Genomic DNA, 71,082 nt, shown 5'->3' on the forward strand with positions numbered 1-71,082 from the left:
GTGCCGAAGAATTGATGCTTTCGAACTATGGTGCTGGAGAAGACTCTTACGAGTCCTCTGGACTGCAAGGAGGTCCAATCAGTCCATCCTGAAGGAAATCAACCCTGAGTGCTCATTGGAAGGACAGATACTGAAGCTGAAGCTCAAATATTTTGGCCACCTAATACGAAGAGAAAACTCTCTGGAAAAGACCCTGATGCTGGGAAAGATTGAAGGCAAAAGGAGAAGGGGACGGCAGAGGATGAGATGGCTAGATAGCATCACCGATGCAATGAATATGAACTTGAGCACGCTCTGGGAGAGAGCGGAGGACAGGAAGGCCTGGCGTGCTATGGTCCATGGGGTCACGAAGAGTTGGACATGACTTAACAACTGAACAACAACAACAATATATCCATAGGAGGTGGTCATGTTCTGTTGTGTTCTGCTTATCTACACAAGGCTGTTAATTGGCTGTTAATCCACTGTATATACTTTCGGTTGCATTGCAGAATTGAGATCTCAGCACTACATGAAGAGCATCTCCTTTCCTGCTAGGTGGCACTGTGGTATAGCAGGATAGTACAAATACCCAAGTGGAAAGAGTTATTTTTTGCTTCTACAAATAAACACTGCAATTTCCTCGCTCTAAAAAAACTTACTGAGAATGCTCTTTAGACACAGAAGTGAAATGGAAGGGTCAAAATGTTGTCTAAAAAACCTGTAAACAACTAAGGAATGACGAGTGGATGACAAATACTTCATGCAGAAATAACTCATGTAGAAAAGCCCCTACAGTACGAGAACAAGATATTCCCAGAAATGTCAAATATTACACATCAAACTGTGTATCAGGGGTGTAGAACCTTGGGCCCAGGGCCCAAATCCAGCCCTCCACGGTTCCGCAGGTGGTCATGCTCCTTTCCATGGCCCAACCCCCTTTTCCCCAACCACCAATCGTTTGGTGGTTCCCTAGCTTGTGTGCAGTCTTTGCCTTATTCTAAAAGGTTGAAATGCCTCTCCTAAGGCTTAGTGACTGGCAGTAAGAGCTTTAAGACAAAATATGCTGGCATTGGCCCCACCCCTTTTGCCTTTGGCCCCACCCACCATTGGAATATAGCCCTGAGAGCTTCTCCAAAATGGAATTCTACTCATGGGATGAAAGAGGCTCTGCACCCAAAAACAGGGTCCTTTTACTGGAAGAAGATGAGTTTCTACTTTCCAATTTGGCCTCTATAAACTTTTTTTTTTTACCAGCATACCACCAAAGTTAATCTCCAGCTTTGATGGTGTAAAAACTGCTGTTTCTCTTTCATTTTGTTCTCTGCCTATCAAGGAAACTGTGTGTTTTACCTGAGGTTAGACAACCCTAAGTAACTACTGTATTTTATATTTTTAAAAGCAGGGGAAATCAACTATTACTGTGCCTCTTGTCCCTATGTGAAGCACAAAACAAGCAGAATACATAGAAGAGCTTAATCCATTTAAGTCTACAATAGCTCCTACACTCCATCTTACAACTCTGACCATGCAAGCTTCAACATCCAGTCAGACTCTCCCCCCACCTCTCCATTACTCCCTCCTGCTTTGTGTAACATCTTTCCTGATGAGGAGTTCTGGAGATCTCGAAAGCTTGCACTCACAATTTTGTGCATTTTTTGGTTAGTCCTTATAAAGGTATTTTGTTTGACCCTGGTGTTTCACCAGAAAAACAGTGGTGATCAGTCAAAGAGAGGGGGGCAGAGGGAAAAATACACACACCACAACCATTGGTGGCTCTTTGGTGCCACTTTCAGTTCTCTGAACTACCTCCAGCCAAAGTTTAAAAAAAGCAAGAGCTTCCAGACATTCTGTCTAAATGTGCCTTATCCACATAACAGATAAAGATGCTGCCCTCCCATGGTTTGACTATATAATTGTTGTTGTTGTTCAGTCGTTAAATCGTGTCCGACTCTTCGTGACCCCATGGACCATATGCCAGGCCTTCCTGTCCTCCACTCTCTCCCGGAGTGTGCTCAAGAACTATATAATAGCTTTCATGTAACTAACAGCAAAGTAGCAGTTATTTGTGATATTGCAGCCAATAATAAGATAACACTTTAAATTCATCTTAAAGACTAAGTCACGGCATAAAGTTTGTAAGCCAGACCCCAGTTTGACAGAAGCATGAAGTGGTCAGGGAAATGGCTAGGTATATATATTCTGGGTTGTATCCAATGGTGGCTTTGCACTAACTACCAGAAAGTGCTCTCACGCAAGTCAGAGCAACCAATTTTCACTCTCTAATGTGGTGCTAGTAGGTATCGCAGCATCAACACCCTCCGAGCCAAGGCCCTCTGGTGGGGAATTAATATTCCTTAATAATCATCTCCCTCCCCCCCCCAAGGGTATTAAGCAAAACAGGTACTGTGGAAGTGGTGGTGGTGGGGAGGCTGGAAGGTGTGTTAAGGGGAAACAGCACAGCATTTTAACTTTGAAAGTGGGAGGTGTTGATGCTCAACCTTGATGGAAAATTATCAAACCCTCCTTCCTGGAAGCCCTTCCCTTTTTGTGTAGGAATTTCCCTCAAGGTAGGGAAATTTTATTAGAAGGTAAAAACAGTAAGTTCTCTAAAAAATTAAAGAGAAAACAAAAGAAAACCTCCTATGTCACAATAAGCAATAGTACCCTAATGCATCTTAAAATGGGCTACATCAGTTTTGATATTTCTGCAAGAACTGTGACCAGGTGTGCCTGCTTGTTGACCTGTAGTGAGCATTATACTGGTCAGTGTGTATGTATATTCAGAACTGCCCAGAGAGCTTTGGCTATTGGGCAGTATAAAAATGAAATATATATTTTGTTTTTCCAGCACAATCCAATTCATGTCTACTCAGAAGTACCATTGAGTTCAATGGGATTTACTCTCAGGTGTGCATAGGATTGCAGCCTTACTCAGAAGCAAGCCTTATTGTCTTCAAGGGGGTTTACTCTCACTACACCTAATTAAGGCTTACTCCACAATATGTGCATGCAGGACTGCAGCCTAAGGGTGCAATCTATATATTTTCCTGGGTAAGTCTACTGTTGGGCTGCGGACTGTAAGGGACCCTCTCTCCTGGAATACGGAGCAAGTCAACAGATGGACCACGAATAGGCAAGCAATTCGGCTCCCGCTTTCTCGTCTCCCCGCAAAGCCAAAGGCAGGCGGGGAAGGAGCGCGGAGAACGGCAGTCTGCCTGCCTGCCTGCGACGCAGCCCGATGGATCATGGGCGATGTAGTTTCCAGAAAGGCTGCCGCAATTGCAACCACTTTGGGGAGAACTACCACCCCCACAAGCGATTGTGCCGACTCCACGCCAGCGCTATCTCGCTGGGACAGGGAAGGAGAGGCCTCCCCGCCCGCCTCGCTACAGCCAGCGGAGGGCAATCGGGGCTTCGCTTGCGGCCGTCTTTTCCGGGCGTTTCAGGCGGCGGCGGCGGCGGCGCAGGAGGCCTGACTCGCAGCTCCGCCTCATGGCAGCGACAGGGATGCTGCTCTAGGAAGGGAAATGCCGGCCGCTGCATGCGAAGATAACACTGATAAAAGTCCGAGCGCTGAGCGAGATGAGAACATTCTGCACATGCTCAGAGGCACCCCCGGCCTCTTCTCGCGCGCAGCCGGGGCTGATCTCCAGCTGCCGAAATAGGTTCCGGGGCCGAGACTTGCCACGCTAGAACCGTCCCCTTCCCCCGCGATACAATCACAATCCCGGCTTTTTGGAGCTGCTCCTTTAACACGCGGCCTACTCGGGGGCGCCGCCGTCTCCCTCCTGCCTTCCGTATCTCTAGACGGAAGTAGCCGGGCCTTGCTGCTGCTGCTGCTACTGGGCGTCCTCCTGACAGGGGCGCGGGGCCGGGGGCTCCTCAGCGGCCCCCTCGCCCGGCCTAGCCATGGCGCCTCAGCCGCCGCCGCCGCCGCCCGCGCCGCTCCAGCCCATGACCAGCTGCGGCCCGTGGGAGATGCGGGAGCGCCTCGGGACCGGGGGCTTCGGCAACGTCATCCGCTGGCACCACAAGGTGAGCGCGACAGGACGGGCGCGGAGGCCGCCGCCGCCGCCGCGCTGACGGAAGCGTGGCTCTCCTGACAGGAAAAATTGGCGGGAAGGGCCGGGGGGGGGGCGGCGCGCGCGCAGTTCCCTGAGGGGCGAGGTGGGGGCTGTGGCGCGCGCCTCAGTGTGAGGCAAGCCGGCGGCGCCCCTGCTCGGGCGAAGCGGGGTCGCCGTCAAAATCGCCGCCTGACGTGGAAAAAAACGGGCCTCGCCCAAGCGTTTTGAGGAGAGCCGCTTGGCCTCGTCCCTGAGTACATCGTTGGCTCCCCCCCCCCAACTTGCAACCCTCCATATGTGGCGGACTATTATCCCCATTAGCTCCCATTATCCCCAGGCAGCCGTGGGCTGTGCTGGTTGGGGGTGGTGGGGTTTGTCGTCCAACGCTCCTGGAAGGAGCCATGTTGGGGAAGGTGTATATTCCTCTCTGACTGGCTCACAGAGGCTTAGCGATAAAATAAATGAACATGAATCATATACGAGATTGAAACTCATGTTCTAAGAGAACAAACCAACCCATGCTGCCTGGGGGTGATGGGAGCTGTAATCCAACGCATTGGGGGGGGGGCTCTGAGTTGGGGGAGGCTGTTCTAAACCTTACATTCCCCTCCAACTGGCTCACAGGCCTCTTTATTTATTTAGAAATAAAATAGATTAAAATAGATCATAGATACGCTATTTTAAAAACAGAGTCGCTACCCACCGGGAAAAGTGGGGATAGCAAGCAAGAACAAGTACTCTTCTGACATCTTTAAAGATTTAACAACATTTATTGTGGCATAAGCTTTCAAGAATCCTTTTTCTCTTTTTTCAAGAGTCAGGCATATGAAGTGTTATCCTTAATTACTTCATCCTGCCTTTCTGCCAAAGAATGGCACGCAAGGTGGGTAAGTTTAAAAACCAAATTAAAACAATCTTAGCTAAAACATAGCATAAACACAAATAAATTAAAAACAAAGAAATAACCAGGTCCAGCCAATTTTAAAAAATCCTCCAGCAGCAGATGTGATTTATATGCGAAAGGCATGCCTGAATAAAAATGTCTTTGCCTGCAGAAGGACACCAGAGAGGGGGCCAATCCTAGGCTCCTATGGCAGGGAGATCCAGAGCCTGCAGGGAGTTCCAGAGCCAGCATCCAACAAAGTGGAATCTGGCCCATCAACACAGAACAGCTAGTACAGTAAACCCAGAGCCAAACTACATGTGATGTCAACTGGTGTATTTGCATCTAATGTTTAGGGTGGGCAGATAATTATCGGGATGGCAGCAGATGGGTGGTTAACCCTTTCCCCCATGCTGCAATCCTGAGAAAACCCTCCTCTGAAGCTGCTATTTCCTTTGGGAGGAAATCCCCCATTTGGATCCCCCCCCCAATGCAAATACTACCTTCAGAGGAGGGATTTTCCTCAGGACTGCAGCACAGAGGAAATAGTTAAATTCCCCCTCTATGCCTCCTCTAAATCCATTAATTGTTGCCTCCCCCTCAGCTGATGCAATTTGCATTTTAAAAAACCAGGCCTTAGATGTAAAGAAGCATTATAATACTTTGCGGTTTGGTCAGAAAGTTAGAGGAAATCTCAAAACCCCTTTGAGATTTCCTCATATGTTTGATTCTTCTATTGGGGCTCTTACTTCCTCCTTGGCTTTTAATAAGCTTTCATGAGTCCACTTCATCAGATGCATGAAATGTTATCCTTGGTTACTTCACGCATCTGACGAAACGGACTTGCACTTGAAAGCTTATGCCATGATACATTTGTTAGTCTTTAACATGCCACAAAGCAGTTCTCATCTCTTTTTTTCTTGGCTGTGCTCTTCTTGCACTACCTGATGCACAGAAGATTAGCAAGTAAAGGTTTTCCTGGCGTGGAGATCAGTGGAGGGAAAAGCTTGCTTTGCTGGACTTCCATGTCATGCTTCTGTCGAAGGCATGGGGATCAACAGGGCCAGAAAAATAAAAGGATCAACCCTAGGCAGGGCTTGGCTTCTGCCTACAACCTATAGATTCTGACAACATTTGAGCCTTTTTAGCTTAGGGAAGAACAAGAGTAAGTGGGGGGGATGGGACATGACAGAGGTGTATAAAATTATGCATTGTGTGGAGAACATGGATAGAGAGAAGTTTTTCTTCCTTTCTCATAGTACTAGAACTGGGGTCTTCCAAAGAAGCTGAATGATGTGAGATTCAGGACAGATTAAAGGAAGTCCTTCACACAACACATAGTTACACTATGGAATTTGTTACCACAGAATGTAGAGATGACCATCAAATTGGATGGTTTTAAAGGGGGATTAGACAAATTCATTGAGGATAAGGCTATCAATGGCTACTAGTCCTGATGGCTATATACTTCCAGTATCAGAGGCAATATGCCTCTCTTAGAATCATAGAGGTTGAAGGGATCTTGAAGATCATCTAGTCCAACCCCTACCCAATGCAGGCTCTGCAGAGCAGCTATAACATTCCTGCTAAATGGCTGACCAGCCTCTGCTTAATACCTCCAGCGAAGGAGATCCTACGGCATATCAGACTATCGTGTCTCTTTTTAGTTTCCTCTTCTCCATGTTAAACATACCCAGCTCTTTCAACGATTCTCATAGAACTTGGTTTCCAGACTCCTCACTATCCTGGTTGCTCGGAGCATGAACTCTGAGGTCGGTTCCCGGGAATCTACCTATCCTATAGCCCCAGGAACTGACCTATCCTATCGCCGTCTAGCTGCTGACTGGCAGCCATAGGATTGCACCCTAAGGCACCTAGGTCCTTTTCACATCTACTGGCGGCAAGCCAAGTGTCTTCTATCCCATACTTGTGTTTTTTTTATTTTTTGTACCTGGATGCAAGACTCTTAGTACCGGTTGCTGGGGAACACGAATGGGAGAGTGCTATTGCACTCATGTCCTACTTGTGGGCTTCCCATAGGCATCTAGTTAGCCATTGTAGGAAGAGAATGTTGGACTAAGTATACCTTAGGTCTGATCTAGCACAGCTCTTTTTATGTTCTTATTTATTCAGGAAACCCACACATAGATAGTATGTAAAAACATAGGGAGCTGCCCCATATCAAGTCAGCTCATTGGTCCAGCTAGCTCAGTACAGTCCACCCTGAATGGCAGCGGCTGTACTGATGCCAGTTTTTTAAGGGCCCGTGCACAAGAGACCCTTCATGGGCCCCCTCCCTTAGTGAGTTTGCCTTCCCACCACCATTGTCACGAGCTGCTCTTGCTCCTCATCTTTCTCATCATTGCTACCACTTGCTTGCTTGACAGGCCGAGAACCGGTGAGCAAGTAGGCAGTGACATCTGTGGCTCTTCCTTCTCATCACCACCATTGCCTGGGCCAGAGCGAGAGGCAGGAGAACAAGCAAGTTGCAATGGTGAAGAAGAGCAGCAACTCCAGGGAGCTCTTGTTGGTGGGTCCCTGCTGGGGTGTGGGCCTTTGACAGGCGCCCAACCATGCCTACCGTTGACACCAGCCCTGGGCAGTGGCTCTTCAGGGTTGCAGACAGGAGTCTTTTCCAGCTCTAAATGGTTATGCCAGGGATTGAACCGGGGTCCTTTTGCAAGCACGCATGTGCTCTATAGATGCATTCCCCAATATGATAATATGTGGTAGTTGTATATAATGTGGAAAACTCCATGCATACAAGTGACATACCTTCCAATTTTTAGCAACGTTGCTGAAAGGTCTTCACTGTCTGCTGTAAACTGTATTCATTATTATTTGCAATAATGTTCCCCACCCCCTTCACTGGGTTTTGAGGCAGGATAAGTTAGTAAATTGGCCAACAACCGTTTCCTTTCCCAACCCCACCCTTCTCTTTTACAATTTAAAGTCTGTTGAATACAACACTTAAGCTTAGCTGTATTTATTACAGAACAGCAGAACTCAAAATACAGTCAGCAACATTTAATATCTGCATAGATGATTACAGAAGGATGGAGGGGAAGCAAGTACATTAACATTTTGTGTTCATGTGTATGAATTTATATGAATGTGCCCTAGAGGCAAGTTGCATCTATGCCTAGTCAGATTTCTAGAAACATGGGAGATGGGATGGAAACTGTAGCCCGCAGTTACGCAAATTAAAAATTTAGAAAGACACTCCAACATCTCCCTGTTATCCAAGCTAGGGATTTGACAGAGATAGGTATCATGAAATAGGGACAGCTGGAGCAATTTATATGCTTTAGGATTGGCCTTAGATTCCCTTATGTATGTTCACACAGTGAAAAAGCCACATGTACAATAAGCACAATACAGCGTATACGTAGTTTTCTCCTTACATCCCTAAAATAGCTGCATACTATTTGGGCAACGAAAATTATCAAGGGGCTGGAGCATCTCCCCTAGGAGAAGATTACAATAGCTGAGAGTGTTAAGCTTGGAAAAAAGGAGGGTAAGGGGAGACATGATAGAGGTCTACAGAATTATGCATGGTGTAGAGAATGTGGATAGTTTCTCCCTCTCTCAAAATATTAGAACCTGGGGTCGTCCTATGAAGCTGATTGGTGGGAGACTCAGGACAGATAAAAAGAAGTACTTCTTCACACAGCGCATAGTTAAACTATGGAATTTGCTACCACAGGAAGTAGTGATGGCCACCAGTTTGGATGGCTTTAAAAGGGGATTAGACCAATTCCTGGAGGAAAAGGCTATCAATGGCTACTAGTCTTGATGGCTGTGTGCTATCTCCAGTATCAGAGGCAGTACACTAGTTCCTGGGGAACATGGGCGGGAAGGTGCTGTTGTGCTCATGGGTTCCTGGTCGGCAGCTGGTTGGCCACTATGTGAACAGAATGCTGGACTAGATGGACCTTTGGTCTGATCCAGCAGGGCTCTTCTTGTGTCTTATGCATAGGAACATCTGTAGCAGCACTAAGTCCTCTGTCAGGCTTGATGAATGCTTGATGGTCAGTCTGTTCACACTGTTAGAAAAAAATCACTCTATTTTTTACAGGAAACTGGGGAGCAAATTGCTATCAAACAGTGTCGTCAGGAACTCAGCCCCCGCAACAGAGAAAGATGGTGTTTGGAAATACAGATCATGAAACGGTGAGAAATACTGGAAAACCTGTGGTTTCTGCAGGTATCATGTGAAGTGTCTTTTGCTTTCAAGTAAATGCATTTAGCATGAAGATTTTAATCCCATTTGGTTGCTGGGTTATTTATTTAGCCTGCCCTACCCACACTGCTGATGACATAGTTGCAAAGCCTCTCTTTTATTTATTTTAATTTCTGGCCCACCTTTCATGATAGAAACCCCTCCAAGGCAGCTTACAAGTAAGATAAAGTTACATTAATAAAATCACTATAAATAATATTTAAAAAAAGCATTCATAAGGATCTGCCCCACAGGGCAGTTGATGGTAGAAAGCCCTGTAGGGGAAGGGAGGGACAGTCCAACTAAAACAGGGGCCTGAGGTGGTCTTTGCCTGCCTCTCTCTCTCTCTCTTTTATGTAGCCATTATATACAGTCAACACAGGAAGAGCTATTTGTCTCTCTTCTTATTATACTTTGGTCCTCTTAGTCATCAAGGCCCTGAGTCAATTAGAGCTGAGCAAATTATGAAAGATGCCATGCACCCAAGTCTGCTAGGTAACAAACTTGTTCTTATTTAAAATGAGATTTCTAGGGGGGCAGAATCCACAAACTTACTCATTGCATATGACAAACACGATTAAATGTAGTCGGACACAACTTAATGACTGAACAACAACAACAAAAAGCATACGCATGTACCAGTTATAGAAACCCATAGAACCTGATCCTGTATGTTTATTCCAACATAAATCCCAGTGCATTCCATGGGCCTTATTCTCCAATAAGTGAACGAATTTGATCTGTTTGGGGCGAAATTCCTCCTTACTTGTGTTTGTTTGAGGACTAGAAAACCTTGTTCTCTTCTAGTTGTCTTCAAATCATCTTTAAGGTACAACAACAGGTCTGGCCATGTTGCTTGTTTTATCAGAATTCAAAGCTGCAGAAATGTGTGTGATGAATCTTTGCCTGTATAGAAGAGAAAAAGCAGGCCCAGAGTGTGGAGGTTTAAGCAACAGCCTCTTGCATTTTAGTATTATAACATTTTAAGGCAGTTGTTTTCTAACTGTGTTCTGGGGCATCCTGAAGTTCTTCATAGGTTTATCAGGGGTTCCTCAATGAGAAGATCAGCAATGGCAGACCAGCTTCCCTGAAAAACAGCCTCTCTGCCCATTACCGACCTTCCTCTGCAGTGTGCGGGAGAAGCGCAACACAAAGAGGATTGTGGTAGATCAGGCAGATCTTCCATATTTGCATCATCTAACCCCTGCTGCCCAATTAGGAAATTCTACAATCAAGTGCCTCCCAAGAGAATTCTGGAATTAAAAATGAGATTCCAATGGCTAATGCAACCTTGGCCTCCTGACCCACAAGTAATAAAGGCGTCTCTTCTCTGAGGTTTGCTAGATGAGAAACAGCAATGCCAGGCTGTTAGAAACCAAATGCACAGTTACAAGATGGGGAATACTTGGCTCAAAAATACTACAATTGAGAAGGAACTTGGAATTGTTGTAGATCAGTGGCTGAATATGAGCCATCAAAGTGAAGTGGCTGCACAAAAGGCAAATGCTATTTTGGGCTGCATTAATAGAAGCATAGCTTCCAAATCCCGGGAAGTACTAGTTCCCCTCCACTCATCACTGGTTAGGCCTCATCTGGAGTATTGTGTCCAGTTCTGGGCACCACACTTTAAGAAGGATGCAGACAAGCTGGAGAGGGTTCAGAGGAGGGCAACAAAGATGATCAGGGGACTGGCAACAAAGCCCTATAAAGAGAGACTGAAAGAACTGGGCACGTTTAGCCTTGAGAAGAGAAGACTGAGGGGAGATATGATAGCGCTCTTCAAGTCCTTGAAAGGCTGTCACAGAGAGGAAGGCCAGGATCTCTTCTTGATCATCCCAGAATGCAGGACATGGAAGAATGGCCTCAAGTTACAGGAGGCCAGACTCCAGCTGAACATCAGGAAAAACTTCCTGACTGTTAGAGCAATACGACAGTGGAACCCATGGCTTAGGGAGGCATTGTGCTCTCCCACACTGGAGGCATTCAAGATGAAGCTGGACAGCCATCTGTCAGGGATGCTCTGACTTGGATTCCTGCATTGAGCAGGGGGTTGGACTCATCGGTCTTATAGGGCCCTTCCGACCCTACTATTCTATTATCATTGGCACCTTTTACTGATAAGAAAGGAATCCAGACAAAGAGGTGCCCACATTAAATTTATAGCCGCATCGTCGTCTCAGCATTATAAAAAAGGGTACATAAAACAATTAGTTTCATAACAAAGTCAGGTAGGCCATTAGATAAGGTATCCAGAAAGCTCATCCCAGCTCATGAAATACAATAGATATGACATAAGAAAACAAGCTCACAAGACAGGATGCAATCGCGGAAATATTTTTGTGCGATAAACACCCCTGTAACATGTCAAGAAAGGCCAAAATGTTTGTATAAGTATGTTGCTATGGTCATTTATTTTGATAAGAAGCTTTGAAATTCAGTAATATTATTTAGGCATACAAAGATTTAGGGTAAGAAGAGCATCGCTAGAATTGTAATATAAGAAACATAAATAAGTAGTAACAATAGTTTGAACCTGTTCATAGCATCCAAAAAGTATATATAGAAGCAACTATGTACGCACAACAGTGGAAGCTATCCTCTTGGATCAGCTTCCCTGATGTGTTGCTTGTACAATCAGCCTGGCAAGCTTGATACTGATTATCATTGAGAACTAACAATTGTATTTGACTCTGCTTAGAAGCCATGTTTAGAATGATGTTGAATGTTTCATGTGTTTGAATTTATGCACGCACAAGCCTTTGTATTCAGTACTGTTAACGCTGATACTTTTGTTGTAAAAAGACAAATCTTGTCTGAGAGAGTGTTTCTTAAAAATGAGAATTCTGTATCACCCGTATCGGGAGTGAAGTATTAAGCTTGCTTTATGATGGTATCTGGTTTTATGAAAAATCTGAATATGTTCGCAGTACATGAGTAATCAGTGGTTTATTTATTTATTTATTTAATTTCATTTCTATACCGCCCAATAGCCGAAGCTCTCTGGGCGGCTCACAAAAATTAAAACCAAACACACAATAAAACAATTTAAAATATATAGAACATTAAAACCACAATATAACAATACAACCACAATAAAATCTAGCAGCAGTGCAGGAGTTTAAAATACAGATTTAAAACAGCAAAGATAAAAATTTAGAAAGCTAAAATGCCTGGGAAAATAAAAAGGTCTTCACCTGGCGCCGAAAGGAATACAATGTAGGCGCCAGGCGAACCTCACTAGGGAGCTCATTCCAGAGCCGGGGTGCCACAGCAGAAAAAGCCCTCCTCCTAGTAGCCACCCGCCTCACTTCCTTTGGCAGGGGCTCACGGAGAAGGGCCGCTGATGATGATCTTAAGGTCCGGGCAGGCACATATGGTTGCCAATGTACTGACAGTATATTTTGAGAGAACCTCTTAACCAGGACAAATGTCACAGGATGAGGTTCAGGCTATGACCTGGTTTGAAGTAACAGAAGCATTCATGCTGCACATGAGCTGCTTCTGGTTTGCAGCATCAGCATACAAACACCCCATTCACAGGTTGATAAGTGTGACGTTTGAACCTGGGCATTCTGTGTTATTTGTGGGTTATCTTAAGAACAAACACTGGCTTTCTTCTTAAGTTAACTTTGGATTGTTTAACCTACAAATAACACAAAGGGCCCAGGTTCAGACATCACGCTAACAACTTACAAATAGGGCATTTGTAGGCTGTTGCTGCAAACTGGAAGCAGCTCACACACAGTCCTGCAAATCATGGGTTAATGAAATGGGACTGTTTGCACGGAACAGTGGCATTCAGCAGCAAATCATGGGTCAATTAACCCATGATTTGCTGCTGAATGCCACTGTTTGTGCAAACACCCTCATTTGATTCCCTTGGCAAAGCAGCTGTGTTGACCCCTACCTGCCATATGGCAGCAGGGGGAGGGGAGGCAGAATGTGTGTCGCTAGATGTTTTGGACTTCAACTCCCAGAAGCCCCTGCCAGCATGACCAATGGCCAGGAATGCTGGCAGTTGATGTCCAAAAAATGTGGACATCTACTTTCTGCACACATCTGCTGTGTAGTACTTATCTGTGAGTATAGGTAAAAATTATTTAAATATTTATATTAGTGATAGGGCAATAGCAATCGTTCCCTTCCAATTTATTATAATTTTAGTTAGATTTATTATAATTCTGATATTGTATATATGAAATTATGTATAGTATTAGTGTTATTGAGTAATTTATTGGTATTTCTTGTGGTTCACATTAAATTAATTTAATTCTCCAAAACGTTTAATATGCAGAATCTTGTTATATACATGTAATATGTGTTTATGATATTCAAAGCTATACATTTTTAATTATATTTTTTTTAAACAAACTCTTCCTCTTCAGTGTGCAGCTACAGGGGAGGGTTTTGTGGCACAGTCAGTTCATGTGGAGGGATGATGAGGCCCAAGAGTTGAACTATGAGTGTACTATAGAATATGCTCCAGAATCCTCTGCAACACCCGGATGTTCCATGGGGCTGCACAGCAAGACAGATCAGAGTAGAAAGTGTTTGCCAAAAGTAGAAAGCTTGAAAACTACTGCTCTAAGGTAAGTGATGGATCCTCCTGAGATCTTAAACCGTTGCCTTTATTTTCTTTCTCAGTCTAAATCATCCCAATGTGGTGGCTGCCCGGGATGTCCCAGAAGGAATGCAAAGTCTGGCACATAACGACTTGCCCCTGCTGGCTATGGAGTATTGCCAAGGAGGAGATCTCAGACGAGTGAGTCTTTTGGGGTGTCCAGGGGAGAAGTAGGAAGACTGGGTAATTTGAACAGGTTTAACCAGACCAATGTGGAGTGTTCCTGGGCAGTCCTGGGTATAGTGAGTGTTTTTCCTGAAGCCCTGGCATGGCGGGGGTGGGTGGGGGGACTTTACTGTTCTGAAATGATGCCTTGCTCATGATATAGCCATTTACTAGACATTGTCATTTGGTTGGATCAAGACTTAGCTAACAGTGCACCAAGGTACTCTGACCATCTGTGGTTACAACACTTTTAAAGCATCCAGAAAAAGTTAGGATGCTGAACTAATTGGCCTGTTAGCTTGGTGATGATGACTATTATTTAACAAAAATGAAACCTGCAACAAAGTGTCGCGGTGTGGAACCCTCCAGTCCATCCTGCCTTTGAGGATATGCCATTCTATTGCCCCACCCACCCACCCACCCACCCACCAACCATGGTTTTCTGTTTTCCCTCCTCTCAACAGCCAGTCAGCATTATCAGACCACTAAGCATGTTCTGTCCTTATTGAGCTATTGGGGAGTGTAGGGTGTGGGAGGTGGGGAATCAGTGTCTCCTTAATTTTTTTCTAAATACTTTTTGTACCAAGCTTGGAGTTCCCTGAGCCAGCTGACACTTCCCTCTTGTGCATGGGTGGTGCTATTTTGGCTACATATTGATCCACACCCAGAGAATGAGTTCACCATTCGCATATAGGATGTTTTGTAACTTATCAACAGTTTGCTAGCACTCATCAGAATGCAGAAACAATGCAATCTGCGTCTACATGAGATGAGACAATTTTGAAAGGGGAGTTCACATATTAACAAATGAGAAGATGAAGTGGAGGTGAAACGGGCATGGTGAGGCTTGGGGTGGTTCTGGAATTCTTCCTGGCAAAATACAGACTTTCCAGAGAGGAAAATTACTTGATAAAGTGGGACAGAGAGAGGCTGTTTGAGACATGGCAAAGGTCACAGACATGGAAAGGCAGAAGAAAAAGGCAACCAAAACAATCAAGCAGCTGGAGAACGTTGTCTACAAGGAAAGTAATGCGTTAGTTCTTTTTAGTTTAGAAAAAGATAGCTGGCCAACATGATATAAAGGTTTATGAAGTTATGAATGGTGTGGATAAAGAGATTTTCCCCCTTCTCCTTTTCATAACACTAGAGCTTGGGAGCACCTAGTGAAGTTGATTTGCAGTAGATTCTGGACAGATAAAGTAAAATATTTCGTCACACGCCACATAATTAATGTAGAGTTCACTGTTGCAAGGTGTAGTGACGACCTCTTTGATGACCACTACCTTAGATGGTTTTTAAAGGGGATTAGATCCTCTTTAAAGAACCCTTTTTAAGGGGGATTAGATCCCCTTAAAAAAACCCATACAGGTCTTCTAATGGCTATGGCTGCAATCATTTGCCTATTTACCTGAGAGTAAGCTCTCTTGAATTTGATGGGATATACTTTTGAGTAGAAGTAGATAGGAGTAGATGAGACTTAATTCTGAGGGTATAGGATTGAGCTGTAAGTTTATTAATAATTAACGAATAGTTAAGTGGAGCCTCCACATTCAGAGATGCTGTCTCTAAGTAACCTGTTTCTGGGGGACAAACCGCTGAAGAGAGCTGTTGCCTTCTTGCCCTGCTTGTGGGTGTCCTGTCGGCTGTCTTCACAAGCGATTTAGTGTGAAGTTAGAGTAGTCCGAATTCCTTTGCAACAGATGACATTGTCACCAATCTGCTGCCAACCAGCCGCTTCCCTCCTGAAAAGCTGCGTTTTCTGAAACTCCCTTTACTCTGACTTTTTTTTACTGAAGGTAGCTCCCTGGCAGTTCTACCACAGCGTGCAATGTCCCCCGTTGTCCCCCCGCTGCCGCCGCATTAAATCCTGGGCATGGTGGTGGGATTCCCCATTCCCTCTTGTTTCCTGAATGGAAGTAGTTTTTCCCATTGAGAAAATCCTCAGGAGCACAGCAGCGACCACTGACATTACCTCAGTAGTGGGGACACCCATTCACCTTAGCTAGCCTGCTTTTAATCTTTAACATAATTCCCCCTTCTGTGCATGTTTACTCAGAAGTAAGAAATAAACCTTACTCCCCAGCAGTGAATGGGTTAAAGGCTAACTTTAGTAATTCGCCCTAAAGTGCTCTTTTGCTTCTCCAGTGCTCCCTTAGATTGCTGTTGTGCTTCTTTGATGTTCTGTAGTTTCTCTGTTGTTCTTGTTAACATTTCTATATTGTCCCATAGCCAAAGCTCTCTGGGCAGTTTACAAAAGTTATGTAAAGTCCCTTCTCACTTTATCACAGTAATGCTCTTTCCGGTTTATGGGAGTTTCTCATTGCGAGCAGGGAGAAAGAGAAAGTGAGAAGGGGGGCATTGGAAGCAATAACTCTGTAGCAGAGTGCTGGAATGGGGCTAAATTGGGGTTGGGGGAAGCTCTCAGGGGGAGCCATCAGATGCTGCCTTGAGAACCAGAGATTTTGGCTTCTTCAGGGAAATCTGCACACATGGGGAAAATTAGTTGCTCTCCATTCATAATAATGTAGTAGCACGGGGGAGCCTGGACAGGGGCGGGAAACAAGATTCTCTCATTGGTTGAGCAGCCCCTGCCAGGTTGATGACATTCAGTTCTACTCCCCCCCAACATGGCTGGCTGGGGAATGCTGAGAGTTGTAGGACTTTCTCTCTCTCTAAACATGCATGGGATTGTGCCCTTAAACAATTGAGAATCAGAAATCCTTGATGGTCTTCTCCAAATCACTCAGAAATCTACCAATAGATCCAGACATACCTTCTGCCCATCCCTGTTTGCTGATGTGCTAGCTTTCTACGTTTGAGACTAGGCTCTTCTTTAAATGGAGGAAAACCCAAATGTGTGACCAGCTTTAGGAAGTGATGCAACCCCAGAAGGGCTGTATTATGTAACTGGTACTACCTATCAAATGTATGGATTGGTACTAAACTTCAGCTCTGGAAATGCTACCATTCATCTGAAGAATCTCCCCTTTGTGGAACTAAGCAAAGGTGTCTTGAAGTATAAAGAGAAGTTAGTTACTTAGCTGTATGCCAAATGTAGAAGAGACAGGGTGTTTTCTTATGCCCTCTCTTGAAATCCTGCAGCATCTGAACCAGCTTGAGAACTGCTGTGGCCTTCGTGAGAGAGCTATCCTCATCTTGTTGTCAGACATTGGTAAGTGACTGGAGGCAGCCCTGACTTGAGGTAAGGGGCCTCAGGTGGTGGGGTATTCAGTGATGTTAAGGAGAGTGCATTGGGACCCAGATAGCTTTGACCCACAGGGCACATTCCAATGGAAAGCCCTTTCTTACAAGCCCACTGAAATGAACTGGTGTGCCCAAGGGCAGTGTAGCGCTCATGCACAGCTCCTGTTCATTTCAATGAGGAAATTGTTTCCCCTGGGTGGGGCTGCCATTTGGATTTTCTGCCTCGGGTACCACCCCATCTTTTCAGTGCATCCTTCTGGGCAAAATACACACATTCTAATCCATGCAAGTGTCTTTTGTTTTATCCTTTAGCAAGAGAAGGAGTTGCAGACTGGTGTAGGGCAATCTCTGTAGGCGAAACAGACCCTCAGGAGAAAAGACAAAATGTGCTTTAGCACCTTAGAGGCTGGCTAACTAATGAACACATGCCCTAGCAAATGCATTGGTCCTCAGGGTGCCACAGCACTGCTCATGTTTTTGTTGCCTCAAGCTCATTCTGCTACTCTCCTACTGAAGATAGAGAGTTTGCATGTTAAATTAATTCCTGTGTTCTTTAACCCTGGAATTGCCTATATCTAGTGGGACCATGGGTTAACTCTGTGTTGTTTAACCCCTAAACAAGCCACATTTTCCAGGTTCAGACACTACAATAACAATTGAAAGTGGAAGCGACAAGCGCACAGGAGGCAGCACAGTCGCTCACTTCTGCTCAGCCCTGGCAACCTATTGTTTAAACAACCCATGGGTGGTTGTTACATGTGAACTGGGCCAGACTCTGGCAAATAACTCTGTTTAAGCTTCCTTTCCCCACTTCTGGTGCTCTGAGATTTTGTGCTGCTTGAAGTTACACGCTCCCATCTTCTCTTGCATTTATCAACAGAATAGTAAGGGTAGATTTCTTTTTTATGACACTGCTCTCTTTCTCTCGCTCCATGTCAGCCTCTGCTCTCCGATACCTCCATGAGAACAGGATCATCCACAGAGACTTAAAACCAGAAAACATTGTCCTGCAACAAGGAGAAGAGAGGGTGAGTGATGTCCCTCCCTTCAGCTTTCCTGGATTATCAAGAACTATCGCCACTAGGTGCAGGATGTTTGACAGAGTTGTACCACTCCTGTCAAGTGTCACTTGGGAAGCTTCAGTGAGTGGGGTGGGTTTTATTTGCACTCGAAGGCCAAGTTCGGACGATCAGTGGGGAAAAGAAGCTATGGTGGCTTCTTTTCCCTGGCCTGCATGTACCTCTCGCACGCACACCATTTCCCTAATTACCCTTGCCACAGCACGGGTTACCATGCTGTCCAAACCCGGTGAGGTGCATGGTGGGGGTGGCAGGGGTGGTGACCACCATGTCATGGTGGTTTGGAAGCTGTTCTTCTGAACCTAGTCAATGACTGACTGATCTGCCATATTTACTCAGAAAATAAAGGACTAAACTATCTGGAGGTTTGTGGTGGTGCTGTAGAGCTGCTTTCCTGCAATATATGACTTCTTGGTCCTCTTATGCTTGGAATTTATAGCTCTGCGGGCATTGCTTTGTAGCACACCTTCTCTCAGCTTGTAGCACACCATGGTTTGAATTGTATGGGTTGCTTTATGGTGGGCTGGAGCAGGTGGGCAGGGATCATCCTGCCTTTGGGCAACATGTTGGACGGGAGGACTTAGCACCTTTCAACTCTAGAGGGCTGGCTATATGTTTTTGAAGACTCCTCCAACTTAATGATGCCTTTTATATTACTTCTGTGATCCTCGGTCCTTTCTCCCATAGCGGGAGGATGGTTTAGGGATTGTGCTTGCTCTAGAGCTCCTCAGTAACCTGGTTTGCACGGCGTGGTTCATCATGGATTATTTAACCCACAACGAGCTGCAGTACCTGTGGTCTGTTCTAGGGTTATGCAAATGTTGTTTAGACCTCACATAACCCATGCTCGCCAGGTTTGCATGACACAACAAGCCCCGAATGCAAAATGGTGGCCACACGCACCCTGATGCACCGCAGCCTCACCATGGGTTAAATAACCCATGATGGGCTGTTGAGTCATGTGAACCAGCCCATTGGGGCTGTTAAACATCCATGGGTTCTTGGCAGCCACCCAAACTTGCTAGGTGCTAGCCATCCAACACCGCATTCCTGCTGTGCATTTGTCAGTTGTCTTCCCCTTGTTGTTGTTGTTAATGTTATTATTTTGTGAAAGCTGTCATGTTCTTTTCTCCCTCCAAGCGCCCTTAACATGCTCACACAAATATCACTTTTGTGCTTTCTCTCAGCTAATACACAAGATCATTGATTTGGGATACGCCAAAGAGCTGGATCAAGGCAGTCTTTGCACTTCCTTTGTTGGGACATTGCAGTATCTGGTAAGAATTCTCCTGGGTGGGTGGAGTACAGGTGCCCAAGGGTGATGCAATTGGGTAGGAGGAATGGTGGAAGCACATGGAAGTTGTAACAGATAAACAGGATGCTGGGCTGTTAGCAACCAAAAGGCCAGAGTCAGTGTGTTCTGAGGAAGCATTTAAGCTGTGTGGCATGAACGCTGCCTTCCTGGAGCAGACCAAGGTTCCATCCGGTCCAGTATTCTGTCTCCAACAGCACCAGGCCGATAGTTCCGAGCACTCACCAGCCAGACATGAAGGCCTTTTAGTACTGTTTCTCCCTAGTATCTGGTATTCAGGGGTATCTGGCCATTGTACGTGGAGGTTCCATTTAGCTCTACACTATTAGCCTCCTCCACAAATTTGTCTAATCCTGTTTTAAGATCCGTCTAAGCTAACAGACATCACCATGTCTTGCAGCAGTGAATTCCATTACTAACTTATGTGTTGTGTCAAGAGGTACTTTCTTTTGTCAGTCCTAACCCTACTCCCGTAAAAAAGCTGTTTTTAAAACATGCTGGCTTAAAGTATGGAGGTGGAGGGTGGGAAACATCTCCAGAGTTCTGCCTGGGTTCTAGTGAATCTTTTAAGGAAGTTGGGAGCTTGACTTAAGGGTGTATAGCAGAGGTGGGCAACTGGTGGCTCTCCAGATGTTCTGTCCTACAGCTCTCATCAGCTTTAGCCAGCATAGCCAATGGTGAGGGATTATGGGAATTGTATGCTTAAACATCTGGAGAAACAGAAGTTGCTACACTCCTGGTGTATAGGATTGCACCCTACCTGGGAGCAAGTCCCATTAAACTCAACGGGGCTTACTTCTGAGTAGATGTGTATAGGACTGCATTGTTAACTTCTTTCTGGTTCCCAATGTTTCAGGCGCCAGAGCTGCTGGAGCAGCAGAAATACACTGTGACAGTGGATTACTGGAGCTTTGGTACTTTGGCATTTGAATGTATAACAGGCTTCCGACCTTTTCTGCCCAACTGGCAGCCAGTGCAGTGGTGAGTAACTTGAGGCAGAGGGAGGAATTCAGACGTGTCTCCTGTAACTTAACTTCTAAGAAATCTATGAATATTTGTGTTGACAGAAGGAAGAGAGAAGCAGTTAATGCTCACCTGGCCTCTGCATAGATTCAGAGTAGTTTATAAGGAATTAGGAACATAGGAAGCAGCCCTTTACTGAGTCAGACTGTCGGTCCATCTAGCCCAGTATTGTCAACACTGACTGGCAGCAGTTCTTCAGGGATTCAGTCAGGACTGTTTCCTGCCCTACTTGGAGATGCCGGGGATCGAACCTGGGACCTTCTGCATGCAAAGCAGGGGCTCTTATCACTGAGTACATTAAAACAGGAGGCAAAATGGTATTTTTCCCCTGTGAGGTGAGCCTGGCTTCCCCCCACCTGCGCATGACATACATACCTGCCTTGGTAGCAGTTGATGATTTTCTCGCCTGAATGGTTCCTTCCCCTGGCGTCTGGTGGGCTGTCTGCCTTTTTTGTATTTTTGTTCAGTTCTACATTTAAAAGCCCCCTCCCCCCCCAGAGTAATTTGTTTTTAAGCTGAAAAACCTTGTGAGGGGGGCAGGGAGAAGGGTGTGTCAGGGTTCCCCTGTTGCCTACTGAATACTCCAGTAGCCAAGATCAACACTCAGACAAAAGGGCTGCTTTCAAAGGCTTTAATTCCATTTATCCTAATGAGGCATACAGATGCTAATTGCTTGAGACTCAGAGAAACTACAAAGGAACAGCCATCTAGGGGTTTCTAAGGGTTAGGATGTCTGTTCATCTCCGTTTGGGAAAAACGTGGCAATTCTCTGAACTTAAGGGGTGGGAGGGGAAGATCTCCCCCTCTCCCGTGATGCTTCTGGGCGCAGCTGTTGACGTCAAGCCAATCGGGTTGAGTGATGAAGGTCAGCCCCTGCGATATCTTGCTTGTGCCTGCATCTGTGCCTCATGTCTAAAAGCTCAGGTTGTCCCTCCCTTTCCACGCCTGGTTCACTGTCGCTCCCAGAGATGTGAGAAGGAGGGGGCTCCATCTGTCTCTGACAGTGTCAAAACAAAGGCATCCAGGTCTCTTTCTCTCCCTCTTTTTTTAAATCAAATTCATGTTCATAATAAATCATTTGATGTTTTGGGTGTTTAGATTTGCTAACGTAGTCCTAAATGTCACAGAGAGGTATATATTGGAGCTCTGTGTAGAAACATCACAGATCTACTGTTACTTCTCACATTTCATGATCTTTTGACCAAGCTGTTTAGATTTTATTTCCCTTTGTACCTGTATGTATGTATGTGCCAACCGAGAACAGTGCTTTGTGCATCTAACACAGTGGTCTCTAGGCCATGAAAGCTGCTGCCACAATAAGTCTGATAGCCATTAGGATAGGAGCAGCCATTTCTTGGACAAAGGAGGTTGAGGTCCCTGAAGCCTACCTTGATTCTCTTAGGCATACAAAAGTTCATCAGAAGAGTGAGCTGGATATTGTTGTCTATGAAGAGTTGTCTGGAGAAGTGAAATTTTCTAGCAAACTGCCACACCCTAATAACCTGAACAGGTAAGGAACTACTTACACATGAAGGAACAGTTGGTTGCCTGTTTTACGAGTGGATTTGGATAAAATATTTAGAGAAATCCAGATTTTTCTTTTAGGCTTACTTGTATTGTGGATAGGGGTGAGGCCCAAGGAAGAAGGGCTGGCTTATTCTTTATATTCTTTATATGAGAGCCAGTGTGGTGTAGTGGCTAGAGTGCTGGACTGGGAGTTGGGAGATCTGAGTTCTAGTCCCCACTCGGCCATGGAAGCTCACTGGGTGACTTTGGGCCAGTCACAGACTCTCAGCCCAACCTACCTCACAGGGTTATGTACGCCACCTTGAGTTCCTTGGAGGAAAAAAGGGATATAAATGTAATAAATTATATTTGAATCCTCCCCTTCCTCCAAGGAGCTTAGGAGTGGTGCTCCAGCTGTAAATCGCTCTGTGGAATGCAGAGATGACTCGGGCGGTTGACACGATCGCGTCCAAGCGCCCTCTCCCTCTGAGCAGAGCCCGGCCAGCTCCTTGGTATACACCTGAGCTGAGGGCAATGAAGCAAGAGGGGAGACGGCTAGAACGCAGGTGGAAGAAAACTCGTGCTGAGTCTGACTGAACACAGGAAGGAGCCCACTATCGAGCGTACCCTGTGGCAGTGAGGGTGGCAAAGAGACAGTTCTTTTCCACCAGCATTGCATCTTCTCAGTGTCGTCCAGCGGAGCTTTTCCGAGTGGTTCGCGGCCTGTTACATTCTGGGCCAGGGAGAGAGACGGTGGAACCCTCGGTAGCACGCTGTGACAAGTTTGCACAGCACTTTGAGGATAAAGTCGCTCAGATTCATCATGAATTGGACACCACCATTAATGCAGTTCCATTGGTAGAGGTGTTCAGAGCACCGTCTGGTCCAGACGGTGCTCTGAAAATGAGTTTCAGTTACTGAGGCCTGAGGATGCGGACAAGGTGCTTGGCCAAGTCCGATCGACCACTTGTGTGCTTGACCCTTGCCCTTCATGGCTTATTAAATCAAACAAGGAGGGGATGTCCGGCTGGGTCCAGGAGGTTGTAAATTCCTCCTTGAGAGAGGGAGTGGTGCCTGCCGCTTTAAAAGAGGCGGTAATTAGACCACTCCTGAAAAAGCCTAACCTGGACCCAGAGGATGTTAACAATTATAGGCCAGTGGCCAACATCCCCTTCCTGGGCAAGGTGCTTGAGCGGGTGGTTGTAGGACAGCTCCAGGCACTCTTGAATGAAACGGATTATCTAGATCCATTTCAATCGGGCTTCAGGCCTGGTTTTGGAACGGAAACTGCCTTGGTCGCCCTGTGGGATGATCTCTGCTGGGAGAGGGACAGGGGGAGTGCGACCCTGTTGATTCTCCTGGACCTCTCAGCGGCTTTCGATACCATCGACCATGGTATCCTTCTGGATAGGTTGTCTGGGCTGGGAGTTGGAGGCACTGCATTACAGTGGTTCCGCTCCTACTTGGATGGCCGATTCCAGAAGGTGGTGCTGGGGGACTATTGCTCTGTGCTGTGGCAATTGTGCCATGGGGTTCCACAGGGCTCTATTTTATCCCCCATGCTGTTTAACATCTACATGAAACCGCTGGGGGAGGTTATCCGGAGGTGTGGGCTGAGGTGCCATCAATATGCAGATGACACCCAGCTCTACCTCTCTTTTTCATCAAAACCAGGTGAGGCAGTGGCTGTTCTGAATCAGTGCCTGGGCATGGTAATGGACTGGATGAGGGCCAATAAACTGAAACTCAATCCAGACAAGACGGAGGTACTGTTAGTGGGTGGTTCGTCTGCCCGGCTAGGTGATATTCAACCTGTTCTGGAGGGGGTTGCACTCCCCCTAAAGGATCAGGTTCGTACTTTGGGGGTGCTCTTGGATCCAGAACTGTCACTTGAGGCACAGTTGAACTCAGTGGCACGGAGCACTTTTTATCAGCTTAAGCTGGTATACCAACTACGCCCTTCTCTGGACAGAGATAGCCTAGCTACAGTTCTCCATGCTCTGATAACTTCTCGTCTGGATTACTGCAATGCGTTATACATGGGGCTGCCTTTGAAAACGGTCCGGAAACTTCAGCTGGTCCAAAATAGGGCAGGGACTGGCCTGCGAGCTCATATTACGCCAGTACTTTTCCAGCTGCACTGGCTGCCAGTCCATTTCCGGGCTCAATTCAAAGTGCTGGTGTTAACATTCAAAGCCCTTAACGGTTTGGGGCCAGGTTACCTGAAGGATTGCCTCCTCCCATATGTGCCTGCCCGGACCTTAAGATCATCATCAGCGGCCCTTCTTTGTGAGCCCCTGCCAAAGGAAGTGAGGCGGGTGGCTACTAGGAGGAGGGCTTTTTCTGCTGTGGCACCCCAGCTCTGGAATGAGCTCCCTAGTGAGATTCGCCTGGCGCCTACATTGTATTCCTTTCGGTGCCAGGTGAAGGACTTTTTATTTTCCCAGGCATTTTAGCTTTCTAAATTTTTATCTTTGCTGTTTTAAATCTGTATTTTAAACTCCTGCACTGCTGCTAGATTTTATTGTGGTTGTATTGTTATATTGTGGTTTTAATGTTCTATATATTTTAAATTGTTTTATTGTGTGTTTGGTTTTAATTTTTGTGAACCGCCCAGAGAGCTTCGGCTATTGGGCGGTATAGAAATTAATTAAATAAATAAATAATCTTTCATGTTGTTTTATCTTTGAAACAACCCTGTGAAACAGATTAGGTAGAGAAATATTTATTTATTCATTCATTCATTCATTATTTCATTTCTATACTGCCCAATAGCCGACGCTCTCTGGGCAGTTCACAAAAATTAAGTTTTGTGTTTTTGTGAAATATATTTTGTGAAATAAATTTTTGCCCAAGCCCATCCTTTGAGCTTCATAGCTGAGCAGGGATTTGAACCTGGATTTTCCACATCCAACCCAAGCTCTCATCACTGAATTATTGATAGTGTTGTTATCAAATAATAAAAGTATAGCACTATTAGCGTACACTTTCATTTTCAAAATAGCATTAGCAAAAAAAAGAGAGCAGTCTCTGCCTTCAAGAGCTTACAGTGTATATTTTGATAGCCAACAGAGGGAATGGAAGAAATCACATTGGAATTTGTCCAGAGTACTTTGTGGGATGATAACTACCTAAGGGTACAGTGAATAGAAACCATGGGGAGATGTTGGCAGCTGCATTGAGTACAGAAGTGCCCGTGCCTCCCAAACATACACTTTTGAAAGCCTTCTCTGCAGAAAAGGGGTTCAAAGGATATGCTTGTTTCATTCTCCCCATTTTAGTAATCCTGCTTCGGTATTTTCCTCCTTCCTACTCCTTTTTGTGTGTGTGCTTGTGTTCACAGTCTTTTGGCTGACAGGCTAGAGAAATGGCTACAGCTTATGCTGAAATGGCATCCGAGGCAAAGAGGCACTGATCCCACATATGGTACCAATGGCTGTTTCAAGACTTTGGATGATATCTTGAATTTAAAAGTACGTTCTATTCAGAAGAAAGAAATAAGGGGGGTTCTGCATATAGTAACATGTGTGTCGTGTGTAGAAATTGACCAAATTGGAAATCTGAGTTGTTTGATTTAAAAACTTTTAAGTTGGTGGGTTAAACCCCCATGTTTGCAAATGAAACGAGCATATATGAGCTTATTGATATAACTATGTATTTCCTCTAGATGCAGCCTGTTGCACCAAGTACGAAATAATCTATAGCAGTTTAGTTGCGGTGTATAGTACATGTGCATAGTCAGGTTGTGTCCATCTGTGTGTATCATTGATACCATGTGTCCCTACACATGTAGACCTGGCTGATGTGAGTTAGGATCTTTAACTTAAAATCATGATGCTCTGTGGCAGGAATTAGGGCACTGAGGTGGGGAATAAAGAGAACACACGCCAGGGTTTAGAATGCTACAAAATATACAAAAATATAATGAGTAGAGGCGCACCATTCAGATAGAGCCAGCAATTACCTCATTGAATCTAGAGAGGAGATGAGGAAATCACCAGGTGAGATGGAGCAGTGTGCTTGGGATATAGGAAGGTGGTGGCAGAGAAATTACTCCAAATAAGGGAACAGAGGGGCAACAGGTGTAAGACAGACACACAAGAGACCTAATGGGGGTGGAGAAAGGCAGAAAAATATAAATAATACATTGGCCAAAGGCAGGACAGGTTTGAAAGATTAGAGGGTGAGGAGGAAACACAGAATATATGAGAGAGAGAGAGAGAGAGAGAGAGAGAGAGAGAGAGGAAGTCTCTCATTTGCCCACTTGTGAGAGTAGTTAGGTGGGTGACCACACATGAAAGAGCCTTCTCTGCAGTGGCCCCACACCATTTGAACACGTTTCCATTGGAGGTCTGCCATGCTCTGTCATTGCAGGCTTTTAAGAAGGCCTTGACAACGTATTGTTTTACCTTGGCCTTCTGTTGATATGACTTCTGTTGTTGTTGTTGGTTTTCTTGCCAGTTTTTATTGTTTTTATTGCTATTTTATTGCATTTATGTTTATATCACTTTTAATATTTTAACATTTTAACTATTTTTATATATTTTATTGCTGTGAGCCACCTTTGGGGGGCTTCTGCTCTGAAAGGTAGCCAATAATTTTTTTAAATAAATACAAAATAAACAACATATGTTAAGTTGAAGCGCAGATATTACCTATCCCAAACTGAAGCAGATAGAAGGGGGCTGTTCCACTGTCATCTGGGAGTTTGTCTTTTGGACTGGAGCACTAGGTTGGGTGGGTTACCCCTCATGAATTATTGATGGGCTGGACACCCTAGCTCTTAGACAAGAAGATGCAGCTTGTTACCTAGAAGTATCCAGAAAAACGACCCTTATAGGTTCCTTCAGCCCCATGTGGCATGGACTGTAAACAAAACAAAAACCTGGGTTCTGTTTGAATCCTCCAAGGCATTATAGAAACAAAGTGTATGGGGGGAAAAATAGGAATATGTGAAACTTTCTTACTGAGCAAGGGACAAAATCTCTTTTAACTGTACAGAATTCCTGCTTAAAACCTCGGATTTGGGGGAGGGTTTTGTCCTAAGGTCAAAAGAGGGATGTAGATGACACTGAGGAATGTTCCACCACGGGTGCTTTAGTGCAAAAGATGCAGAATGCAAGAGGAGTTTGCTCGCATATCTTAATGGATGGCTGACTACCCATGCTATTTTTTTCCAGTGAGTCTTTCGGTACTTTCCTCTGTAGGGCGTGGGATAACCAGTCAGTAGGTGAATTGTGACATTATTATATTAGGAACAGAATAGGGCGTTTACACATTCTGAAGATCCCGTGGAGGATGTGAAACACCTTTCCTGTCTATATCATCAGAGAAAAGCTACTGTATACTTTACAAACCATATTGCTCAGATTTCTTCAAGGTTTTCACTCAGTGGCACCAGTTACTAAACTGTCAACTTTTTTCCTTTTTTAAAAATTACTTTTAAGACTTCTATTACGGTATTCAGTATCTTGGAGTAATGTAGTGAATATTGGGGGGAGGGGGTTTTCCACAAGAAGAATCTCTACCTTGGACAGAGATTTTCTTTGACAAGGTAGTTGATAAATATTCAAATTCATAATATATAGAGAAATGGAAAAGATTCATATTGGCTGCTTCATTTCTCTGCTGGAGGAGGTTCATAAAGGGTCCAAGAGTATTTCTCATTTTCTTGCTGCTACAGAGAGGGAATACCAATTCAATCATGTGTATTTATATATGATACAGTGCTTCAACAGGCTACGGCACCTCAGAATGCATGTGGGAAATGGCATGTTGGTGCCAGAATGTCCCCAAGTAAAGCTTATATGGTAGTCACAGAATCTGAGTTGCTTTGATGCAGAATTCTATGGGCATAAAATGTGCACCCTCACTGCCTGTAGTCTCTCTGTCAGATGAGAGAGAGAGTGCGCGTGCTCGAGCAGTTTTGGTAATGGTGGGCTGTATCTATTGTTTTTTTCCTGGACAAATTCTTGAACTGGAGTGAGATCAGGTGTGTCCGGTATAATCTGGCATCTGTTTGAGTTTACCCCTGCCTTATGGGCCTTTCTTTTTGCAGCTGGTTCATATCTTAAACATGGTAACAGGTATTGTGCATGTGTACTCTCTGGCCGAGGAAGAGACCTTGCAGAGTGTGAAAGCCAAGATCCAAGCAGATACGGGCATCCCAGAGCAGGACCAGGAGCTGCTGCAAGAAGGGGGGTTAGCATTATTTCCTGAGAAACCAGCCATTCAGTATCTAGCTGACATAAAGGTGGGTCCAAAAACATTTTTACCCAGGGCCAATCTCTGATTGCTGTTGAGATACTCTCAGCCCGGAGGACCAAGTCCTGCTCTTTCCTTTCATTACAAAGCCTTCAAAGGAATTCTCATTTGTTAAAGAGGGGGAAAGTGTGGGTGTGGGGAAATGGTTTGGTTGAGAGATGGTTTGAGAACCCAGTAAACTTGCTCAGGGAAAGGAAAGAAGGGAAATGGTGAAGAATCAAGGGACAGGGCTATTGAGTAGAAGTGGGCTGCTGATATTATCCGATTGCATTAAAAATGTTGCATTTTTTCCTGCATCTTTCTTCTTTCAGTTAGGACACTAGACTAGTTACACCTTTGGGGAACTAGCAATTGATGTTCTATTGTTGCTGGCCAGGCTTTGGAGAGGGGAGAATTATAGATGTAACCAGATAATGAGTGTACCACTGAGGGTCACCACTCTAGTGAATTTACACTTGTTTTTATCTTGCAGCTAAATGATGCCACAGCTGCTGACACAGGCCTCTTCTTCCTGTTTGACAACCGAAAAGTCACCTACGAGTCTCAGATCTCCCCACGGCCTCATCCAGAAAGCATTAACTGGATCCGTAAGAACTTTATCTGTGTTTAGTGCTGCTGGCGTGGGAAAGGACAATAGATTGTTTCCAGGAGAAGCTGCAGTACTTGCTGCTTTTGTGGCTGAAAATGTAATTCTATTCCTTGCTTTAAAAATAAGAATCCGAATTCTGTACCAAGAAATGCTGCATTTGGTGGCACACACAAATTAAACATATTAAGCACGTTCATGGTAGTGCACACATGTGGTGTAGTGGTTAGAGTGTTGGACTGGGACTTGGGAGATCCAGGTTCTAGTCCCCACTCGGCCATGAAACTTACTGGGTGACTGTAGGCCAGTCACTGACTCTCAGTGGAACCTACCTTACAGGGTTATTTTAAGGATAAAATTAAGGTGAGGATGATCACATATGCCACCTTGGTCTCCTTGGAGGAAAAGGCGGGATATAAATATAATATATAAATAAAATATTTCCTTACTTGGCATGACTTATTTGCTTTTGTTAGTCATGTGGATGGCTAATGAGCTATGCTGTATAAATCCTTGTACTGCCCCAATCAATTTAAGTTCTTCAAGCGCTGAGCTCCCTCTAAGTTGTGAAATTTCTCCAGGCATTACCCTGCACAGTTCCAAGCTTATTTGTAATCATGAGGGCTAGGAACTTGAAAGAAAGAGGCTAATATTGACGTAGTTTGGAATCTTGAGAATCTAGCTATCTTTCATGTTCCTAGCCTTTATGTTTGCAGAGATAAAGAAATCTTATCCTGCACACCATCCTGCACATAGGCTTACAGTGCAGCAGCCTACTACAGCAATTTTCAAGTAGGACATGACTTGGTCCTTTACTCATTTATCATCTCAACAACCCTGTGAGTTAGGCTAATCCAAAAAGGATTAGCTTGCCCACAACTACCAATGATCTTGGGTATTTGAAGCTGGGTCTTCGTTGTCCCAAGCCAAGGAATGCTCTAAACCACATAGAGTCACTACAGGTGGGAGCTCCAAGCTAAACTAGGTGTTTTGAGAGGCTGTTTGCATGATCAGTTATCCTGGGATAATAAACCTTCGAATTGGTTCAATCTGTGCTTTGTTTTGTGGGCAACATCAGAAGTTGGAGTGAACTGATAGGGAGTCAACAACTGCTGGCAAGTTAAGGTGTCACTCTCCAAAATCAACTGGAGATGAGGGCAAGTTCCATTAGTCATACAGACAAAGGCCAAAACAGAAGACAAGTCAGGGAGTAATTTTGGCTTGCTGGTTGCAGGAATATTCAGGACTGAGGGTTTGATTTGATTCCAGAGAGAACTTGGTGTCCAGAGAGAACTTGGTGTCCAGTTAATCAAGAAACCACGCTAGTGTCCATTCAGGGCTTGAGTTAACCTGAAAAAGCCAAAGGACACTAATTTTCATACCCTAGCTACCAGCATGTGGCATATTCTAAGTTTCACAAACCCCATCCGAAGCTGGATTTTCCAGTTTCTGTCCAGCAACCTTGCTCTTCTTGGGGGTGATATTTCTGCTCCTTCTTCCACAGTTCAGGATCCAAAGAAGATCCTGCCCTTCTTCCAGCTGCGCAAAGTATGGGGCCAGGTCTGGCATGCTATCCGAAGTTTGAATGAAGACTTTAACCAGCTTCAGAATGGTCAGCGAGCAGCCATGTAGGTGATACAGCGGTGTTCCTTCTGGAAGGGAGGGCTGTCAGGGGTTCTGTCTACATGCTCAGCCATATCATGAGCAGGCCTGTGTGAACTCTGCACCCTGCAAAAAAAATCCCAAATCCCAGAGAAGCTCTAATTCTGCAACGTTAAAAACACAGGCAGATTTGCATTATATTTGTTTACCTAATTGATTTTTGCTTGCACTAGTTCTGAGCGAAAGTGTGGGCCTTTTCCTGGAAGTCCTGCTCAGTGGCCATCTGAAATTCCACAATGCCCCCACCAGCACCATCTATTGTCCTGCTCATGCTTGCAGTTTCTGGGGCTAAAAACCTTATTTAAAAAAACCAACTGAGGAAAAAAAGACTGAAGCACTAATTGTCAGGTTGATGAAGTCTCTCTTTGGTACTAACATCTGTGTGAAATGCACACAGCTCTGAATATAGGCTCTGGTGTCTGTGAGACTGAAACCGTGGGTTAAAAGGTTTGGGCCATGTTGCTGTGCTGACAGTGGGTGGGGCTGGTGGCTGTGGAACGCAGGTGTGGGGAACATGGATGCAAGGCAGTCAGTGGGCCTCTTCCTCTCCCTGGCTTCCTAGGAGGAACCTGCTGCGGCACAACAGCACCCTTTCCAAGATGAAAAATAACATGGCCTCCCTGTCCCAGCAGCTGAAGGCAAAGCTGGACTTCTTCAAAACCAGCATCCAGATTGACCTGGAGAAGTACAATGAGCAAATTGAATTTGGGATCAGTGAGTTTTACTCTTTTCATGAGATGCAAGCAGATGCTAGGAGAGGCTGGTAGTCTATTCTCTAGCTTTGTTTGTCTTGGTCGCCAAGTTACGCCAACAGCAGCATCCCATGCTGCTGTTCTTGCTGGACTGGACCACTTCAGAGTGCAAGAAAGGGATTGCAAGTCTCAATTCTTCCCCATGCCCCAAACCCTTGGCTCATGTCAGGAAAAAGGCTAGGCTAGAATCCTCCTCCCTGACCTGGTAGTTTTCTCTGTGCGGGGAGTTTGTGGCATGAGGGAAAATTCAAACCTGCAGCAGATTTTCAGTGGTGCTTTGGCTTGACATGCTTAAGAAATAACTTTATCCTCCCATCTATGTATTGTGTAGCTTGGCACTTGATTGGGCGAGGAAGTAGATTGCTGGCCTCTCCATCCCCTCTCATTGCACGTAGTGCCAAACGTTGTGCTGTGTGTGTGTGTGTGTGTGTGTGTGTGTGACCACCGATCCCACCCTCACCCCATCTTTAAAATCAGAATCCAGTTGGACGGTTCCCTACTTTTCACAGGCCCTTTTTCTGGCTATAGTGGCTCAGGGCTTCCCATCTAGCCCCTAGGGCAGTCCTAGATCCCAAAGACCTCCCACCTTATTATCAGCCTTTGCACACTCTGAGACACAGACAAGATCTCTTCAGCTTTAGTCTTCCCAGTGTGAACAGCAACCGAGACCCTTCAGACAATGCTCAGTTCAGAATGCAGCCCATGTTAAAAATCGGTTGCTGACCAAGGCCCTATGATGTCTTTTGTGTCTGTGTTCGGTAAAACATGTGCTGACTCAATATTGTCCTAAATCCCTCTATTTTCTCATCAGACTTGGGTTTCATCGGTTTTATTATGCTTCTTGAGAAGGCTCAAACAGACATTTTCCTTATTTAGGAAGGGGCATTTGGGTTTGTTTGTTCTTTTTTAATTTTGAAAACCATTGCTCTGTTCTCGTTACAGCCTCTGAGAAACTGCTGCTTGCTTGGAAGGAAATGGAGCAGGCTGTAGAGCTCTGTGGAAGGGTAGGTTTTGGCTTTCTTTACTTGAATAAGTGTTTTTCCTCTGCTCTCATACAGGCTGGCCAAAAATTACCAAGCCAGAACGTGTGAGAGGGGAAGAGGGGTGGGAACTGAGTCTCTCCAGGGAGGTTTCCTCAATTGTTCTTAGGCTGGCAGTACTTCAGTGAATGCAGGACCAGGCATGGTATTTCAGAGCGGGGGGCGGGGATGTATCAAAAGAGATTTAAGATTAACAGTAACCAAGATTCAAATGCCCATGCTTGGATAAATTTAAGATTACATTGTTTAAAAGTAAAAAGTGTATTCTAGGAGTATTTGTTGTGGTTATTTACTTACCTCTCGTATAACTCTAGCAGTGTTATCAGCACAGGTCATACAGTCACCCTTTCTTTTTCTTTTCTTTTTTTGAGTAAAACAATTTCAGCCATTGACATGAGTACACCCATTTAAGTGTTTTATGCCAGCAGCAACAACCCACCCACAAGGCTCCCCATTTTTCACCCATTGGTGGGAAAGCAATTAATCACCCCTTTCTGCCTCCACCCCTTCCCCATGTTGCAGCTACAAGCAACTTAGCAGCATCCCCAACTGCATTTCCCCAGATAATAATCATTTAAAAAAACCAGTGCACCAGGAGACTTGGATAACATTGGACTACACTGCGGGGTTACTATATGCTACGCTGTGCTCCTCTGCTGGCTCTTGGCCCAGTATAGCAGGTTCACTTGTATCCCCCCATGGCGGGCCTGCTGGGAAAGCCGCTGTGAGTTTCAAGACCAAAGACCTTCTGAGATATGAAACCATGAGATATGGTTTGAGACGGTGACGTTTGAGCAGTCAGACCAATGGCAGCAAGATGGGTCCAGACACAGTTGCCTGATCTTAAAAGGGTTTTTCTTCCATCCTCCTTGGGTATGAGATCATCTTCTCATTGCAAGCCAGGGAGTGTTTAAGACTGTGGCTGAAGGGTTGATTACCTGCAGCCTGAGCAGCTGGGAGCACATTTCTTACCATATGGCTAAACAACTCCTGATCTCCTGTTGCTCTGTTCTTGTCCCCTTCCTTTGCCTCTCCAAGGAGGAAGAAGTTGAGCAGCTGGTGAAGAAGACAATGGCCCTGCAAACAGACATTGTAGATCTGCAGAGAATCCCACAGGGCTGGAAACAAGGGAGCTCCTTGGATGACCTGTAAGTAGCTGCTTGTGGGCTCCTGTTGTGGTTTTAACCCTTTCCTGAAGAGATTATTCTCTCCAGTATCGACCGGCCTGGTGCAGCAGAAAACAGCCTCCTTTGCCAGTATGTCTATCAGTCATCTGCCTTGGCAAGAGGCCAGATATGTGTGTAATGCATCAAACCGGATAGCCTTTGTTTGAGTTGTCTTGAAGACAGCTTTAAGAGTTCACACAATATGACACCCCATCATGGGTTGTTGTATGAAACAAGCCACTGTGGGTTGTCATGTCGTCCAGACCTCTTCCCGCACAGTGACATGTTTGGGGACAACAAGCCACCCTGGCAACCCATGGTTAGTTGTAGGGGTTGTTTTATCCATGATGGGTTGGCGTGTTATCCAAACCTGGCAGAGCCAACCCATTGTGGGTTGGGGTGATCAGGTACAGAGCCACTCTTCCCGATTGTGCCCACCGGAGCCACCTCAAGCCTCCCTTGACAGCCCCTCCAACAATGCCCAAACAGCCTTTGGAGGGGCTGTCACTCGTTCGCCAACCTCTTAAAAAAAAAAAAAAATTGGCCCCCAACATTTGTGCAAATGGGGACGAAAGATACATTCTTTATTTTTTTGGCCCCAGGAATGTGCACAGATGCGTTCGTAATTATTATTTTTTTTGGTCCGTCTTTCTCAGTTGCGCAAGTGCACACTTTCTGTTGAATATATATAGCCTGTCAATGCCCTTGTATATTTTAGCTGTCAAAGGGAAGGAAGTGCAATATGAAACATACAAGGAAATGGTTAAGTCGAGACTGCATATAGGCTAATTTAAAAGCAGTTTACAGTGGCAGGTCAGGAAAAGGGGACAAGATCACCCACTCAGCAAGATGATCTCCAGGGTTTTAAGTGTTCAGCTGACACTTGTGGGTGCCCTGCTTCCATTCCACACTTCCCCAAGTCTCCAGCAAGTCTTTTTAAGACAGATCTAGGCTCCCCACACCTTTTCGCGGCTCCCATTCAGAGTAACTGCTCTGGATAGAAGCTGTGAAAAGGGATCACCCTTTTCTGTAGCTTGAAATGGTAATGTTAAGGAAAAGGTTTACCACTTGATTCCAGTGAATGTATACTTGAGCTCAGTTCTCATCCTGTCACTTTTGTACTGCTAAGGAAATATCAAGAATCTTCTGGGCCAGGGATAGCTTTTGTTCACGTATAACTGCTATTAGATGTAATCTCAAGGATTTGAGAGGGTTAAGTTGGTAAATGAACAGTGGATCTGTATTTACTCCACTGAGAAGCTTGAAGTACAGTAAAATCACATGGCACAGAATTTGAAGGTTTGTACAAACATGCCGTGCGCTTGCGCATGCACATACAATCCCCAGATTTGTGCCATGGACACTAAGGGAGGTGCAGTAGAAAAGGAGAAGAGGCATTATTTGTGGAAATAAGTTATGTCAAGGAAAGGGGATTTCTGTATTGAGAGCTGTGACCAGAGGGGACTCAAGTGGAGGATGGTGAAACATACAGGAAACAGATTTATAAATGCAGATTTTAAAGTGCTTTATAGGCTTTTGTTTCGCCCTATGAAGTACGTTGCTTTCATTTCCATTTTACAGGATATTGGAGAGAGCAATCCTATGCCCCCTAGACAGAGACTGGGGGACCATAGGATACTTTGGATTCCTGGATCTGAGGTCAGGGACACCGCTTCAGCCTTGGACCTAGGAGTCTGAGCTCCCTCCCCCTTGTAGCCAGTGCAGAAAGAGCCATGCTGCCTGCCTCTCCGAGGTTGCCAAGGCAGCCTCGGAGAGGACAGGAAAAGGGCATTCCCATGGGTGGGGAGGGGAGGAGACTGGGGAAGCTAACTTACGCTGTATCCAGAGGCCTCCCCAACCACCTTCCCTCCCCATCTCCCATGCCTCAGCTAGATGGGCGAAAACACCCATATAGCTACAACATAGGGCGAGCACGGAAGCAAAGTTTGCCTCTGCTGCTCCTCCACCTCTTCATTGGATGGCTGTAAGCCTCTGAGTTCAGAGGCTTATGGCCCTCCCCATAGGATTGTGCCCTAAAGCTTAAGAGAGTGATTTGCCCAAGGCCATACAAGAGGTCTTGAACTATGTTGCCCATGTCACAGTCCAGCACTCTGCCTCTTAACAATGTTAAGAGGCTTTGAATATTTTGTACAAAGGCAAGATACACGTTTTGGTTAATAATCAAAATGGGATCCATTTCCCCTTCTTCCTCCTGACATGGTCCTAGGGTGTTCCAGGACTAGGCTTTTATCATGCTATCGCCCTGCCTCATTTACAGAATTTTACAAGGAGTCCAGACAATGACGTCTCCCACCCATAACCCTCCCACCCATGTTTTCTCCCCACTTCCATCTTTTTTCTTAGTGCAGAAAATCCATTAAGGGGGAACAGCTACACAATGTCTTCTGATTGGCATAATTCATTTTCTTGGACCCTGAAAGACTGTGTTGCAGATCTGTATTCCTAATATGCCTATTGTATTTCCTGTTTCTTTTATAGAGAGGAACAAGCAAGGGACTTGTGCCGGAAACTGAGGGAAAAGCCAAGAGGTAAAAGGCTTTGTAGTACTGGAATTTTGCTGCAGTATGTGCTGTTTCAAAGCTGGGCATGGGAGAAGAGGAAGTGCTGTGCAGAATCCAGTTCTTCTCTCAGTATCCATATACTCTACCCTTCTCCTTTCCTAGTAGCTTAATCAGTCTCTTGTCCTACAAAACACAGAACAGAGCACTGTGGGTATTCTGAAGACCATTATTGTGGAATAGTTAGTTGTCCCTTAACACACTTTTACCCTCCTTTCTGTTCACACTAGGGATGCTGGAGAACTTCAAGATGGACTAAAATGAGTCTGGATTTCTAAGAATCCGCTGCAGCCTCCTCAGGCCATGTGGAATCTCTGGACTTTTGGATCTTTTTTTTACATTCCCCAAATTTTTGCTAATTTATTTGTAGAAAAATATGCAGGTTTCTGCTGAGACATATGCCATCCTGGAAAATATATGTGGGGAGAAGTTGAATGGAATGGGGGACAATAAACTAAATGTTATGTTCTAACAAAAATGATGTAAATTGTTGCAGGTCCTCGTACAGAATTATTTGCGTATTTTTCCGCCTAACGGATTTTTTTAAAAAAATCTGTCTGTGACCAGACACCGGAATGAACGACACCACACAATCCATGAAACACACGGGATGGATTTCACAAAATCCAGACCTCCCTAGTTCACACAGTAAGGGATGGCTAAAGAGTGGTGAAAGTCTGGACTTTCTTCATGTTTCCAAAATAAAAGTGGTGTCTAATCCATGTTAGCAAGTGCAAGTAGTAGGTAATCTGGAATAAAAGACGTAGATTAACATAGAATTGTGCTGCCACAAACATGCATTGAAAGAACAGAGGAAAAGAATCTCAGCTTCTACTAGGCTTTAACTGCCTTTACTGCAGGGATGGGGAACTTCAGCCCTGGAGCCCAAATTCCACCCTTCTGGGGTCCCACTCTGGCCCTCCAGGGTTCCCACTCTGGCCCTCCAGGGTTCCCCAGAGGGCTACCTCCCCTTTCCCCCGACTGCTGATTGTCTGCCAGTTGTTTGGTGGTTTCTCAGCTTTTGCAGTTTTTTTCCCTTTCTAAAGGTTGAAATGCCTCCCTTAAGGCTTAGTAACTAAGACAGTAAGAGCTTCAAGCTAAAATATGCTGGAATTTTTTGTGTGTTTGGCCCTGCACCTTTTGCATTTGGCCCCACCCACCTCTGAATTTGGCCCCTGAGAGCTTCTCTGAAATTGAATTCACCTTGGGCTGAAAAAGCCCCTCCCCCCCCCCACTTTACTGTGTGAATAGAAGGGGGAGCACCAGCATGAATATTTGAGCATTAATTCACATGAATGTTAGAATTTGGTGAGAGATGGGTTACTTCACAAGCAGTGAGTGTAATGTCAGCTGCAAAGCAGTAATCTAATTACAAACTATGGTAACACGAAATCCAGTGTAGGAAGGCTTGTGCTGCAGTGACTTTTATTCTGTCACCCACACTGTCACACCCTCATTCACTACTCTGAAAGCCTCATCTCACTGTGCTAAAAATTGCCTCTGCTATCACTGAGCAATGTTGAAGAATGTGCTCTCCAAATATGGAATGGTGATTCCAGCCTGCATTGGAGGCAGTGATGAGAGGTGGTATTAATTATGCTGGTATAGGTGCAGTCTCTATAGCATCCCAGCAGTTGCATAAAGGAATGCCAAATATGAGAGCTGTCTTCTTTTATCGTGTTTTTTTATGCGCTCTCTCCTGCCCAATGTGTCAGTTGATTTTGTATATTCCTCTCTCTAGACCAAAGGAGTAGCGGAGACAGCCAAGAAGTAGTGCGACTACTCCTACAGGCAATCCAAACCTTTGAAAAGAAAGTCCGCCTCCTCTATGTTCAGCTCAGGTAGGACATCCCCTCACTCCCTCCGAAAACCCATTGTAACAAAGAGATTTTGCTGGTTACTTGGAACAAACCTTGGGGGCGGGGGGGGGGGGATTCTATGTAGTGCACATGGGCAGTTTTCACAAGATAACCGTGACCTCCTGTATCTATCCAAAAGCAGTGAACAGTAAATCTTCTGTCCCCACCCACAGTGTTTTGTTGTGATTGCTGCTGAGAGGTGACAAGACTATCATTCTTTACAGTAATACAGTTGTCTGCAAGCAAAAGGCACTGGAGTTGTTTCCTAAAGTGGATGAGGTGATGAGCCTGATGAATGAAGATGAGAAAACAGTTGTCAGGCTTCAGGAGAAACGGCAGAAAGAATTGTGGAACCTGCTGAAAATTGCCTGCGTGAGTGAAGTGGAAAAGAGTGTACGTGTGTAACATCAAAATTGTCTCCATGTGGCGGAGATCAAGCAGTATAGCTGTGTCTGCTTGTTTCTACTTTCTGGGACCTCTTTGTCCCTCATCTTATCTACTGAGGAACCTCTGTATGATTGCCAGAAAATTCCTGCATGTTGCACAAATTGTGAGGAGTGCCCTGGACCCACTCTGGGTTACAAGAGACACTGACCAGGTGTGTTGGTCTTCATGTTAACTGAGAGTACCCTAGATTACACCCATTACTCCCTTGTTGCTGAACACCACAGGATAAACTTGGTAGAAAGCTCTCCTCCAGGGAAGCTTGTCTTCTATTACTGATCTTCTGTTGGAGGAAACTCAAGGTTCCCTGGAAGTTTGAAATGCAGCTGCCATTTTAAAAACCTTGTTCCATGCTGATATGAACACATCCCATCCCCTCTCCTCTTGATTCCTGGAAGGGAGGTGATGCAATGCTTCCTACTGAAAATCATTTATTTCTCCATTTAGCATGCAAAAAGTTTAATCTGTCTTTTCCACTCTGGCAGAGCAAGGTGCGTGGGCCTGTCAGTGGGAGCCCAGACAGCATGAACACATCACGCCTTTGTAACCCCGGTCAGCTTTCACTGCAGGTCACAGCCCCACACAGCAATTTAGTGGACTGTGGAATTAAAAGGTAATGTTAGAAGTGATAATTTGATGTCATAGTTGTAGGTTACCTCTGCAGTGATAGTCCTGCACGTTACGCTCCTAATTGGACAGTTGAATTGGATCTTGTCTTTATTTATTTACAGTCTTATATCCCTTTAAAATCTGGTCCTTGAGCAGTTTCTCTTGTTTGAGAAACTCTGGGAAAATAGCAGGTATGCTAATACCAGAAATTGCTCTAATAGAACCTTTAAGCTGCTCCTGTGATGGGTTTGCGCAGATTCAGAAACAAAACATATCCAATTCCGTCATTGGGCAGACAGCGGAATGAAAGGCACCTGACAATCCATGAAACACAGAATGAATTTTTCACAATCCATACATCCCTAGTTCACACTAGGAATTTTTCCCTTGACAGGTCAGTACAGCCGTGTTTAATTTGTTACCACTTCCTCTTACTGCACATAGTCTTTGTGCTTTGCCTCCACACATACGTAGTCAGATGACTGGACCATCTAGCCCAGTTTTATCTACCTTTGATTGGCAGCAGTGTTCTAAGGTTTCAGCTGGAGGTTGTTCCCTGCACCTACCTGGAATCCTCTTAACTGGAGATGCCAGAAACTGGACGTGGGGCCTTCTCTATGTAAAACATGTGCTCTGCCACAGAACTCTGGCACTGCAGAGTTCAGTGCCACAAGTTATTTTTATATATCAAAAGTTCTACCTTTTGGCATATGGACAGCGTTTCAACTATGAACTAATCCTTGCTCTTGCCACACCCTGCAAAAAGAAGAGGCTGTTAGTTATCCTGCACTCCCAAATGCCATCACAGCAGCACTACTGAAATATCTTGATCAGAGGCTTCGGTTCACAGGAAAACTCGCGTTCACTGGGTTGGATTCAGATTTACATTGATTTACAACAGATCAGCTATGCCAGTGGAAGTGGACTTCCCCACCCTGCCTCCCCCTGGCAGCTCCTCCAGCCCCTTGAAAATGCTATGCAGAATCAGGAGACCCTCCTGAATGGGGTGAGCCGAGTTGGGGAAGATCCCCCCAAATTGGGTGGACGAACCTTCCATGAACAGTGCTCCTCCTATCATGGAAGGTCCCTTCCCGTTGCAGAAGGCAGATCCTGGATCCAACCCTGGTTCTTTACAACGGAGCTGGGGCACCCTTTGGCCCTCCAGATGTTGTTGATCTGCATCTCCCACAATCTCTGGCCATTGGCCATGCTGGCTGGGGTGGATGGGAGTTGGAGTCTGAAGAGTCTCAGATTCTCCACCTCTGCTTTATAAGAACTAGTAAGTTTCTCAGGTCGCTTCACTTGAATTACTGTGTACTGCAGTACGCAGGGAATATCTCTCAGATTGGAGTCCACTAGAACTGACCACTCAAGCCAGCGCCAGACTTCAAGAATAGAGGAGTCCTGTGCTTCAGGGTGCCTGAACATGAGAGAAATGCATGGAGGTCAAGAATTCAGCACAGAATTAGAGACTGCGCAGCATGATGAAAATGTATTTAAAGTTCCCACATTGTCTTTTCCTGTATCTGATACATAGCTGTTAAGGCTATAGGCCAGAACCTTGTGTTCACCAGCAATTTTGGACTGCAACTCTCACCAGCTCAAGCTTGCATGGTCAATGGTTGGGGATAATGGGAGTTGTAGTTCAAAACATCTGGAGGGCACCAGGTTGCCTACTCCCCTATAGGCAATACTGGTCACAAGTTTCCTTTTGACACTAATATTGGATTACTCATATCGGGGGTAAAAATCAAGTAAACCATGTGTGAATTGTGGCATATGTTTGGCTGAAGGTCAATGCTTCAGTAAGGAGATACTACATCTGGGTACATGTACCCAGAGCCAAACAAATTGGCCCACTAATTCACCCATGACAACGCGCATGCTTTTTCTCAAAGCAACTAATGAATTCTGTGTTGTGTGTTTTTTGTGAAAATATATATTGTCCCCAGTTACCCATTCCTACCTGTCCTCATATATTCATCCAAAAGAAGCTGTTCTAGTAGAAACAATGCCCAGGATCTAAAATATATCCTGAGTTTCGCTGTGTGCCCATAAGGCTTTACATTTAATTCTCCTTGAAGAGCACCTCCTCAATCACAGGGCACACTGCTGCTGAAATTGAGAAAAGTTAGAAAAGCAATTTGTGATAGAGTTCAAAGACACCCCCCCCCCCCGAATATTTTCACTGGGTTAGTGCAAGTCTGTTGAAAGAACTACTTTGGCTCTCATGATTAAGGCAAAAATTAGCAGTGATTAAGCAACTGGCTTTCCTTTATACCATTTCTTATGAGATCCTCTTTTAAATCAGTCTTCTGTAACTTGTATTTTAGTGATGAGCTGCTGATGGAATCTCAAAGCCTCTGCAGTCAGCTGGAGAATGTGATGCTTGACACAATGAAGGATCAAGAGCACAGCTTTATGGTAACACCTCATTTTATGATGTAAAGCGGTGTGGGGAGGGCACAACCTTTTTCAGGTTGGGGGCCATGTTGGGTGACTTATCAAAGGCCACAGGACAAAAGGGGGCATGTCCAAAGCTAGAAAAGGGTTTTCATGTGTAGTCATTGCGGCCCAAAAATCTGGCAGGGAAACTTAATTATTGTTTAATAACTGAATCTATTATGCATCATGTCTTATTACTTTATGTTCCCCCATTTTATCTCATCCTGTCTTTTTATAATGAACACTCATTATAAAGGATGCATTCATATGCACGGATGCACACACACACTCTCATACTCCATGAATAGTTTTACTGGCATCCATTTACTGTGTACAGTTTTGTAAATCAATCAAGTGTTATAGCACTTTCTCTGTTGCTGCTCTTTTGTTTCCTGGTGGTCGTGCTGCACCATTTTGGGGGGATGTTGTGGGGGGGCTGCATTTGGCAAATGCTCTTTCCATCCCTGCTGTCAAAGGATGAGGTATAGGAGGGAAATGAGAGAAACACTAACTTGTTCCCAGCTGGCTAGCCATGTTTAATACTCTTTAAAAAGGCACAGGAAACACAAATAACTTTTGTGGAGAGAAAGTTTAGTTAACCCACACTTTAACACTGATCATGGTCATACAGAAGATGCTTGATTTATTCTAGCAAACCATGTTTTTAGAAATGGGAAGTACATTTTGGGAATTGGAGGAAAAATGACACATACTCTATGTGTGAGGTGTCAAAATCATCATTTGTTTTGTTTTTAGGCTTTGGACTGGAGTTGGCTGAAACTTCAAGTGGAAGAAAGAGAGAACCCAGAGCAAACCCAGATGTGAAAAAGGCATTAATTAAGCAGCTTAAAAGCTAACTTTATGTTGGTGACTTAGTATTATTACAGCTGGTTTCTTGATGAGAAACCTGGACCTCTTGCTTACTGTAGACTATACCAGTGCTGTACTTGACTCTTAGATCATCTGTACATAAACTGTATTGTTTTTCTGTACTGCTTGGAGTGTGAATTCTCTATCTAGACCTCTAATGTTTCTGTGGCCCACCTAGGTCCTGGCTGTTTCCATCTTGGTTCTTAATTGCAGACTTCTGCCACGCAAAGGAACATGTGGGGCCAATACTAGGATATAGCAGACATTCAAGATAGGCTAGCATTCAGTAGTTCTTCTGAGGACAGCCTTCGCCAAATAAACAAGGGTTATTCCCTTCCACTTGCTTTCTAGGATGGGCTCTGCAAATAACTCTGCCCATAGACTCTATCCGGTAGGAGTACTCTGTTCTGGCACTCCAATTCCCCAAATTTTGGGGGTAGCTGGTTGACCAGAACCTGTCTTCTTTGCTCTGGCCTTGGATTAACCAGTTACAGCAATGTTTTTCACTAGTTCTAGCCAATGCTGCTTGCACTTCTGTGTATCCTATAGGGAAGATTCCTACAGTGTTCTATGCTGGTATAGCTTAGCCTCAAAGATAGGCCTAGCTGCCAGACTAGCTTTACCAAGGAGACTCAAGCAGCTGAGGCAAGGAGTGTCGTCTGCCAGCAGGTTACAAGCATATTGGCTTAATAGCGTAAAAGTCACATATATGTTGCCTCAGGTAAGATACATTGCCTCCAAGAACAAGGAGGAATCTCAGTATAGCTTCCCACCCTTGTCCAGCACAAATGGTTATAAACCTTGGAAGATTGGCTGATACACACAGTGGGGCAAGAAGTGGAGGGCCATAGGGTCCATTCTCTTAGATTCCTTGGTGGTCTCCTCAGACTAGGAGAAGTTGTCTGGATTAGGTTAACACTACCTTTTCTGCATCCATATTAGAGATAGAACCTCAATGTTCAGAGACACTGTACCTCTGATTGCAAAGAGAGAGAGAGATGGGGGTGTATATGTATGTATATACACGCTGGGGAGACATTTGCTTTTCATAACCCAAGGAAATTCAATCATCAAAGAACCTGATACTAACTCTGATACTGAAGGTCATATAGGGTCATCATGACTAACAGCCATTGATAGCCTTCCCCTCTACTAGGTACTATGATGGTTAGGTTGAACCTAGGACTGTCCCTAGAATCTAGAAATGGATCTAGAAAATCAGCTTCCAAGGGGCTTACTGAGGGTTATCTAGGGCGTCCATGGCAACGGTGACATTTGAACTCAGGACTTTTCAATTCGTGGCACATATGCTACACAATGCTATTTCTTTATTAGCCCCCCCCCCCCAATTTACTGCAACACAAGAATCAAAAACATAACAGGAATATAAAGGTAATATGACTACCAGCTCCTGCACCCTGCTGTACTTTCTGGCTCCTATTCAACTTTACTAACATGGTACTCCAGAAAACTGAAGGCAGAATATGTTAATCTTCCATTCAAAGAGAAGCCAAAGGGGACTTCGAGTTATTATGTTTGAAGCATCTCAGACTAAGCTTTCCGCTCTAGAGGTCAAGATGAAGATCATGGATCGTTTGACAGATGGATATAGGGAGCCTGTGAAGATGAATTTTCTGCCAGGTAGGGTGAACCCCACACTCTTCCTTGCCCAGCTCAGTTCTCTTGTTCTGCTCTCCCACCACACCTTTCGCCATGGCATCAACTTTCATCATCATATTCTACTTTGAATATTCTCCTTGCCCCCACCTCACAATCCTAGGGTTACCATAGGGATGGTAATAAACAATTTTGCATCATCGCATTCTACTGCCTATTCCTTACCGGACGTTCGATCAGTTAGGAGCACTGGAGTTAGTCTCTCTAGTCGTTAGCAAAATAATTTCTACAGTTGCCTAATCTGGACATTTTCTTTCACTATGGCAGGTAGGAATTTTTGCCATTTAGGTGTTTGGAAGGATCCTTCCATTTTCTAAGTGGCTGATGGAGACAACAGCTGTAAGGGTATATAGTTGGGGAAGGGATAAAGTCTTTGGACAGGTTACAGAAGGTAAAATAGATGGCTGTGGAAGCTGTGATAAGGTAAGACGAGAAGGAGCAAGGACGATGCAACTCCACAGCCACAGCCACAATCCAGCAACATCAGTCACACCTCAGTCCCAGCAATGCCAATGAGGCTTTGGTTAACCACGCTTAAAGGTAGTCCATGGCTTTCAATGGGAATTAGTCTTGACTAAGATTTGCTGGATATGCCCACAATGACTTGGTTACATTCTGACGCACTGGGTTATTTATGCCTGTACTACCATAAATGTACAAAGCACTTTACGGAGTAGACTAAGCAAACCAGCCAGGTCTCTGGTCCAAGGAGCGTACAATCTAAATTTTGCCAGTGGGGGCAACAACACAGGAAGGCGAGGGAAGGATCACAGGGAAGAAATAATGCACAAATGTTATCAGGCCCCAAGGAAATACATAGGCTTTGTTTTGGTCAAGGAGGAAGTGCCCTTTAAAGCTGACAGGAGTGGTGCCAATTCTGTAGAAAAGATCCACGCAATCAGCCCTCCCCTCATGTGGTTACAGGCCTCCCAACTAGCATTAAGGAAAAATCCCCCCCCCCCAAAAAAAACACCCCATCTTCCACAGGGCCCAGATAACATTTCAAAGGCTGTGGAAAAGGGCAGGAGACTTTGGGGCAGCTCAGAGCGGTAGTGACAAAAACGTGTGTGTGAATGAAGTCATCCATAAACGGATTCCTATTTTCCTTCTACAACCTTAGAAAGTGTTAAAAAGACGAACCCTCTGGCTGTGGTTGCCTGTGACTGCAACTGCGCTTGTGAGCAAAGGGTCCAAGGGAGCTGGGAGCTATTCTGCATTAATTAATCTGGAGCAAAAAGTTCTGGAAACACAAAGAATGTTGGGAGAAGAGGGTAATCGTTCAATAGACAGTTGAACAAGAATCATTAATAATATGAATAGGTGCATTTAAGAGGTCTTAAGTTACTCATCTGGTGGCTGTGTCTGCACCAGGTATTCAGATTAATCCATTCACATTTGGAAGAAACTTTCAGTCTATGCAAATGCTTATTTCCCAAACTTGTGCTTTGACTTGCTCTTTGGCCCCCCTGACAGTCTCCCCCCGGTCCCAGCCCCTTCCACTCAGGCCAACCGCCCGTCCTTTTGGACTCCCTTTTGCATCATAACATTCTCTGGCCTGGTAGAATCTTGGGGTCACCATGGGGACAGCAGTAAACCAGTCTATAGGATCCCAGTTCCATGGGCTCCTCTTTATTGGAAGCTGACTTGAGTCAACCCCTCAGAGCTGCAGCGCAGTAATAAAGCACATGCAAAAGGTCCCAGCTTCATTTTCTAGCACCGGGTTTCCAATATGGTGCCTGTGGGCACCGATGGGCCCACAGACACCTCTTGGTGCCTGCCAGGCTCCCTGCTGTTCCTGGTTTTTATTTTCTTAAGATTAAGAAAATATATTATTAATAATATATACATATTATTAGCATTATTTACACCCACATGGTGTAAAGCGAAGGGCTGCCCTCCAGCACCATCTTTATTTGGATTCACATGAGTGGGTTTGTGTTTTGGTGCTAAGACTCCAGCTCTGCCTTGTATTTAGCTTCTTGGGCAAGTGACTTTTCCTTTAGTCTGATTTTGTAAGTTTGCCAGCAACACTCTTTCAAAATTCAGAATGTTCCCACCAACCGAAAAACATTGGCGATCCATGCTCTGCCAACTCCTGTTAAAGGAGCTTTAAAGGGAAAGAACTGTGACTGAGGGCCTTCAAGAACGGCTGCCACTCAGCAAAGACAGAAAGGACCAATGGTTTGACCCAGTATTAGGTGATTTCCAACACACTCAAGTGCAGCAGCAAGAGGGCTTATCACCTTTCTTGCAGGGTGAGTGATACTAATGAACAGAGGATGCAACAGACACAAAGATTTCAATAATATTTATTAGTATTTATAAATGGCTTACATCTACAGATTTCAAAGCGGTGTACACAAATCATAAAAACATAAACGTATACAGCCAATATGTAGAATATATTGTATCTCCATATGTATAAGAGTGCAGGCTAAATTACACAGGGAAAGCTTGCATGAACAGATGCGTCTTCAACGTGCACCTCAAGATAAAAAGCGTTGGTGCATGTCTGATCTCAGAGGGAAGGTATTTCCACGGAGCGAGCACCAATTTGCCCAGTGCCCTGCTCTGAATAACCGTGGAGCAGGCTGCAGGAGGATGTGGCACCACCAGGAGGAACTTAATACTTACGGTGCTGTAGGGGTATACAGAACAGGAACAGCCTAGCGGAGAGCAAGTGTGGCATAGGAGGGGTCTACTTTGACTCTTACCTCAGCCAGGAGCATATGAATAGGCCATAGGAAAAGCACTCTTCCTTGCGTCTTCGTTCTCCCGGCTGCAAAATAATAATATCAACCTCCTTTATGGGGGCCTTGTAAGGAACACTGAGATCATGCATGTGAACTTTCAAGACTGGCCAAGTCTATTCACTTGGCCTTAAGGGCTGACGGTTGCAAAGGCTGATCAAGAGGTGCAATCGTTAATGCCCCTGCCCACTTCCTTTGTGTTATAGATCAGGCCCCGAACACACAGCCACAGGAAGGCTCAAACCGTCAACCTCAGAGCATCCCAGTGGTGACTGCCAGCTCTACCATGGGAGGAGGACCTCGTAGCATCTCCAGAACCTCCACACCATGTCTGAGCTCTGCTTGGCTGCAGCCTTCAGTCTCGGCTCTGCCCATCCAGCCGAACCCAGGGAGTGCCAGCACCTATAGCTATCTGCCTCCAGAAACATCTCACCTGCAGGGAGTTTTGGGGAATCAGGATCAGTTGCCAATTTCCAGCTCAGCAGCTCTTTATACTTCCATCCATGGGTGGGGAACAACTGGCCATTTCCCTGGGCCTTTCTATGGGCCACTGGCCTCTCAGTACAGAAGCCTTCCCACTACCAGTCCCATGGAGCAGCTGTATGCCCACTCCCACCTCCAGCCAGTGGCCAGTCTTCAGCTGGTGCAGGTGCCGCCTTCTAGGGAAGGACATGTCCAGCAAGCCTCTTTCCAAGATGGGGCAGGCCTCTACATGTACAACCATGCAACCTTGGCCCCCATACCTTTCGGAGAGAGGAATCCTGTTGTACAGTCAGGCAGAGATGTCCCTGGGCCACCAGACCCAAATGACAAAGTGGTGTTGGTCCTTAAAGAGGTGGAGCCACAAACCATCATCACACCTGCTCCAGCCAGCGGGTGTTACACCGCGCCATCAAAACCCAGCAATGCCAAAGCCACAAAAATAGGCTCAAAAGGTATGTGTTGATCTTTGCAGAAAGATCTATCTATCTATCTATCTATCTATCTATCTATCTATCTATCTATCTATCTATCATGACATTTCTAATCTGCCCAATAACTGATGTTCTCTGCATAGATTACAAACAGTTAAAAGTTTAAAATGACATAGAAACAGTTTAAAATATAAAATATAATACAAATATGTAATGGAATAAAAAAATAGAATTCAAAACAACAAACAGCACAGGAATCAATAAAACGGCAATAAAAATCTAGAACTGGGTCCCAAAAATGTCTGGAAGAAAAGAAAGGGCTTTGCCTGGCACCAAAAAGATAACAATGCAGCATCAGGCAAACCTCTTTTGGGCGTTCATGCCACCACTCAGAAGGCCTTCTCTCTTGTAGCTGCCCATCTAGCATCCTTTGGTGGAGGCACCCAGAGGCCTCCAAAGATGACCTAGGGGTCCAAGCAGGACCATAGGGGAGAAGACTTTTATACTGTAGTCCCCAGCTGATTAGGGCTTTAAAGGTCAATGCCAACACTTGAAAGTTGGCTCCAAAGTGGACTGAAAGTCAGCGTAGCTGACAAAGCACTCATAAGATCATATCCCTCAGTCTTAGAAACCTAGTAGCTCTGTTTTGAACTAACTGAAGTTTCTGAACAAACTTCAAAGGTAACCCCACATACAACATACTGCAGTAATCCAACTGGAAGGTTACCAGAGCATTGATAACTGTTGCCAGGCTATCTCTGTTCAGAGAGGGTCACAGCTGGTATATCAACCTAAGGTGTTCCTGGCCACCAAGGCCACCTGGGCCTCAAGTGACAATGATGGATCCAGGAGCACCTCCAAGCTACATGCCTGATCTTTCAGGGAGAGTGCAAACGCCTCCAGGACAGGTTGAGCACCACTCAACTGGGCAGATGAACCACCCGCTAACAGTACTTTCGTCTTGTCTGAATTGACCTTCAGTTTGTTGGCCCTCATCCAATCCATTACCCTTCTCAGGAACCAATTCAGGACACCCACTGCCTCACCTGAGTTTGATGAAAAGGAGAGGTAGAGCTGGGTATCACTGGCATATTGATGGCACCTCAGTCCACATCCACAGTGGTTTCACGTAGAAGTTAAACAACATGGGGGATAAAACTGAGCCCAGTAGAACCCTTTGACAGACTTGTCATGGAACAGAGCAATAATCCCCCAACATCACCTTGTGGAACTGACCATCCAAGTAGGAATGGAACCACTGTAAAACAGTGCCCCTGACCCAGACAGTTGCTCCAGAAGGATGTCGTGGTTGATGTTATTGAAAACCACTGAAAGGTTCAAAAGAACCATCAAGGTCAGACCCCCCCCCCCGGTCTCTTGCTCTCAGCAAAGGTCATCTCACAGGGTGACCAAGGCAGTTTCTGTCCAAAACTGGGCCTAAGGCAAGGTTGAAATGGATCTAGAAAATCAATTTCACCCCAAAATGCCTAGAAATGATCAGCAACCACGTTCTCAAGCACCTTACCCAAGAAGGGGATGTTAGCAACCAGCCTATAGTTGTTGTCCACTTCTGGGTCAAGGTTAGAGGTTCAGGTTAGGTGGCCTTTGGTGGACAGTCCAAATGGCACTTCCATCCCCACTAATTAATCCACTGGGATGTTTCCCTGCACAAATCTCACTGAAATGAATGGTAGTTACCATACCCTTATGCAACTCTTATTCACTTTAATGGGGCTCACTCAGGAGAACTCCCCAAAGCAGGGAACCACATCCCTCCCTTGCCACATGGCAGGACTGGCTCTAGAAAGGATAGGGAACTTGTCCAAACCTCCATTTTCTCCATTCCTATATTTCAGTCACAAGTGCCTCCATGGGGAAACAACAGGCTCACCACCTCCAGGAAGTTCCTGTGCAGCCCAGAACTGGGCACCCCCTTCCCAGCAGCTGTCAGCTCACAGACACATTTCTGATGCCTCTGGCCCCCACTTCATCCACTGAATGCTCTGCGGGGTCATCTTCTTCTGGCACTGTACAAACTACCAATGAAGGGCTCCAAGGCGAGTGTTAAACAGACAAGGAGTGTACTGCATGCCTCCCTTGCCACATGGCAGGGCAGATTTGGAAATTCAAATCTTGAATAGTCCATATCTAATCCTCAATGTTTCTCCTTTCCTATATTTCAGTGGCAGGTCCCTCCACTGGGAAAGAGCATGTCTCCTGGACTTACCACCTCCAGGGAGTTCCTTCTCAAACTCAAATTGGGGAAAATCCAACCAGTAGCTGCCAGATCCCAGACACGTTCGGGATGCCTCTGGTCCCTGATTCATCCACGGAATGCTCTGCAGGATCAGCTTATTCCAGGAATGTCCCAACCATCAACACAGGACTTCAAGGTGATCGTTGAACAAATTTTGGCTGATCTACATGAAGGTTTTTTTTTTACTGTGGCACTGTAATACCTGGCTCCCTGGCATGTCACATGATGCATACTCCAAACCATTTCCCTCATGCTATTTCTCCATCAATATTGTTGTTTTCCAAACTCCCTTTATGATGGTTTTTCTGGTGCTTGTGGTTTTTTTATGTGCTACAAAGACATGTGTGTTCCAACTAGGGATGTACAGATTATGTAAAATCTGCTTCATCTGCATTTCACGGATTGTCAAGTGCCTTTCGTTCCATCAGCTGCTCTCTGACAGAATTGGAGTCTTTCCCATTTCCGAATTTGTGCAAATTAACACTTGCTAAAATGCGCAAATCCCCCCAAAATGTGTAAATCCCCCCAAATGTGCATTTTCATGTTTTACCGTATGAGAGACATGGGCATTTTTGGCTGGTTCTTTTTTATCTTACATATTTTTCTATGACTGAATTTGTGTAAAACTCAGGGAAAGTTTTAAAAAAATGATCTGCGAGTCTGCAGAATCCATACGACTCAGGAAAAGCTGGTCTGCTTTGGAATCGGCGGGTTAGATTCATAGAAATCTAAACTCATTTGATTCCACTGCAGATTTCTCCGACATCCCAAAGCCAGATGGTCTTTGACTGAAATGGGTTTCGTCTCAGTTGGAGAGTCTTAACAAATCATCTTACATGAGACTGAAATGTGGCAGCAGTTTTCTAAATTCCAGATCCTTGAAATAGAGTCATGCATCATTCCACAGAGGCTAAGAGCATGCAGCAATTAACAACCTAGGTCTTGGAATGTGGGCTCTCAGTCAAATACTTAGGGGACCTCACACTTTAGCAGTGAGAGTCTTCCCAAGTCAAGGGTAAACTTGCTTGAGCCTGCAGAGTGTAGGTTGTACAAGAAAAATCATGTAGGTGGCTGGTTGGTGGGTCTCCAATCTTTAGCTCTTTAGGCTTTTTAGGAGGGAAAATTCCAGGAAGCACAAGATCCATGATGGAGAGTAGTGGCCCTGTTGACCATAAACACTATCAGCCAACATAGTAAGATGGCCAAGGATGGAGGTTTCCGCAGAGGCCAAAGGCAGCTCTACTATCATAAGACAAAATGAAGGGGCATTAAGGGGGGCAGAAGAGGAGACAGCCCTGGCCCCTGGAGCCCCATCCACTAGGACGATTGTGTGCACATGCCCCAATGAAATGAAATGAAATGAAATGAAATGAACTTTTGCATGAGCCTAATATAGTGTTGGGTCCACGAATCCTGGAAGGTTTCTCCATTACCTACCCATGTTGAATGCCCACTTAACAAAAGATACTCCTTTAAAACACACACACACACACACAAAACATTTACAATAAAGGTATGCAATTTTAAGCAACAAATAAAACCTTTTCACCTTAATAACTAGCACCTGCAACTGATCAATCTGAACAAGAACATAACATAAGAACATAAGAAGAGCCCTGCTGGATCAGACCAAGGGTCCATCTAGTCCAGCATTTTGTTTACACAGTGGCCAACCAGCTGTCAACCAGGAAACCATAAGCAGGACACGAGTGCAACAGCACCGTCCCACCCATGTTCCCCAGCAACTGGTGTATGTAGGCATACCACCTCAGGTACTGGAGGTAGCACATAGCCCTAATAGCCACTGACAGACTTCTCCTCCAGGAGCCCAATGAAACAGCAGGAAATTCAGACTCCAGCAAAGGAGAAACAGAAATGCAGAAAGTCTTCACCTGCTTTCTTATGACTTTCTCAGAGGTTCCAGCCTAGTGGACCTCCCTGGGAAGGGAATGGGGCTTTCACCTACCTTTGTTTGTGCATAAGAAAAAAAGAATGAATATCTTCTTTGGTTATAGAATCACTTATTCCTCTTCATTCATTTCTTTCCACAAGGAGACAAGGGGGCAGCATCAGACAACAGACAACTGGCAGGTATCCCAACATCTCAGGAGCTCCAAGGCCTAGAAACATTAAATCAAGACCAAGTTGAGAACACTGCACTGAACAGTGAGTGCAAAAAATTCAGAAGGTGACTCTATATATCTACCAAGAGTGGTTTGCTTGTTGAATGCTGGTTGGTATACAGTCTCACCTAGCTTTTCCAATGCCTTTTGCTAAGGGCACTACCCACTTGGGTCAGATTTCTTGGACTTTGGGGAATGCAACCCACTGAGGACCTCTATTTTGGGATGATGGAAAAATCTGTAAAGAATTAACACAGATCCAGATCCATAGCCCCACATTTCCCCTGAGATCCATCAGTTGAACCCCGTGCGTTCGCAGGTCTTGTGCTGCTTTACCCTCTTGCCTATTGTTGAGTGTGTTTCCCTTATTTAATGTTGAGATATTCAAATTGCCCCCCTCTCCAGAAATGAGGACACCAAAGGTATAAATGGGATCGATGGGTAACAGCTTTCTTAACCTAACATTATCGGCAACAAGAGGAAACAGCTTAGCCACACGCTAACAGCTTTCCAGTACAGGTTCCTGCACTTCAGGTGAGAGCTGGGAGATCAACTCTCCTGCCTTCAGCCTGGCATGGGTGAGTCCCCTGTCTTGAAGCTTCAGGCCCACTCCCTCCCTGCCCACACTGCACCTGCCAGCAATACCAATAGGAAGAGAGCCCATCAGCCACATTAAATACAGCAAGGCTCCCCCACCTCCCACTCAACACGAAGTAGGTGAAAAAGGAGCTCACTAGATGCCAATTGCAAAGCCACCCCAAAAGCCCTGCTTAGCCCAGGAACCAGTGATTCCTCCCATGCCGCACCACCTATGGAGGGCTGGGTGAGTTGCCGCTTAGAGGAATGCTCTGAGGTGGTTGGAGGCAAATCATCCCATCTTTCTTCCCCTGTATAGGGAGCAAGGGAAACTCCTCCCACACAGGACCAGTGGGCAGGTGGAGCCGCACCCTAAATTTTGGAAATCGCAGAGTTGCTAACACTTTCTCACAGCAAAGTAGAAAAGATTCTTTGTCTTGTAATCAAGGGCTCCACTTTCTCTCTCTCTTTCAGTGGTGGACGCTCAACCTGGGACACAAAGGGACCAGCAGCCACCTCCTCCCAGGTCAGAAGGTGAAGGACATCTGCTTGCAGGCTCAGTGGATGCAATCCAGCTGCCAGAGGATCTCCTTAATGAGTTTCCTGACACTGAGCAGCTGATCGCATCCATTGAGCCGCTTGTTCTGGATTGCCTGTTCCCACCTCTGGGCCCTCAGGAGGAGGCAGAAGAGAGACTGATGGAGTCCTGCCTCCCACAGGAACCTGGGAAGATGGAAGAGTCCCAGAGTGTCAGAGGCCAATCCCAGGATCTCCTGGAGAGTGCAGTTCCCAAACAGACTCATCTCTGCTTGCCAACAGCTGTAGTGCCCACAGTGAGTAAGCATGAAGTGGGTCACTGCCCAAAGGCCAGAGGAGTCCTCTTGGATTTATTTCATCAAGAGAAAATAATGGGGATTAGCAGGAAACGAAAATATCCTGATCCTGAATCCAAAAATGTTAGCAAAACCCCCAGGATCACTCTGGAGCCAGGTCCCAGCAAACTGCATTCCAATAAGAGCCAGAGCATCCATCCACCTTCAAAGGCGCCACCAGAGCCTCAGGTGAAGGGGAAAAGGAAACCAGGACCTCATCCTTTTAAAAAAGGACAGAACAAACTGGATGTTGAGCTGAGTGGTTCTAAATCCAAAAAACTTCTGCCTTTCCAGGACAGTTCAAAGTCTGAGAAAACGCAGAATAAAAATGAATGCAAAGACAAGGCAAAGCTGAATGCCAATCTTCCTGGGGATAAGGGGAAAAAGAAAGATGTCAAAACAGAACCAGAAGAAGCTTTGAAACAAATCCCCAGGAGCAATCTGGCTTTGCATATGATGGAGTCTGTGCAGGTCTTCTACCCGCTAGGGAAGAACAAAGTTCCATCCACGTGTATTAAGAAGGTCCCTCTAGTTATGTCTTCCAGCACTGTTCCAGAAAAGTCACTGGCTGCAACGGCAAGACCTCTGCATAAGCCGCTTCCAAAGCCACCATCGCGCTCACTGCCAATGCTCTGTCCAAGCTCTTTGCCAAAGCCAGTTCTGACCTCTTGGCCAAAGCCACTTCTGAGCTCATTGTCAAATCCACTGCCGAGCTCAGTGACTAGACATCAGACAACTTCATCGTCTCAGCCTCTGCCACAATCAGTGCAGAAGCCAGGGCTGAAACTTATGCTTAACCAATCAACGTTGCATCCATATGAACCAAAGCCGCCATCATCTCAGTTTTCCCAAGACAACGGGTGGAGAGTGCCAGGCAGTGTTGCCGGGACAGCAACTGGTCACCCTACCAAGCCAGCTATTCTAGCAGAAAACGTTTGGAGGCTAAGCAGCACGTGCACATCAACACCAGCAAAAAGTCAGCCTCCTGGTGATGACCCTTCTGCATCTCCACCATACAATGGGGACACATTCATCCCATGGAGAACACCCCCGGATGACCTAGAAGTCTCAGAGCCTATCACGGAAGAGCAACGACCCATCAGGGAGATGATGAAGCGGCAAGCCCAGAGGGAGCGGGAGGAGGCAGCCCGCTGGACATCAGTGGGGCGGGTGCAGTTTTTTGTGGAGCGGGAGAAAGAAATGGATATATCCATTCGGTACGGCTACCCTCGGCGATAATGAGAGGGGTGTGTGTGTGTGTGTGTGTGTAAGTGTATGCATATGCATATGTAGTTTAGATTAGAAGGATGAAGCAGTTTCCTAGTTCTCATGAATATCATACTTTATTTTATTATATCGTACAGTATTATAAAATATTTCTATCTACTTTGCATTTAATATTTTATACTTGTTTTATTCTTTTATTTGGTTGCATATATATTGTATCATAGGCATAAGAGAATTTTCTATTTATTTTATTTAAATACTTTTCATATTAAATACTTTTCATATTAACGTTCATAGCTGTGCTCCTTTTTATACCTATCTGTGTATGAACTGTTCATATAAATTAATAGTTATATAGACATTTCTGTAATTTCATATTTATCTTAACTGTTTGGATATTTCTCTAATCAGTATCTAGTGTTCATTTTTATATTCATTTCCTGCTAATGGTCTTTTAATTTCACTGCTTATATCTGAAGGATAAAGCAGTGTCCTTATTATGAATACATCATATCTTACTATATAATATTAGTACTACCTGCTTTACTATTTCACAGCTATTGTATTAATTTATTCAGTTGTATATTTACTATATTACAGGCGTGAAATCTTGTTGTGTTTGTTGGTTATATTTTAGAAGTTTTATATGAATATCGGTGTTGTTGTTGTTGTTGTTCAATCGTTCAGTTGTGTCCGACACTTCGTGACCCCATGGACCATAGCACGCCAGGCCTTCCTGTCCTGCGCTCTCTCCCCGAGCGTGCTCAAGTCCATATTCATTGCATCAGTGATGCTATCTAGCCATCTCATCCTCTGCCGTCCCCTTCTCCTTTTGCCTTCAGTCTTTCCCAGCATCAGGGTCTTTTCCAGACAGTTTTCTCTTCGCATTCTGGCTTATATTTTTTAAAACTTGTAATAATTATATGACTTTGCTTCATTTTATATCACTGTTTTATATTACAGGCATGAAAGAGTCGTTGGTTAGTTATTAGTTACGTATTCATTAATTATTTGTTACTTGCAATATAGAGATGTTTATATTAGGCTTATCACAGAGTTGTTTCTATACCGACATAATAAGGTATATTATATTTATTATTTTCTGTCTTTGTAGTCATTGTATGTTTACAATGGAGCATGGTCGGAGAGACTCGAATTGTAGTACTAATGGTGTGTTGAATAGGATTCCGTGAAATTGGTTACAACTGGGAGGTAGGAAAATGTTACTACTTGCTTTCAGCAGGTCAACCTCATCAGTAGGCATGACAATAAGCTTACTTCTGGCTTATATTAAGCAACAAATAAACATGCTAGGAGCGTCACTGGTTAAAGAAATTTGAATTGATTAATGTCATCCATTTTAATAAATTAGGTTGCAAACCTAACCATGTTTAGACAGAAAAAAGTCCTACAGTTCCCAGCATCCAGCATTCCCCGACCAACATGAGGAACATGCGTGGGATTGTGCCCTCAATCAAGGCTGTGATCTGCATAAAGTTACATGTGACTAAACCAATAGTTTTGAAGAGAAAATGCATACCTTGTTTTTGGCGGTCCATGTAGATGTTGCAATAGAGGCTGTTGTAGAGCATCTGTAGACAGAAAATTTTGCTGCCTGAAGCATCTCTACACAGCCTAAAATCCCACATTTAAAATGGGGGTTTCTGCTTCTGTTTTAAATTCAGGATCACGACAGACTCCCTTTACACGCGCTTCCTCCCCTCCTTTTCCCCCTTATCTGAGTCTTCCATATGTTTCATTGGTCTAGCCCCTCTTATTGCGGCTTTTCCTTTTTCATGGAGGGGACCCAAGCATGGTAATTTGATAGCTCATTATCTCCAATCTTTAAAAAAAAGAATAAAGGTCATTTAGTGTGGGAGGTTAATGATGTCATCTAAAGGACCTGCAAACTTCCGTGACTAACCAATCTCAATAGCATGATAAAAGTTCCCTGTGAAGAAGCTGGTAGAAGAGGCCTCCCCTCCTCCTGTGTGCCATCTGCTGCTTTGATAAGTACTTATTTTAAAGGCAAGTCATGTTTTTAAATGTGTTGTCCATTAAAGAGCAAGGCTTTTTAGAAGGTAAAAAGGGGGGAATAATCAGTTAAAAAGGACCTGTCTTTTCATGCCATTGGTGCATTTAGCTCAAAATTTTTTACAGACACCACTGATTGGCAGCGGCTCTCCAGGATTCTAGACAGAAGCCTTTCCTAGCTCTACCTGGAGATGCATGTAAGCAAGACAGCCTTCTCCAACCTGGCATCTTCCAGATCTGTTGGATGACAACTCCCAGAATCCCCCAACCAGCTAAGGTGGCTTAGGAATCATGGAAGTTGTAGGCCAACACATCTGGAGGGCATGTGGTTGGGGAAGGCTGATCTAAGGGATGCATTGGCAATACCCAACCGTCTCCTCTGACATCCATTGTCCCAGGTACCCCAACCCATCTCCATCACCCTAAGTGAGTCAAGGCCCAGGAGACAACGGTCCAAAGCGATGGAAGAGACTAAAGTGGATGCAGGGGGAAAGTTTAGTCTCCCTCAGCTGTGCACACTTCTTCTTGCAAAAATTAGAGGCCCAACCAACTCCTGCTTTAGAGAGAAATGGGGCACGGGCGTGAATAACAAGCACAGCTGCTCTCATCATGTCTTTGAGCCATCAATAAAGTGCATCAGTGAGGGGAGTGCCTCTGAGCCTATGCAGAGTACTATGCCTCTCCAGGAAGCCACTTTGGCCAGTTCTCAGACTAGGCAATGGGGTGGTGCTTCCAGGCCAAGGGGTTTCACTTTCAGGCATGCATCAGTTCCTCTCACCTCTACTATTACAAATTAAACTCTGAGAGTGGTGGTGGTGTAAAACAGAATACGTCAGAAAGGGAAAAAAGAGGGTTCCCATAATTTTGAACTCTTGAAGAAAAGAACCGGGTTTTAGTGCCTCTGCTGGGTGGAACCTGAGACAAATAACTTGCAAGAAAAAAAATGCGATTTTTCCTTCACCTCCTCTTCCGATGCTCTTCAATAAATAAATTTTGTGGTAGGGCTTTCCTAAAAATGTGTGGGCCTTTTGCTGTGGGTGGCACGAAATCCAAGAGGAAATGACAGAAAAGCGCACAAAAAATCCATGCATGAATGTGTAGGTTACAAAAAATGGTATGAATTTTTGAACATATTTCTTTTTTAAAATGGCAAACTTGTGCAGAAATGGGAGGGAATGAGCTTGACTAGCTCCCCGCCCCGCCCCCCCCCCACACACACACTTTTGACAAGTCGGAGATGGATGGATCAATCCATTCCTAATCTGGTTCAAAAAATTTTTTCTAGAACAAGAACAGCAGCAATCCTGCTTGTCTTCATGTTGCTGGGAAAATTGTGGAAAGCTGTGAGCACACTGGAGAGGGCTCAGTAATCATAGCTATATTTATAGCTGAAACCTTACTTTCTTCCACCATCCCTGGAGCTCTGTGACAGGCAGAAACTCAGTAGGTGGAGTTCCCCCCCAACATTTGGAGGTGGGAACTGTACCTGCTGAAGTTCTGGCTGTAATGCAGCTGAAGTACAGTCAGAATATCCACAGCTGTGCTTCCACCCCCATATGCTATAGGTAAAGCTACACCTATTGAAGTTCTGCCTGTCATGCACAGGCCCTCAGCCCCTTACAAGAAACTCAGCAGCATCCGTCCCTTTGTGAGGTACAAGGTTGGAGGGGGACAAAAGCCAAACAGCAGCTCTTAAGCCTAGCAGATTCGGGTTAACAAACAGCCAAATGGAGGAGGCGGCGGCCACTCTCAGAGGACTGCTCAGGAGCCGAGGCTTATGTGAGGAACAGGCCCAGCCCACCTCAGAGACACGAGTTAACCTTCCAGGGGTAATGGCTGCCCTCTGTTCTCAAATCATCTCTCCTTCCCTTGGGGTGGGGGGCACATTTCACCAGCCCTGGCATAAGCCCTTCTCAGCTGTTTCCAGGGCTAGAAACAAAAAGGGCGGGGGACACAAAGCAGCCATCGTTTGCTCCCCCTCGCTTCTAAACGCAGTCACTCCTTTGTTAAAAAAGCAGGGAGAAATGAAATATAAATATTTCCCCCTATACTGGCACGCCAACCAACCCCTGCTTTAGATGGCCAACCAACCCCTACTTAAGTAGTGAATGGGGCATGAACAGAATGGAGAAAACCAGCTGTTTTCCCTTCATCTGCCTTAGAATCTTCCATAAAGTGCATCAGCTACACATGAGGGGAGAGTGCCTCTGAGCATGTGCAAAGTACCATCCCTCACCAGGGAGCCACTTTGGCCAGCTCCCAGACCTGGAGATGGTGTGGCACTTCCAAGTCCAAGGGTGCCACTTTCAGGCAAGTTTGAGTTCCTCTCTCGTCTACAGTTATAACTTAAGTGCTTGGGATTGTGTGTGTAAAATAGGACAAACAAGAGCAGGGGAGAGGTGGACCCTATAATTTTGGAGTTTCAAGGAAAAGATGTGGGATTTACCATCTCTATTGGGAACAGCCTGAAATGGGGCTTCCTTAAAGCTGTGGGGGCCTTTGCTGGGGGTGGCATGACATCAAGAGGAAATGAAGGAAGAAAAAACACCTGTCTCTGCCCTTCCCTTCCACTTTGTATTTTCATAAAAAAATGAAGCAAGTGGAGGGGCAGGAATGAGAAGATCCCCACAGCATTGAGAGTTGTGCTTAAACACATCTGAAATGCACTGGGAGGGTGCACTGCAGAAGACAGCTCCATTCCCACACATTTTGACCTGATGTGGGAAATTGTATTTGTTGTAATAAATTCCCAAAGCGGTGTAGAGATCCCAGCACAATCCCGCACAGAACTGGGACGCAGATGCAGCGGGTTACAAGCTGGTTAAAAGCCTCATCTAGAAAAGGTCTGTGTCTTCATGTTGTCTTAATTAACTGCCTGGAAACATGAATATTTTCTGCCCTGAATGAGTTCTTCTTCTGATACCGTTCTTTCATTTACCTCCCAAAGTTCAAGAACGATGGAAATAAAGTCTGGCTCTGTTGTAGGGAGGGCCCATAGCTCAGTGTAACAGAGCCCCTGCTTTGCATGCAGAAAGTCCCAGCTTCGATCCCCGGCTTCTCCAGGTAAGGTGATGGAAGATTCCTGCCTGAAACCCTGTAGGCCGCTGCCAGTCAGTGCTGACAGTACTGGACCGGATGGACCAGTGGTCTGACCCAGTAGAAGGCGGCTCCCTACGTCCCATAATCCTGCAACACGTGCTCTTTTCTGGCCAATGATTCGGGCAGGTGCGCTGAAGATTATGTAATGGGTGAAAAGCTTGCCTTATTTCAACATTCTTTTGGTCATGGCAGGTGAGAAATGGTACCATTTCAGCGTACAATTGCATATTGCATCAAGGCATGTTCCCACATCTAGCAGAGGGTCATCAGAGAGGCTGGAAGTACATTTCCAACCCAGTGTCTTCTGCCTAAAATGTTTGCGGACTAAGGGGAGTGCATCTGAAGGGAGAAGTAGCAAGTGGGGGGCTCCCATTTCCCTTTGCTTCTCCCCCAACCAAGCTTCTTTCTGGTCTCTGAGTTCTGCTGGGGGCGGGGGAACTCTTGGGTGTTTCTACAAACTAAAAAGCTTTCACCCTCAACAAACTTCTGACTGAGGAAGCAAATGAATAATCCCTGGGCTCACACACTTCCTCTTCCCCCTCCTCTCACACTATCTGATTCTCTCCCCTACCTCCAAGTTAGTGGGAAACCAGTTTGCCTGACTTGGATGATATGGCAAACTATGGCTTGCCACTAACCTGGAGGGTATCTCCATGACAACAAAAGGAGAAGCGAATGGTGGCTTACCCGGATTTTTCAAGGAGCCGGCTTTGGTCCGCACAGGGCTCCACGAACGAGTGCACCACACCATTCTAAGTCACTTCACAGGAACGTGCTTCCGGGTGGGGTGGGGTGGGGTGGGGTGGGGTGGTCGGAGGGAATGTAATCAGACTGGCAGGGAACACTCAAGCAATAAGAGAGGCTCCCCCTGCTCCAGGCTCTACCCCCATCTTCTTCCCCTGAAGCTCCTGTAACAAGAAGGTTTGACGCTTTGCATTAATTACTTCCTTACAGCAACAAAGCAAAGAGTAAAGAAACTGTTTATATAACAGAATATAAAGCACTGATATTGACCACAGTCTCATTGACCACAATGGGAGTTACTTCTGAGGAGACACCTGCTTCCTCAACCTATGCTCGATTCTGCCAATTTTGTTTTTATTGCTTTCCCTCCCCTATCTCACTATCGCGCATTTGCCAGCAAGTCCTATAGCCCGTATCTCATTATTGCGTAATTGTGGGATAGTGAGATAGGGGCTATAGCACTTGCTGGCAAATGCACGATAGTGAGATGGGGGTGTAGGTGTTGCCGGACAAAAGCACTATTTCACTTTAATACGTTACTTTTTTAAAAAGTAAGAGACTGCCCGGAGCACACCTAAACTTTGCAGGGATGGCCACCAGAGTTTAGTGGTAGGCAAGGTAATGTAAATGCCATGAGGTAGCTCAGAATTCTGATGGCCAGTCCTGAAATGGCAGAAACAGCAGGGAAACAGGCGGGGAAAGCATTGGGGAAACACCCCTTTACCAGGGTCAGTGAGGTCACGGCCAGGTGAAAGACACACCCCTGGGCAGGGAAATCATGTTGGTGTAAATGTGGAGGGTGGAGCACACCACAACAGAAGCGCAGACAAACCAAATTAAGGAAAACAATCGGACTAAAAGCAGTCTCAGAAGAACTGGTTTATCGGCGCAAAACTCCAGGGTGGCTGCAAGATGGCCACAACGTTATGTGCCCCAAAAGACCTGTAAACACAGCAACCTCGCAATAAATCGTTCATGGAGACACCCCCCTGGATAAAAAGGAGGAAGATGAACCACAACTCGAGCAAGGAAGAGCCAACAGCCACTTTCAGCTGAATCAAAGAAGAGCTAAGAGCCAACAATGCAAAGCCGAAATGTGGGATGGGATCTCTAGTGCTTCCAAGCTCAAGTTTTGCTTGTTGAATATAACTTCTACCACCTTCAGACCCGCCTGTTTTGAGTCCCGGGTGGTATGCGGACATAGCCGTGCTATAAGACTGTGAGACAGGCTTGTATCTTGCCCTAGCTGGTTAGAAAAGTTTCTTCATTACAGAATACTCTGATCCCTAAGTTTTCATGATTCTCTGGATCAGGGGTGGACACCCCACTTGGGGCATAGAACACCACGGCTGACCACCTTCAGCCATTTCCTCTCCAGTGAGGAGGTGAGAAAATACATTGACAGTGATGGCAGCCTGCTCTTTTAGGTGCTGCTGCTCCAGCTGTGCAGGAACTCTTTAGGGTGCTCTCTACATTAAGCAAAAAAACCCCACAGACTTACTGCGGCTTTCTGCTTTCATTTTCTTTGCAGGATTCAGGTGGGCTCCTTTACATGGCAGACACATGGGTTGAACTGAGGGAGCATCTCCCTCCCTACCCGGCCTGTATGCAAAGAAGCGGGGAGGGTAGCCTTGTTTTTGTGGCTTATCGTGTGCTGTACTGTTTCCTTGCAGCCCCCCAGAAAGCTACGACGTCCCTCTGAGTAGCCCTAAGATTGTGCTGTAAGTCTGCAGTCCTAGGCACACTTACTCAATTGAACTTAATGGGCTGCTCTGTATCAACAGAGGATGTTGATTCTGAGCTTGGTGGGGTAAGGGATCAGATCTGTCTCCCTTAATTGTTGGTGTTGCTCAGTCGTGTCCGACTCTTTATGACCCCATGGACCATAGCACGCCAGGCCTTCCTGTCCTGCGCTCTCTCCTGGAGCATGCTCAAGTCCATATTCATTGCATCAGTGATGCTATCTAGCCATCTCATCCTCTGCCGTCCCCTTCTCCTTTGGCCTTCAATCTTTCCCAGCATCAGGGTCTTTTCCAGAGAGTTTGCTCTTCGCATTAGGTGGCCAAAATATTTGAGCTTCAGCTTCAGTATCTGTCCTTCCAATGAGCACTCAGGGTTGATTTCCTTTAGGATGGACTGATTTGACCTCCTTGCAGTCCAGGGGACTCGTAAGAGTCTTCTCCAGCACCACAGTTCGAAAGCATCAATTCTTCGGCGCTCAGCCTTCCTTATAGTCCAGCTCTCACAGCCATACATTACTGCTGGGAGAACCATAGCTTTGATTATGCGGACCTTTGTCAGCAAGGTGATGTCTCTGCTTCTTACTATGCTGTCTAGGTTTGCCATAGCTTTCCTCCCAAGGAGCAAACGTCTTTCAATTTCATGGCTACAGTCTCCGTCTGCGGTGATCTTGGAGCCCAAGAAAGTAAAATCTGTCACTGCTTCCATTTCTTCCCCTTCTATATGCCAGGAAGTGATGGGGCCAGATGCCATGATCTTAGTTTTTTTAATGTTGAGTTTCAAACCAGCTTTTGCACTCTCCTCTTTCTCCCTCAACAAGAGGCTCTTTAGATCCTCTTCGCTTTCTGCCATTAGGGTGGTATCGTCTGCATATCTGAGGTTGTTGATAGCTCTCCCGGCAATCTTAATTCCGACCTCTGATTCATCCAACCCGGCGTTTCTCATGATGTACTCTGCATATAAGTTAAATAAGCAGGGCGACAATATACAGCCTTGTTGTACTCCTTTCCCAATGTTGAACCAATCGGTTGTTCCATGTCCGGTTCTTACTGTTGCTTCTTGACCCTCGTACAGGTTTCTCAGGAGACAGGTAAGGCGGTCTGGTACTCCCATCTCTTTAAGAATTTGCCACAGTTTGTTGTGATCCACACAATCAAAGGCTTTAGCGTAGTCAACGAAGCAGAAATAGACGTTTTTCTGGAATTCTCTTGCTTTCTCCATGATCCAGCAAATGTTGGCAATTTGATCTCTAGTTCCTCTGCCTCTTCGAAACCCAGCATGTACTTCCGGTAGTTCTCGGTTCACATACTGCTGAAGCCTAGCTTGTAGGATTTTGAGCATCACCTTGCTGGCATGTGAGATGAGAGCAATTGTACGGTAGTGTGAACAGTCTTTGGCATTGCCCTCCTTTGGAATTGGAATGTAAACTGACCTTTTCCAGTCTTGTGGCCACTGCTGAGTGTTCCAAATTTGTTGGCATATTGAGTGCAGCTCTTTAACAGCATCATCTTTTAGGATTTTAAATAGCTCAGCTGGAATACTGTCATCTCCGCTACCTTTGTTGTTAGTAATGCTTCCTAAGGCCCATTTGACTTCACTCTCTAGGATGTCCGGCTCAAGTTCAGTGACCGCACTATCATGGCTATCAGGGACATTCAGATCTTTCCTGTATAGTTCTTCTGTGTATTCTTGCCACCTCTTCTTAATCTCATCTGCTTCTGTTAGGTCCCTGCCTTCTTTGTCCTTTATCATGCCTGTCTTTGCACAAAACGTTCCCTTGATATCTCCGATTTTCTTGCAAGAGATCTCTAGTCTTTCTCATTCTATTGTTTTCCTCAATTTCTTTGCATTGTTCATTTATGTTCCATGGGGTTTTCTTGGCAAGAATACTGGAGTGGGTTGCCATTTCTTTACCCTCTTCTCCCACCAACTGGCCCGCGATCGAAAATGTGCTCAAGCATTTACATAGCAGACATGTGGTTTGAATCAAGGATGGTCCTTCCTCAGCAAGTTCATAGAGCTACACCAGCATTACTCACTGCCGATATGGCACCAATAACTTTTATTACTAGCTTATCTCCGATCTTTTTGAGAGCAGGATAAAGGGGGAAATGTGCGGGAGATGTCCTGGAGGTTGATGTCATCGTGTAAAGGACCCGCAAACTTCCATGAGTGATGAATCACAAGCATGCAATAAATTGCTTGTGTAGAGACACCCTTAATCAAGAGCTCCAGACACTGGTGAATTCATTGTGTCCATCTGACCTAGTTTTGATATTTGTTCGGCTTAAATTGAAGAACTTCGGGAAAACCGCTAAACCGTTCAGGCATGACCTAAATCATATCCCTTATGAATATACAGTGGAGGTGAGGAATAGATTTCAGGGATTAGACCTGATAGACAGAGTGCCTGAGGAACTATGGACGGAGGTCCGTAACATCGTTCAGGAGGCAGCAACTCAATCCATCCCAAAGAAAAAGAAATGCAAGAAAGCAAAGTGGCTGTCTGATGAGGCTTTACAAGTCGCTGAGGAAAGAAGGGAAGCGAAAAGCAAGGGAGAAAGGGGAAGATATACCCAACTGAATGCAGAGTTCCAGAGAATAGCAAGGAGAGACAAGAAGGCCTTCTTAAACGAACAATGCAAAGAAATCGAGGAAAACAACAGAATGGGAAAGACTAGAGATCTCTTCAAGAAAATTGGAGATCTCAAGGGAACGTTTTGTGCAAAGACGGGCATGATAAAGGACAAAGAAGGCAGGGACCTAACAGAAGCAGATGAGATTAAGAAGAGGTGGCAAGAATACACAGAAGAACTATACAGGAAAGATCTGAATGTCCCTGATAGCCATGATAGTGCGGTCACTGAACTTGAGCCGGACATCCTAGAGAGTGAAGTCAAGTGGGCCTTAGGAAGCATTAGTAACAACAAAGCTAGCGGAGATGACAGTACTCCAGCCGAGCTATTTAAAATCCTAAAAGATGATGCTGTTAAAGTGCTGCATTCAATATGCCAACAAATCTGGAACACTCAACAGTGGCCACAAGACTGGAAAAGGTCAGTTTACATTCCAATTCCAAAGAAGGGCAACGCCAAAGAGTGTTCAAACTACCGCACAATTGCGCTCATTTCACATGCCAGCAAGGTGATGCTCAAAATCCTACAAGCTAGGCTTCAGCAGTATGCGAACCGAGAACTACCGGAAGTACAAGCTGGGTTTAGAAGAGGCGGAGGAACTAGAGATCAAATCGCCAACATTCGCTGCATCATGGAGAAAGCAAGAGAATTCCAGAAAAACGTCTATTTCTGCTTCATTGACTACGCTAAAGCCTTTGATTGTGTGGATCACAACAAACTGTGGCAAATTCTTAAAGTGATGGGAGTACCAGACCACCTTACCTGTCTCCTGAGAAACCTATACGAGGGTCAAGAAGCAACAGTAAGAACCAGACATGGAACAACCGATTGGTTCAAAATTGGGAAAGGAGTACGACAAGGCTGCATATTGTCACCCTGCTTATTTAACTTATATGCAGAGTACATCATGAGAAATGCCGGGTTGGATGAATCAGAGGTCGGAATTAAGATTGCCGGGAGAATTATCAACAACCTCCGATATGCAGACGATACCACCCTAATGGCAAAAAGTGAAGAGGATCTAAAGAGCCTCTTGTTGAGGGTGAAAGAGGAGAGTGCAAAAGCTGGTTTGAAACTCAACATTAAAAAAACTAAGATCATGGCATCTGGCCCCATCACTTCCTGGCATATAGAAGGGGAAGAAATGGAAGCAGTGACAGATTTTACTTTCTTGGGCTCCAAGATCACCGCAGACGGTGACTGTAGCCATGAAATTAAAAGGCGCTTGCTCCTTGGGAGGAAAGCTATGGCCAACCTAGACAGCATAGTAAGAAGCAGAGACATCACCTTGCCGACAAAGGTCCGCATAATCAAAGCTATGGTTTTCCCAGTAGTAATGTATTGCTGTGAGAGCTGGACTATAAGGAAGGCTGAGCGCCGAAGAATTGATGCCTTTGAACTGTGGTGCTGGAGAAGACTCTTACGAGTCCCCTGGACTGCAAGGAGGTCAAATCAGTCCATCCTAAAGGAAATCAACCCTGAGTGCTCCTTGGAAGGACAGATAATGAAGCTGAAGCTCCAATATTTTGGCCACCTAATGCGAAGAGAAAACTCCCTGGAAAAGACCCTGATGCTGGGAAAGACTGAAGGCCAAAGGAGAAGGGGACGGCAGAGGATGAGATGGCTAGATAGCATCACGGATGCAATGAATATGAACTTGAGCACGCTCCGGGAGAGAGCGCAGGACAGGAAGGCCTGGCGTGCTATGGTCCATGGGGTCACGAAGAGTCAGACACGACTGAACAACTGAACAACAACAAATGTCCACATGGGCCAGGGGTGCAGAATCTCAGGCCCGGGTGCCAAACCCAGCCCACCTTGTGTCTTCAGTGTAGCTCTCCAGGGTTTCCCACATGGCCCCCACCCTTCCCCCCAACCACCAATCATTTGGTGGTTTCCCAGCTTTTGTGTAATTTTCCCCCCATTCTAAAATGTTTAAATGCTTCTCCTATGGCTTTGATACTGGCATTAAGAGCTTTAGGCGAAAATATGCTTGTATATTTGCCCCACTCCTTTTACCTTTGGTTCAGCCCTGTTTGCTTTTCACCCCATCCAGCACAGGAATCTGGCCCTCAAGAGTTTCCCTGTAATTGGCTGTGGGGTTGAGAGGGGTTCTGCACTCCTGACATAGGCAGTGATATGAAGGAACCAATGGCAGCTCTGTTAAGAGAGAGGTCTTTGGAGTCATTCCTCTTCAAGGAAATGGTGAGGACTGAGGAGGAAACAGGACAGACTAGATGGACATTTGGTCTGAACCATCAGGCCTTTTCATATATATTTCGTTCTTTCTGATCCTGATGAACTGCCTTTCTACCCTAAGTTTTTAAGGAACATACAATGTTAATACAATATTTCCTTAAGATCAGGGGTGGGTAACCTGTGGCCCTCCAGATGTTTTGGTCTACAAGTCTCATCAGCCCTAACCACCATAGCCAATGGTGAGGGATGATGGGAGTTGTATTCCAGAACTGCTGGAGGGCCACAAGTTGCCCTCCTTTGCTTTAAGACGTTAAAACACTAATATGGGATAAGTACAAAGTTCCAAGGTGAAGCTTCAACAGCCCTGTTGCCGCTACAGAAGGTAAGCAGTTCTTATGCAAGTGCTCCACGTGAGGCGAGGTGTTGCACTGTTTGAAAACCCTGTTTGAAAGGAGGAAACCAGACCCTGGGTGTAACAATTCCGTTAGAATCGTAGTCTGACCGCTCCATCGGTAGGCACTAGGAGTCCACCCTGGCTCTCTTCACACCTGGCATTTTATCCCACTACAAACCGATCCTTTCAATTCTGGATCCTTTCTGGGATTTAGACTGGCCCTGAATACAGGCATCTCTGATGGCACTTCCCTCCGCAATATACCTTTTCATGGCTGCATGGGAAAAATCAAGACAGAAGGCTGATCACTGGTTCCTGTAACATGATTGATGGCTCCGCCCATCCGTCCCTCCTCTCCTCCGTGGCAGGCAGGAAGTCGGAAGCTCTTCTAGTGACTTTAAAGGTGGGGGGAAACGAAAGAGCACCTCCCTCCCTCCCTGGCATGTGTGCGAAGGAGCAGGGCTGGGTGGGGAGTGTTGTTTTCATCTCTTAACTTCTGCTGTACTGTTTCCTCACAGCCCCCAGGAAAGCTATGACTTACTCCTGAGTAGACATAAGATTGTACTGTAAGTCTGCAACCCTCGGCACACTTGCTTGGAAGTAAGCCCCACTGAACTTAATGGGACTTACTTCTGAGTAGACATAAGATCACACTGTAAGTCTGCAACCCTCGGCACACTTACTTGGAAGTAAGCCCCACTGAACTTAATGGGGTGCTCTGAATCAACAGAGGATGTTGATTCTGACCTTGGCCGGGTGGAGGATCAGAGCTGTCTCCCTTTGTTGCAGGGAGGCATTTTACCCTCTTCTCCCTCCAATCAAGAAATGTGCTCAAGCATTTACATGGCAGGCATGGAAAGAGCACAGCCACGACCAACCAGACACAGCGGTTTCTTCTGCTATTGGAGAATTTCATAGGGAGGTCATGGCGCTCCTGTTGCCCGGGCTAGAAAAAATACCAGTTTTTTGCATTTGGGGAAAACATGGGATAGGCTGGGGAAAATGGCAGGAGACGCTCTGGAGGTTCACAGCGTCATCTAAAAAGCCCGCAAACTTCCGTGAGAGCCATCTCAATAGCAGGATAAAAGCTCCATGTGAAGAAGCCCCCTGTTAGAGATATCAAAAGGTCTCTTACCTCTCTCATGGCGCCAGGGGTGGAGTCTCAGCCCTCCAGAGAGGCAGCCAAGAAGCAATCCGAGTCATGGCACCAGAACTGTGGAGGAGTTTAAAGACATGACTCTCCGATACTCTCAAGGTTTGGTTTATTCCCAAAACAACACAGCTGTATGGTGGTCTCAAGCCTGGGGAAGAGAAGACTGCTACTGCCGCATTCCATGAGGTTATATACTTTTCTTTACATAGCATAAGTACATCTGCGTATGCTCAGAGATTAGAACTACACAAGAACAGCATAAGCAAGTGAAGCAATTCAGTATACAGTAGCCATTTCTTGTAGGCAAGCTTATCAGTAAAAACAAAAGCACATATTCTTAAGCAAGTCACCAAACTGGAATTTTCCAGTTTAGGGTACATCTTGACCCTAAAACAATTTGTGGTTATCAGTTCTATACACAAAGCAACTCCTTCTATACTATGCAGCTCTCTCTTGGCCTTCATTCAGTTCACCATGCTTTGCAACATTTTTTATCTCTGGTCTTGAGAGAGACCTTAGTTTCTGCTTCCTATCACTATATACTTTTTGGTACTTTTCCAGACTTACCACAAGCCTCTACTCCAGCTTTCCCCAACCTGGTGCCCTCCACACTTGCCATGTGCCCTTTAGGCTGGAGGCACACAACTATTGTAAAAGAACTGAAGATGGTAGGAGAACCCACGTTTTTCTCTACAGCACCCATTTCTCAGAAGGCAAACTCATGAGGCTCCGAGACAAGTAATTTCACCTAGAAACCAAGTTCAAGGCAGAGGAGTGATCTGAGTCCCAAATGCTATATCACATATTTGTCCCCACAAAGCAAAACAAAATCATTTCACAGAAGGCAAACTGGTGATGCTCAGAGAAATACAAATCCCATAGGCACCTCCCCCCAACACACACACAAACCCCCAGCAAAACACACTAGCCATGCACACAAAAGCACACCCCCTTGCTTCCCACCCCTATGCTAGCTCAGCAGAGTACTCCCTGCCACCTGTTTTTCTTTTTCTCTGGGTGTCTGGGCATGCTAGGCTGCAGCCACCCATTTTTATTTTCCAAATATGCCTCTGGGGTCCACATAGGGCCTAGAGGCATTATTGGAAATAAAGATAGTGCTAGAGGTCGATGCCTTATTTTGCAGCATGTCAGTCTCCTAGTTTACAATTTTGTTTAATTAAAATTTTAAAAATCAGGAGGGGTAGGGAGCCTGGTGGGCACCACATTGTAGACCCCAGCATTAGTGCATAAGCTACATTTCCCCAACTTATTCTCCTCTTGGGCTGGTCTCAGCCAATTCAGATTAAGAGAACGCACCATCATGTTGCAAGCATCTTCCTGGACTGGTCTGTCAGGTGTGCACACATCGCAGAAAGCTTAGGCTGGTTACAGTTTCCCTGCACACATACGGCAAGGATGCATGTGGTGAAAAGGTTGCATGCAGCTGCTTTAAACGTAGCGGCATAAGTCTTAAGATGGGGTATCCAGATGTCACTCCCACCCCCATTAATTAACCGGTGGCACAATTCACTAGGAAGTTCTCATGTGCAAACCTTATGGAAACGAAGGGGAGCTATGCTTTTTCACAGTTCTTGTTAATTTCAGGGAGGAGCAGAGAAGTTCCCAAGAGACTGGGCCACAGGGGTTAGACTTGTCTCCCATACCAAATGGCAGGACCAGTTCTGGATAGGGTATCTGCCAAATTGTCGATCCTTCTCCATCGTACTCTTCTAGTGACAAGTGCCTCCGTTGGGAAACAGCATGACTCCTGGGCTTATCGCCTCCAGGGGTTCTTATACTGCCCAGAATTGGGCATCATCTAACCAGAAGCTCGCCAACATGTTTCAGACCCCCTGGTCCCTGTCGCGCCCACTGAATGCTCTGCATGGGCAGCTTTTTCTGGGAATGTCCAAGCTACCAGTGCAGAAGTCTTAAGGTGAGTGTTGAACAGACCGTGTCAGAGATTGCTCTCTAGTCCTGACCTACCTTGGACAGCAAACTCATTTGAAACTAAGGAGTGGCAGTTGTCCTTTTGATTGTCAGCATTAGCTGTGAATATAGCAAGATGGGGGGGGGGGCTTCCACAGAGACTAGAGGTAGGCCTACCATGAGGTAAAGTGAGCTAGCATTTGGGGAGGCAGAGTGGGAGACAGCCCATGGAGCACCATTCCCTAGACAGATCTCCTACAGACACCCCAATAAAATTGCTCATGAGCACATTAGTGTGTTGGGTCCACTGTGCTTAATAATGGTGGATTTTCTCCCTCCCCCCCCCAAAGATAAACATTTATTTAATAGAAATTTAAAAAAAATTACAAAAATGGGCTCTATTTAGAACAATTAAAATATT

At 45.4% G+C, this 71,082-nt stretch overlaps 2 protein-coding genes across 8 annotated transcripts; both read left to right on the forward strand.

Annotated features, from left to right (window-relative positions):
- Positions 1-3,787: 3,787 nt before the first annotated feature.
- Positions 3,788-42,459, forward strand: IKBKB (inhibitor of nuclear factor kappa B kinase subunit beta). Of its 7 annotated transcripts, none has more exons than XM_084804090.1 (22): positions 4,029-4,300; positions 7,317-7,459; positions 9,008-9,102; positions 13,796-13,913; positions 17,040-17,109; positions 18,081-18,169; positions 19,408-19,497; positions 20,389-20,513; positions 21,958-22,065; positions 25,405-25,534; positions 28,120-28,314; positions 28,798-28,912; positions 30,416-30,539; positions 31,136-31,287; positions 32,268-32,329; positions 33,404-33,513; positions 36,031-36,080; positions 37,852-37,951; positions 38,194-38,341; positions 38,899-39,026; positions 41,356-41,446; positions 42,224-42,459. In XM_084804090.1, exons 2-22 carry the CDS (start codon positions 7,421-7,423, stop codon positions 42,290-42,292), a joined length of 2,208 nt encoding a protein of 735 aa, XP_084660216.1. In that variant the 5' UTR covers positions 4,029-4,300; positions 7,317-7,420; the 3' UTR covers positions 42,293-42,459. The 7 variants fall into 7 exon arrangements, 5 of the variants coding, with proteins under 5 accessions (XP_084660211.1, XP_084660212.1, XP_084660216.1 ...); XM_084804088.1 differs by having other exon boundaries at positions 4,206-4,929; XR_014783750.1 differs by lacking the exons at positions 4,029-4,300; positions 7,317-7,459 and adding an exon at positions 3,788-4,017 and having other exon boundaries at positions 38,194-38,567.
- A 1,274-nt stretch (positions 42,460-43,733) lies between these two features.
- On the forward strand, positions 43,734-54,745 carry C6H2orf78 (chromosome 6 C2orf78 homolog). Its single transcript, XM_084807255.1, has 6 exons — positions 43,734-43,978; positions 46,971-47,699; positions 49,535-49,735; positions 49,862-50,071; positions 51,988-52,101; positions 53,109-54,745. Exons 1-6 carry the CDS (start codon positions 43,822-43,824, stop codon positions 54,743-54,745), a joined length of 3,048 nt encoding a protein of 1,015 aa, XP_084663381.1. The 5' UTR covers positions 43,734-43,821.
- Positions 54,746-71,082: the final 16,337 nt, after the last annotated feature.

The sequence above is a fragment of the Heloderma suspectum genome, chromosome 6 (assembly GCF_057233095.1).
Source record: "Heloderma suspectum isolate Gila_16-S chromosome 6, 16-S_ref, whole genome shotgun sequence".
Taxonomy (NCBI): domain Eukaryota; kingdom Metazoa; phylum Chordata; class Lepidosauria; order Squamata; family Helodermatidae; genus Heloderma; species Heloderma suspectum.

Excerpts from the sequence above, each read along its gene's own strand:
- C6H2orf78 (XM_084807255.1), top strand. The coding sequence starts at position 43,822 with ATGTTAATCTTCCATTCAAAGAGAAGCCAAAGGGGACTTCGAGTTATT. Across the intron at positions 47,700-49,534 it reads CACAAAAATAGGCTCAAAAG|TCACAAGTGCCTCCATGGGG; the intron begins GTATGTGTTGAT and ends CCTATATTTCAG. Across the intron at positions 52,102-53,108 it reads TGAGAACACTGCACTGAACA|TGGTGGACGCTCAACCTGGG; the intron begins GTGAGTGCAAAA and ends TCTCTCTTTCAG.
- IKBKB (XM_084804085.1), top strand. The coding sequence starts at position 3,892 with ATGGCGCCTCAGCCGCCGCCGCCGCCGCCCGCGCCGCTCCAGCCCATG. Across the intron at positions 13,914-17,039 it reads AAGGAGGAGATCTCAGACGA|CATCTGAACCAGCTTGAGAA; the intron begins GTGAGTCTTTTG and ends GAAATCCTGCAG. Across the intron at positions 41,447-42,223 it reads ATCAAGAGCACAGCTTTATG|GCTTTGGACTGGAGTTGGCT; the intron begins GTAACACCTCAT and ends TTTTGTTTTTAG.